The 72,089-nt window shown below is 32.8% G+C and overlaps 1 protein-coding gene across 1 annotated transcript; it reads left to right on the top strand.

Moving 5' to 3' along the window:
- Positions 1–42,196: 42,196 nt before the first annotated feature.
- LOC105788251 (cation/H(+) antiporter 18) lies at positions 42,197–46,286 on the top strand. The gene is made up of 4 exons (XM_012615052.2): positions 42,197–42,358; positions 43,442–43,694; positions 43,782–44,783; positions 44,896–46,286. Exons 2-4 carry the CDS (start codon positions 43,497–43,499, stop codon positions 46,096–46,098), a joined length of 2,403 nt encoding a protein of 800 aa, XP_012470506.1. The 5' UTR covers positions 42,197–42,358; positions 43,442–43,496; the 3' UTR covers positions 46,099–46,286.
- Positions 46,287–72,089: the final 25,803 nt, after the last annotated feature.

Raw genomic sequence — 72,089 nt, 5'->3', positions numbered from 1 at the left:
AAATGAATATTTTAAAGAAGAATGGATGTTGTAACAATCATGATTTTGAGGTTTTTGAAGCTTTTATAGAAACCATAATTCACTCGGCAACAATTTACTTTTCTTTAAAAGGTTCATTCTAAATTATGTCACATAATATTTTACGTGTCACTTAATGATTAAATTAACGATTTCAATAATAGAATGACTTAATTAATATAACATATGGATAGATTTAAATTTAGCATGTTATATATATTAAATATGTTTCAAAATTATATTCTATTAATTATTTAATAAATACAAAATTTTGAAGCAAAACATTTGGGTTTAGTGGACCTCCAAACTCATATATAGTCTTACCCATATTTATAGCACTCGGATATATATACATATATCTAGATTTTTTTTTTTTGCGTCATTGCCTTGGCTGATTTTGGTTGCAATTATTGGCATAGAAATTAAAATTTTCCAATTAGAATAATAATAAAAAGGATGATTGATTATTGTTTAGGGTAACCTATAGAATGTCATAATATGTTATTTAGTTTTACCTACTAACAAAGGTTAAAAACATGGAAAAAAATCATTAAAGAGTGTAGTTTAGATCAACAATCTTATCCATTTAATTAGTTGCATGGATTGCAAAGACAAAATGGTTAACAAAATGAGGGAAAGTAAATCTTAATTATTCAATAGGAGAGAAATGTAAATTATTGAGTTGTTGATTAACGTATATATTTTAGATAAAATACTAATATATAAATAATATAAGAGAATCTTCATATGAATATATATATATTAAAAATTAAATTATATTTTGTTTTTTTTACTTAAAAAATGAGAAAATTAATCTTTCTATATTTGATTACAAAATAAATCAATTATTTTGTTTTAAATTATTGGATTGACATCGCGACTTCGCCGTTCCAAGTCGCGAAGCAACTCATTGACTTCCCTTGTCGAGACATCTACAGCCTAGCATCACGAAGTAACGAGGACTCCACGTTAAATTTTTACTTTTAACTTATATCAATTTCTTAGCTATGATATTAATTTACCAACACCTTTATATTGTTTTTATTTTGAAAGTAAACCTGTACATATAATAATTTTATTTATAAATTATATTTAAATCAAGAGAAATATCCGTCATATTGATAAGAAATGACAATATTATTCGTTTACTACTTTTATTATTTATTTATTTTTCTTCCTTCTCTCATTTCACATCCAATAGGTATATATATAAAACAACTTTTAACTTCAAGCATAGATAATTTTCTACTGTTCAAGTTTAAACAAAATCTATTATTTCAATATAGTTAGTTAATATACAAATTTTCCATAATTTGTAAAACAGTCCCTGTACCTTGAATTTTACAGATTTTACAAAACAATCCTTGAAATCTATATTTTACAGTTTTATGATTTAGTCTTTGAAATCCAACTTTAGACAATTTTATAGTTTGGTCCCTAAATTACAGATTTGTTTCTATTTTACAATTTAATCCCTAATTTCAAATTACACAATTTTTATGATTCAATCCTTATTCTAAAATTTCTCGTTTTTACCATATTCAATCACTTTTCACATTTCTCATGTAATATTTTAGCAATTTCATAATTCATCAATTTGTTAACATATTCATTCAACAATATAAATATTAAACTCTAATTTATTCTTTTTACTTATTTAACATTTTAGACACTATTTTAATAATGTCACACAAATAATTTCTTTTGTATAAACTTATATTCTAATTTTATTATTCAACTATCACCTTAATCATCATAACAGTTGTTAAATCAATGCCCATAACTAATCAAACTCTCCAAATATTCATTTTATTACTTAAATGTATCTTAACTTTAGACATATATTTTAACTTTCACATATTTTGTCATTAAGCCCTTAAGATATCCCTAATATCATACAAATTTCATCCTCATTTATTCATGACATATCAAAATAACAATTTAATATGCTCATATACTTGAATAATAATTTCTATACTAAAAATATCAACATAAATAATTTAAATTACTTACTTTCATCTACGTCTTTCCTTAGCTTCTAATCTTCTCCATGATTCTCCTTCATTTCCTCATTTCTCTAATTCTTGTAAAGAAATCGCTTTTGGATGAATCTCGTATATCTAAACTAACTAAATTTCATGAAAATTTCAATAGAATCCAAGTAGGATTATTATGAAAATTGTTAAAACTCTATTCTTTTTTCTCCTCCTATGCACCCCACGTTGGGTATTTAAAGAAGAGAATTATTTCTCTTCTAATTTCTAGATTTTTTGTAACCTCCCAATCCTGACCTAAATGTTATAACCGGATCTTGAAGGTTACATTAGCCACTGAAATGGCTAAGTAAAACAATCCCGTTGAAAATCGCTATTTTTATTCAATTTTCAGGAAAACTTAGTGTGGTTACGTAAGGTTTATTAAAAACATCTAGTTGTTAAGTTATTTGTATTTTAAATCCAATTTCATTCAAAAGATGTGTTGTTTGAAAAAAAAACCCTCACTTGTTTATGTCGGTAAACCTTTTGAAAACCGCGTTCAACCATTTTGCTGCAGAAAGAGTGTTGCTTTTGGTTTTTGTTTGAAATCCCATATTTTAAATCATATTAGGCCAATTATTAGTTTTTCTCAATTTCCATCCAAAAATGTCATGCATGCAAAAATCCCAACCAAACATAACCCATACCACAATTCATACATAATAAAAATTATAATCCCAAAATAAACCAAATAAATTAAGTAAAAGTTAAAATACTTTATTGTTTGAAAATATGCGATGAGACCTCCGAATGCTGAGTTCGACCCTAGTCTTGAGAGTTATCTATGAAGAGTAAACTAGGGGCGAGCTTAAAGAAAAAGCTCAGTGTGAGTCTAAACATGACAACATTGAATAACCAAATAATCAGTTAATTTAACATTCAGTCATTTTAGTAACAATCTTACTATAAAACATGGCATCGTAGCATTCAATTCTCTAATTTCATATACATGGCATGCTTATGCACCAATGCAAATTCCTACCCATTCTTTCGCTGCACACCACGAGTTCTTAAAACTTGTCATCCAAACGCCAAAACATTAGGAGTTGAAATTCAGTGTGGTTGAACCACCAATATCAATATCAATCTTGCAAAGCAACTACCAATTTGGTTTGCGAATAATTCACCAATAACAATTTTACAAACAAGCTGCCAATACTCCATAATACTCCGGGGTGTAGTATGTTGACTAACCAATGGTGCGAACAAAACGCCGGTATTCCATAGAACTCCTCCGTCATCTAACAAACCCAGCCTTATGCAATGGCATACTTTCAATGAAGCAAATCATGCTTTTAAATACCAATCTCAATTCGGTGGCATGCTTATATGCATTAAATTTATCGGTAAGGGTGACATGTTTTAATGCTTTCAATATTCACAATCTCAATTAATGACATGCTTTTACAAGCACACAATAAACAATATCAATCATCAACATACTTTAATATTACACATCATACAACTCAAATATCACACAATCAATCACAATTTTAGTCCCTAACATTCGACCATTACATCTTACTACTTACCAATCTCGATATACTTCTAAACTGTCATCGGCCTTTCGGCCATTCCCAAAATCAGCATGCAATATTTACCACATGCGTACAATATATCATTTTTAAATACTAATACACACAAAAGTCAAACCCATACTTGATTTGCACGAATCTAATGCACTAATGTAAACCACAACTTCTACAACTTAGATCTAGACAGATCTCACTTAGATATTGTTCTGGCTAACACTGGAGATACGAAAAACTTCTATTGACATTGTTGATCCAGGATGTTTAGGTTCATTCCTTCAACTAAAATGATACACAAAATCAGCATAAAAAGATCGGCTATGGTTGTAACGCCCTTAACTCGATCCGATTCATCGGATCTGGATCTCGAGAATTACCGTACTAGAACAGACATAAATTTACAACTCTGAATAATTTACAAATTCTTATGACCACATAAACATTAAAGATATATATACATATACAATGTTAAGTAGATAAATTTAATTACCATAATTATCATTTTGTACCATATCTAATTACAATTATCCTAAATATAGACTCCTATACAATACTTTTTATTTTTATACACCAGCAAACATGTTATGTATGCACAATAACCTAATGCGCCGCCTTATTGGCGTGGTCCTGGCATCATCCCTCTTGACGTAGTCTCTCAACATACTAACTTGAAACAAACATACACATAGGTAAGTTCCTAAGAACTTATTGCGAAAAACACCTTTTTCCTTAGCTGATACAAGCACAATATAGTTGATGATTCATGATGTCTATCTTACTATCCTTTGACGTCTGACTTGTTTTTGGTGAATACTTCCCACAATCTAATATTTTTGTAAACACTAACTATCATATTTTACTTTGAACCCATTTCTATTTCCCATTGATGACTCAAATTCTTCATTCATATCTTTCAATCTTAATATTCACATAACCATACCAATTTCCTTTCAATAACTAGTGCATCTAGACTATCGTGTCATGTACATTCCAACACCAGTATGAACATAACATCAATATTCTTATCAACACGTGCATTGTTGGTGAGTACGATATTCGAACATTCAGAATTTAACCTTTATTCCAAATAATTCTAATTGTCAAAATATTTTTTACCTTTCTACATCTCTTCAATTCCTTACCTTCACTCAATTCTTAGCCTTACATAGTGTTGTATCATATAATCAATAGATACCCTATGCCATGCTGATTCTATTGAATACACTTAAGAACCATAATGAATACGCTATTCAGCTTAATACAAAACTCTCCACAGAGGACATCTATTAACGTACTCCACATATACAATTCATTCAAAATTTCCCACAAAAATAGTTCTTTCAGAGTACGCCATGAAGGCAGTTCTTTAACTGTCGTGTTTACGATATGGATTTGCCTAAACCAACATTACGTGAGGTTTGTTAATCACCATTCATTAGTTCTTTTTCAGAGTATGTCATAGCCATGGAATTTTCCTTCAGATTTTCATATTGGAGTTCGTATTTTCTGTCTCGACAAGCTTTGTCTGATAGCACCGCGGTGACTAGACACAGACTCACTTTACAAACACTTCATGCATTGACATAGTATAAGCCCGTCACTATAATACCCTAACATACACCATAAAGATCACACATCTTATAACATACATTCCAGATAGACGTATACAAGCATACTTTAACATCATAGTAGTCAGAAACCACTCATCACAAACTTGAATTTATCAGATTATATACCACATATACATATTATTCTCAACAGACATTCATACACTCATAAATTTTCTTTAATAATCATTCATATAGTCGCATACATATCATTTTCATACTATAATTTTCATGGTTTTAAATTCATAGTTTGATCATTTTCCTATAGATAAGCTTCGGTATAAACAAAATACATGTAATAGTCAGAATAGGAACTCACCTGATCCTCACCTTCTGCAATTCAAAGATCTAGATATTCATCTCGAACCAGCAACAACCACTACTTAATAACATAATTTCACTATTACTACTTTTGTACAAACAAATTACTTATAATTTCCATTACTAACAATTTCATTCAGAAACTTTAGACTTATAGTCTCACTATTCAAAGACTAATTATAAATTTACTCATTCAAGACTTAACTTGCAAAGCTGAAATACTTACCCTAATGTGAAATAACCACTGATAACAAAAAAAACCATAGCTTCTAAATCATCGATGTAAGATACATTTAGACTTAAGGAAACTATCAATAAATAACACTTAAGGAAGATGAAGAAGAAAGAAGAACCTTTTTAGAACTCATCTCTCACATATATAACTTAACTTACTTAGTGGAGTTTAACAAGTGTTATATGTTTTAGAACTTGCCTTCTTAATGGCCTACCATTTCTGAGACAAATATTAATAAATACCATGGAATAACCATTACACAGCTTGGCTATCTCGTTGATTTCTAACCAAGTTACTTAAAATCTAACTAGCATGGTATTCCAGACAAATCATGTATAATATGCCTTTGACAAATACTTATTTCATACTTACCCTTTATCTTTTAACACGAACTTGTCATTAATATAGCAGAATATTATGAAGTCTAGTTCTTACTTTCTTATGTCGTACCAGATATTATACACCCACACGTATACACCAAAGTAATCATTTGGGTGGATAGCATTATGCCAAACAACAATTTACAACTATACATCAAATTTTTTGACTTGCCAGATTTGGGGTGTTATAATGGCATTAAACACAATCGACCAAAATAAAAAAAATAAAAGAAGTGGAAACAACGTTAGATCTGTCACATCACAGAAACCAGGTTAAAAGAAATTGAGTTCATAAAACCAAGAGTGGTCACACCCTGATTTTTTAGTTAAGATTGTGAAATTTTTATCAAGTGATTTAGTTTAGTTCAGTGGTTAAGAGACGTGAGTAGTGTGTGAGAGGTTTCGAGTTCGAATCATTTCCCTTGAATTTTTGTTATTTTTGCCTAAACCCTTATCTTTGATCTTGTAGTTATATATTATTTTTGCTAAAGTGGTGTCAAGAATGAGCCTGGTGGTTTAGTGATAAGGCTTCACCTTACCCAAGGGTCTTGAGTTAGAATCTTGTTATGCGTAAGTGGATATTATTTTTTATTTTAAACTCTAGGAAAATCTGATAAGGATAACTAATCAGATTTAGTGGGAGCTAGTGGGGGATATAAGAGGTTTAGTGGGAGTTAGTGGGGGATATGGGTGACTTTAAAAAAATTATTAAAATTAGTTTCCCTAAAAATTTCCTCTTCTGCAACCGTCCACATTTTCCATTTTCTCTCACGTTTCATCTTTTTTCCATTTTGTGGTTTTACGTATCTTCTTTTTCTGAAAAAACTTTTTGGTATCCTTTTTGATTTTCCTTCATTTATGCTTTTGCAAGTCTCTTTTCTCGTTTGGTTAACAACCATTATTCTGTCATTTTACCGTCATTTTGACTTTGGGTTGTTATTGCTGATGATTCACTTTATTTTATTTTCGTGTGGATTATGTGTGATTAAGAGTTTCAGTTTAGTTCAACACTCGAATTGTAAGTATTCCCTGTTTAATTTCCTTAAATGTTTTATGTGAAGTAAGTGTGGGCTCGTTGTGGATATTTTTGTTTAATTGAATTTGGATTTGGTTAGGTGCGAATCATGAGATGAATGCTCCTCCGGTTTCGTAAGTGCATTTAATTCTCTGCCGTTAAGGGTGCTAGATTTACATCTGCGATGTTAGCATCGGAACTGACTAGGTGTGTAATAAAAACTTGAGAAAACAACAATCAGTGAAAGTCGAAATCAAGACTATCGACGCCACACGGTCATGTGCTAGGCCATGTGAGTCACACGGTCTGGGTTATTTGGGTCGTGTAGCCCACACGAGCTTGTGTTAGACTATGTGGCCTACACGGGCTGGGTCAATTGGGTTGTGTGGCCTACTTTTTAAAAATTTTCACCTAGGCCTGTTTGACTTTGAAATGCATAATTAGACCTCCCGTGGGGTCAGTTTGGCTTAAAAATGACTATAATATGTGAAATATGATATTTTGCTATATATGTGATAGGGATATTATTTGTGTTTCAATTACAGGAATGTCTAAAATGTGAAATTCATATATAGTTTGTGATCTGATAATTCTGTTAATATGTTCGGATGTGAAAAATATATATGACATATGTGCATTTGATGTTTGTTAGTATTTGCTTGTGCATTGGTGTAGGATATGATATGTGATGGAGGAAGTGTGATTCTGGCAGTATTATTGCACCTTCTAGTGGTGTATCCGTAATATTTGTTCTAGCAGTTTGACTGTAATTATAGTGGCTCAACCACATATATATGATTCTGGTGGTTTACCATAACATTTTTGTTTGGCAGCCAAGCTGCACTAATATGAGTGGCATCCACCACGACTAGGTGTGATGGGATGGATAGACTCCTTTAGTCTTAATTGGTGTGATTGGTTAGACGAAGTTGGTGTGTAGCGGATGAGGGTAGGACTTGTATCTGTATCTATATATGAAATCATATATGCATCTGCATTTGATTATGAGTATACATCTAATTTTGTATATGAGAACATGTCTGAATCTGTATATGAAAATGTATGTGGTTGTGTATGTGTTTCTGATTTGTTGCTTGGATGTATTACACATTGGGCTTCTAGCTCACTCGTTTGTTTAATACGTTTTATGTGGTCTTCAGACTTAGGACCAGACGGCATGCGTGAGCTCGGATTGATTTTCTGGTTAAATAAATAAATCAATGATTAATTTATTTATGATCTTTTGGTTTGTAAACTTTTTATGGTTTCTATTCATTTTCGTCGAATTTTGGTATTTTTAATGTAAAACGATGATAAAGTATGATTTATCAGATTCAAAATCGGTTTTCAAAATTAAAATCCGCTACTACATGACTTAATCGTCTTATTATGATATAAAAGTATAAAAGTATAAGTTTTTTCTAAAATATGTAAGAGCTTTGCCATATTTATAATTTCAAAACACACACTGAAATTTGAAGTTTTCAAACGAGATAAAGTTAGGAGTTTTTTTGTAAAATAAATATGTTTTGTGCGTAATTTTCCAAAAATAATGTATATGTGTTTTGTTTAAAGTTAATATTTTCAGAACTTATTGTTTCTAAAGTGGGATTAAAACTTTTGAGATTTTAAACAAACTAATGTAATTTCTCCAGATCTGGTCGTAATGTTTAGGTCGAGTTTGGGTTGTTACAAGATCTCGCTATAATCAGACTTACACTTCACCAGTTTACTAGATATGTGATGTTTGGTGATCATAGAGTCGAAAAACCCCTAACAAATATCAAGGAGGGTTCAGCCAAGGACGGTCTAAAAACCAATAGTAAAAATGGAAGAAATTCGATGAAAAGAAGACTTAGAAAGGTAACAATGCAAGAAAGAATATGGTAGCAACCAAAGCTTCAATATGAGGCAATGGAAGAGAAAAAAAACAACAATGGGATAACAACGATGTTTAAATTGGCAGCAGTAAAAATCAAAACAAAAGAAGAGGAAACAATGGTGAAAATGATAGCCACCAACAATTGGAGGAGGATAAAGGAGGTGACACAAAAATAGGAAGAAAAACTAGGTTTAGGGGCAACAACAGTGGTGTAAAGGAAGGAAAAATTGAGAGAAGATAGGGTGGAGGAGGAGGGGATGACAAAGCAATGGGAAAAGTGAGGGAAAAGCTAAAAGAACAAAAATAAAATAGCATTTATACCTAGGTCAACAGCAAGGGGCAGTACTACTAAGGTTTCTGGGCAAAAATCCAATAAATAAAAATTATTCGGGAAAGGGAATTGAACTTGGGTCTCAATGAAAACTTTACTAACTCTTAATCATCAGGCCAATTACTTAATCTTATTATAATTTTACAACCTTTTTAATTAGAAATTTGGGGTGTGACAACTCTCCCCCTTAAAAGAAAGTTTATCCTCAAAATTTACCTGATTCGACGGATGAAGATACTGTTGACGAATTGAATCCTCTGACTCCCAAGTGGCTTCTTTAGTGGCATGGTTCCGCCAAAGAACTTTAACCAATGGTATCTATTTTCTTCTAAGAACCTTTACCTCTTTGTCCAAAATCTGTACAGACTCTTCCTTAATGGATAAGTCCGGTCTAACCTAAATCTCTTCAATTAAGATAATATGAAAAGGGTCTGAATGGTACCATCTCAACATTTATACGTGGAACAAATCATGAATGCGGTCTAGCTTGGGAGGCAACTCAATCTGATAAGCCATCGATCCAATTTTATTAAAATTTTGATAGGGTCTAATGAATCTAGGGCTCAACTTGCCCTTTTCCCCAAACCTCAATACATTTTCCCACGGAGACATTCTCAAGAAAACCTGATCGCTGACACTGAACTCAACTTCCCTTCGCTTTAGATATGCATAAGACTTCATCCTATGAGAAGCTGCTTTCAATCTTTCCCGAATCAGTCTGACTGTACCCTCAGTCTCTTGAACAAACTCTGGACTCCAAACCTTTCTCTCCCCCAACTTAGTCCACCATAAAGGACTATGACACTTACGACCATACAAAGCCTCGTAAGGTACCGTCTGTATATTGGACTGAAAACTATTATTGCAAGCGAATTCAGCTAACGATAAGTGCTCCTTTTAACTACCTTGAAACTTAGTCACACAACTTCTTAACATATCCTAAAAAACCTGGATAACAAGCTCAAACTGTCCATCTGTCTGCGGATGGAATGTCATACTGAAATCCAAACGAGTACCCAATGTCTCATGAAGTTTCTTCCAAAATCGAGATGTGAAACGTGGATCCCGATCTAAAATAATTGACACAGGCACCCTATGCAATCTTACTATTCTGGAGATGTAAAACTTAGCTAGCTTATGTAAAGAATAGTCAATGCAAACTGGTAGGAAGTGAGCCGACTTCATTAATCTATCCACAATAACCTATACTGAATCCTTCTTAGTAGGTGTCAAGGGAAACCTAATAACCCATATTTTTATTTGATATGTGGTTTATGTGAATACTTTAAGTATTCTAAAACAAGAGACTAAATCCGTCAAAACGGATTATACAAGTAAGTGATTTCAAACCAACTAATTTTGTAAAAAGTATGTTGTGTGGTTATGATTTTCATTGTATGAAAAGTATGTTATTCTCATTATCATGTTATGTGATATTATGGCATAATTGATTTTACATGACAAATAAATGGTAATATTTCGATATTTTAAATCAATACGTGAAACGCATGTTAAACATGCCTTACATGATATTATATGATTTGATTTGCATGTTTCAATATACCCAATGTGATAAATGATATTTTGAAATGAAATATATATATATATATATGTTCATTGTGGTCATATCACATGCATAGGGTGGGATATTGGTGGCTTCGTCCGCAGCCAACATGGCAACTTGTCTGCAAATATTGGTGGCTTCGTTCACAACCTACATGGTGGTTTGTCCACAACCTACATGGCAGCTTGTCTACGAATATTGGTGACTTCGTCCACATATTGGAGTGTTTGGATGGATGAGTTCTGGGGAACATTTTTGGAGTGTAGCAGTGATGGATAGGATGTTTTATAAAAAATTGCATAATTGTTTTCCAAAAATTCTACTATCATGGTCATATGCATGATATTGGTTATGTTGTACGATATGTATGTGCTTATTGTTATTTAACTTGTTATAAGACTCACACTGAGCTTTATAGCTCACCCCTTTTAGTTTTTTTTATTTTACAAATAACCTCGAGGTTAGGATGTGATGACGACAATTAGAGGAGTTTCTTAAAATTATTTTTAAATTAAAGTAATTAAATTTTATTTTGATATTTTGTTAATTTGGGTTTGTAATAAGTTTGATTATAGACTGTGGCATGAGACTTTACTTTGGAGATTTTTTATTCTGATTTGCATGAATTGCTTGCATGACATTAAGTTTTAAAACCGCATAAATTAGTATTTGATTAATATTATGCATTAAACTTGATTTTATTAAAACTTGAAAAATCATTCTTTTTCGCTACAATAATGAAAATGAGTTTTAGACAAATATATGACTTAGTTTTTTTAGGTTTTAAATTATCTATTGATGTTTTATCAAATTTACATGAAATATTGATTTTAGCAAAATATGGTTTTAGCAAAATGGTTCATTGCGATTTTTGTAAAATGTATCAATATTATATTTTTCATTGCAAATCTAAGAAATAAGTTCTTAATAGAATTAGACTTAATTTCAAAATTTATAATGTTTACAAATTAGATTTCTAAAACATTTGATTTTATGAATTCAACAAGTTTTTTTAAATAGTGACGAATTGTCAAGTTGTTTAGTTTTAAATGAATAATTTTGAAATATGATTGAATTTACAAAAAAATTGAACAATGATCAAACTTTTACAAATAAAATATTGAAGTCATCGATTTCTAAAATTTCCCGATTTCACTAGTTTGAAATAATTTACACAAATAGTTTAAAAAAGTACGTTTGAAAACTACGATAGATTTTCTGAACCATTTCGGTGACCAATATAGCTTTCTTAATTCGGCCATAACGTCTAGACTAGATTAACAGAACCATATAAAAAACATTTTTATCTTTTTAGTAATCAAGACTCTAATAATGTTATTTTTAATGTAAAATTAGTACCATAAACTATATTCCATGAACCAAATATCTCATTAATTGAGTTTGATGTAACTATTAATCATAGCTAATTCTCTCTTAACAATTAGTCCTAATAAAACATTAGCTGAATTTCAGGATCCTTGCTTGTGAAATACGCTGGTATATTCTTTCATAATGCATGTCATGTCTTAAAGGACAGCTATCCTTTTAGTCAAATTGTACTTATGTAACCTTAGTTATATTTTTCTGACCTTGCAAAGAAACTCCAATACGGATGATTTTATCTTACATATTCAAACGTGTCAGTATTTGGATATATCACTTTTATTATATACTTTTAATTGAGTTGGTGTGTTTAATTCAACATTTTATTAATAACATAAATGATGCAAAATTGAGATATAAAGTATTTTAGTTAATTTGTTAGAGTTGAGGACTGATTCGATTAAAGAAATTAATTAAAAATTTGACCTTTTATTTTTAAAGTTATCCAACAAAACTGTGTTATGTATAGAATAGATAATTCCATCATTTTAGTTTATCATGACGTCAAAATATGCTTACTTTTTCTTTTTCCTTCTATCATCAACCAATTTTAAGATTCAACAAATAAAAGTTATTTAAATAAACCATTTCATAATCTTTATAAACATTGTATGAGGAACATAGTTTTCAACACCGTTGAAGGCGGTGTTAAAGCCTACATCTATTCATGCCTACACACAATCTGTTTTGAATAACTTTTTTTTTTAATTTGGAATTGGTTTTATTATGCCCAAATTTAAATTAATTTTTATTTCAAATTGATTAAAATGACATATTTAATATTTTACTTTAAAAATGCAAATTGTCAACTCTAGATCAAGTCAATACTAGTATGTACTACTCAACTTTTCATGGTTTTGAAATCATATAATCCAAGTGGATGTGTAGGCAAGTAAGATCCAATAATGCCGCAAGTAGTTGTCAACCTTTTAGATATTTGAAATTTCTACATATTTATCCACACTTTATAAACTATTTTGTGTTCCTCCACTTTATTTCAATTTGTTTCATTCACAGAACTTATCTACATGGTTAATTATGAATCTCTCGATACATATCAATTAATTTTAATTCAATTTACATCATAATTGTTTCTATTAAATTAAATCGATTTAAAATTAACTCAAATTCATCTTTTAAGTCCCAACTTATGGACAAATATATTACAAAGTATAAGTTTAGATTATTCGATAATTATTTAATTTTTTCTTACTTGAAATATTAAGTATATTGTTTTTGTACAGAGGATCCACTTTCACAGTATAAAAATTAAAGTAGTTTTACCCACTTCCATAATTATTTATATGGATAATATTTTAATGATCCAACTCTTATATTTCATGGTCTATTCATGTAGATCATGTATGTCAAATGTGATGTAAATTTAAATTTCTTTATTTACCTATTTCATTTTCTTTTTATCATATATAATAGGTAATAAATCTATATAGCTATATATGAAAGGGTGGTACGCATGACCTTCCTTTTGTTTACATGTGTTACTACTTTTTTCTTCAAAAAATTGTTTAATTTCAGTATTATTCTTTTAATATATTTAAATTTGAATTTTAAACTCTGTATTTTAATTTGTAATATAATTTGATTTTATATTTTTATAATATTATTAGTTAATCCAAATAGTTAGTACTATTAATTTTTATAACTATATATAAAAGAAAGGTCGTTTTGTTTACATGTATTTGGTTTTTTTCTTTACAAAATGTTTAATTTTAATTTTAGTCTTTCTATTATGCTTAAATTTAAAATATAATTTCTATACTTTAATTTGAAAATGGTTTGGTCTCTATATTTTAATAATGATTTTAGTTATTCCAAATAGTTAATATTATTAACTTCTTTATTATAAAGTTACGTGATTATACATAATTTCAATGCCTTAAGGATATTAGAGAATGACATATTTTTGGATTTGTTTTGCTCTCTCTTTTTTACTTTAAAAGAAAATTGTCGATTTCAATTTTAGCCCCTATATTATGTCGAAACTTGGATTGAATCCATATACTTTAACTTTTGACATAATTTCATTCTTATACTTTTATAGTGTCATTAATTATTTTAAATAATTAATATTTTAAGTATTTCAATTACAATGTTGACGTCATTTTTTTTCTCAAGAACATTTTCCCTACAAAAAAAATTATTTTATCATGATGAGTTCAAATGGGTATTTTTAAGAACAAAAATTTATATTAGCATTTTTAACATTACTTTTAGGTAAATTACACCAACAGTCACTCAAGTTTGGGGTAGCTGGCAAAATAGTCTCTTAGGTTTCAATTCAGTCACTCAACTTTCGAAAAATAACAAAACATTCCTTTTAACCATTTTCTGTTACGAAAAAATAACATGGCATTTAACGGTGGGCTTACTATCATTTAAGCACCCTCATTTAAGAAGTTTGGGTAGTAGAAGAACAAGAGAAAAAGAAGAATAAGAAAAGAAATGGAAAAGAAGAAGAAAATAAGAAGAGAACATGGAAGGACTTCGAACCAGCGATTCCCAAGGGTCAAAATCCGAGAACTCAAAGACAACTACACTTCCACGACACTGGCGCCTCCATGGCCAACACCCTCCGCCGCATCATGATTGCTGAGGTTCCCACCATATCCATCTTGATGCAGTTGCTAAAACCATTGAACCTGGAGCTATTTTTGCAAGAGAAAGCCATAACTACTTTGGATTTGAATCTTTTATGTGTAAAACAGTGTTGGAAGGCTTCGACTTCCCTAGCTTTGGGGTCATAAAAGATTCTAACTCAAAAAGATTTGACCCTGAGCAGCATTTCAACACATTCAATACCCTGAAATCTACACACCCTAAATCATTTTTAGCTCAAAACCCAAGTTCATCTTTAGCTAGATTCATCAGAACCAAGTACCTGTAACACCCCTATACTTAGTTCGACCCAAAGAACCTGATATAGGAATATTACATTTGGTGCCAAAGTGATTTTGGCTAATCACTAATATATTTGAACATTAAAAAAATTATAACTTATATTTTAGTCCCTACTACTTGGAACACACTTGATCTTCTTAAGTACATGCCAGTCTATTCAAAATTTTGAAACATACCCTCTTGGCACTTGGAGATGTGATGATATGGATGCTTGCAACCTCAATTACAACTCTTCAAAATCATTGTACCTAGTCTGCGCACGGAAAATAAAACCGTACGCTGAGTAAAACTCAGTAGTATTTCTATAATCTAAATATTTAAATATAAGAAATTACAAATATACAATTGAAATATAAACATATATTAATATTTAAATATTATAACAACAATACCATATTTCATTTGTTTCACAAATATCTCAATTCTCATACTAGCTATATAAATAGTTTTTCACAATTTATTTCACATTTCATTATACAATTGCATTATCCATTCCATATTCATTTCATGAGTATATAACTCATATATTCCATATATTTGCAACATATTTCACATTCTATTTTCAATTTACCCCTATTAACACGACTCAGACTCGGACGGATACACGGATCCAACCAAAACACACCAGTTTGGCACCAGTGCCTTATCAAATAATTCAAAGTAATAAATTGACACCCAGTGTCTCATTGACTAAATCGAAGTAAATTGGCACCCAGTGCCTCATCGACTCAAAGTCGAAGAAATCCATGAACTCTTCCAATCCTATGGCATGCCATCTATATCTGACTTAGCCTGATATAATTAATAGGGTTCCAATTCACTTTTCAAATACAATCAATATTCATTTCAATTAAAATAATTAATATATTCAATATATATACCAATTCAATCAAGAAAAATTCAATACTAAATCAATCCATTTCAATTGCAAAACACAATAATTCTCACATCAATACTTCCAATATACATTAAATTGAATTAGAATAATTAACAACTAAATTCGGATTATAGAAACACAAACCGAAAATTTCGAGCTATTCCTCGTCGACTTTATCTTTTCCCTTTTAAGTCGAGGGTTTCGGTACGACTTTAGCTACTGAATTAAAACAATTAAAATTCATCAATACAACACAATTCAATCTCATATTTAATATTTCAATTTTTACTCAATATTTGCTAAATTCCAATATAGTCCCTAAACTGAGACTATCTTTATTTCTTTACATTTAATTCTTTATTTTCATACAAATTCCACTTTAGACTAAATTTAACTCCCTATTTTCACTTAAATCCCTAGATTTTGAATTTTCACAATTTAGTCCCTATTACTTAAAATTTACAATTTATTCTACAATTCAATTCCTTTTCATTTCTAGCTTAAAATCTATCAATTTAATCTCTAATACTAAAATTATTCAACATAGGCAACACTTCTCAATAATTTCTAAAATTTCAATAAGAGTCGGGTAGTATTTAATACGGATTCCAAAAACATAAAAATTACAAGAAAATGGGCTAAAATGACTAACCAATTGAACTTTGAACAATTGAAATCCTAGTTTCTCCTTCCTTCTTTCTTTCCCAATTTTCTTTCTTTATTTATTTTATTCTTATAATAATATAATATATATACTTAAACATTAAGTAAATATAATATAATATAATATAATATAATATAATATAATATAATATAATATATATTAAATTTACATATTTTTAACTTATGCCACCTCACTTAAAGAACAATGGCATAATTGCTCCTATGGTCCCTTTAATTTTTCTTTAATCTATAATTCAACTTTCATCCTTTATGCAATTTAGTCCTTATACCTAATTACTCTTAATACATGTAAATTCACCTAACCAAAACCTAATTACCCACACAACTAGCTTCGTAAATACTTTTAATAAATGTTTACGAGTCTAGTTTACGGTAACAGAATCTCGAAAATACATTTTCTGACACCTGCGACTATCGGGTTGTTACAGTACCTCAACCTTGTCCATGCTAAAATGAAGTGTTCCTTTTTGGGGAACTTGAACCAAAGGACGCTAATTACCTCCGGTGGGTTCCCGGATAAAATTTTTTTCACAGCTTTTGCAGAGATGTCTAGGTAGTTTTGGCTCTTGCATTACTTGAGGTTTTGGCTCTTGTGGTTTTTTCATCATTAATTCCCTTTGTATTTCTATAACAATTATTACCATTTATTTAATATTTTGAGCTTATACACTTGATTTTGGATAACCCTTTTGTGAGATTAAAAAAATCTCATGTTTTTTACTTATTTTATGATAAGAAGAGAGAGAGTCCCGTTGCCGCCGCCGTCCCTAATGGAGAAGAACCCAAATGCAAAGGTGTTCAAAAAAGATGATGGGGTAGATTTACAGCTGAGATTCGAGACCCGTGGAAAAAAATTCGGGTTTGGTTAGGTACTTTCAATTTTGCCGAATAAGTGGCCCAAGCTTATGATATTGTGGCGATGACACTGTGTGGACTAAAAGCCAAAATGAATTTCCTAATCAATTCCTCAAATACTACCGCATTTCCTATCAATCACCACCACCGACGGTTATACCGAATGGGTAATTTTCCATTTTCCCTTCTTCTTTTCTTCTTCTTCTCAATTTCTCTTATTCTTCTTTTTACCCTTAACCAATCATCTTTTCTTTTCTTATTGACCCTTTGACTACTTGTCCAACGTGGTAAGTTAACTGGCCACGTCAGCTATCCAATTAAGTCTGTGATAGAAAATGTTAATGAGTGACTTATGTGTCACTTTCCAATAACTTTAGTGGCTGTTTTGTTATTTTTTGAAAGTTGAGTGGCTAAATTGAAACCTGAGTGACTATTTTGTCAGCTACCCAAAGGTTGAGTGATTGTTGGTGTAATTTACCCATATTTTTTTGTTACATCACAACCAAGTAAATTCTTTTAAAATTTTAAAATGTCAGTTCAATAAATTTAGCAGAAAAATTTTAACAGTGGTAATAAATAAACTTGATATTTGTAATTTTGAAAAGTAAACTAACTAAATTTCTAAAAATAAAAGTAGGGAGATTAAATTTCAAATGTATATAGACTTTCGATACAAACAAATAATTAACCAATATGAAACATGACAAACCATACTAGTTATTCTTTAATTTTACTTGCACAATGGTTTTGAATAGGAATGGTACTATATTAATTCTATCGTATAATATTTTTCTTAATTTACTAGAACTTTTGGAGGGCCAAGTAGTGTGTTTACCTAAATGGACTTAGTTCGGTCTGAGACGTGTTTGGATAAGAAATTTTTAATAGGTTAATATAATATATAGTACCTAGTTTGATTTTATTGTTTAATTTGTGTTACACTCCTCGGTAAGCATGTTATGAAATTCTTCTTCATGATTTCTAGTGGAGGAAGGATATTGGTCGGGGGAGATTTACAAAAGGAGTGGGCGAGTGGTTACTGTTGGATCTTTGTGGTGAGGTGCAAAAAAGGGTGCAATTTGTTTGGGGTGAGATTCGTGGTGGGGGTGAGAGCGCAGACAGATGCGCAAGGGGCAGTAGTGCATGGTTCAAAAGGCCACAAATGACTTCGGCATAGAGGTAAATAGGGTTCCAATAGGAGGGGTACAAGGGTCGTTTTAGTAGGGAGTGAAGCCATTGGCTTTGTGTTGACGTGTGGTGGCCAACAAGTTTGGGCGTATCATTGCAATTTTCAGAGTTTTGATAAGTCTTTTTGGTGTAGTTTCCTTATGCTAATAGGACTCTTTTCTTATAATTTTTATGTTTTTGAGGTTATGGAAGCTTGATTTAGCTAGTCCATGTACCAATTTATAAAAATGTTAAAGTTTTAGGAAGTTTTCATTGTTGATTTTTTTTTTGAAGTTTTAGGTGTTAAATTGATGGATTCTAAGTTTAGATGTGAAAAAAAAGACTAAATTGTAAAGCTAAGTTGATAATTTTGTACGCTAGAGACTAAATTGAATAAAATGTAAAATTGACAATAGAAATAGGAAATAAGAGGTCCATAATGAGTATTTTTGAAATCGGATTTCAATCCGGAACTCTAAATCGAAAGTTATGCTTTTTCTGGATTCAAGGACTAAATTGAATAAATTACAAAATATATGACTTTGTAATTGAATGGGATTTTGACAGAATTTGATATTATATTATTGTTGAATTATTATTTGTAGTTAAAAAATGATGTAGGACCATAAAAAGGAAATGAAGGGCGGGATCTGACTAGGGGTAATACAAATTTTCAGTTTGTATCTTTATGACCCAAGACTAATCTAGTTACTACATATTCATGATATATTGTATTATATAATATTGCATCTACACAATACTTTATATCGTAACAAATTATAATTAAGGATTAAGTTGATACAAAGTATAATTTAACTAAACTCAAATATATTCAAATTTAATAAAAAAACATAAATGATAAAAGTTAAACTTGAAATAAACTCATAAATAAAACCTGGCATATATATAGCGGTAATAAGAGCGTGAGATAAATTGTCAAAGCTGTACGTAACTATAAATTATAATATAAGGAAGAGTCATAAGTTGCCACGTTGGTATGTTATCAGCGTGAATTTATTTGCATACCAAAAATTAATTTATTTAATAAACTAAATGATACGTGTGGAACCTAAATTATTGTCGATGCTAGGACATGACTCCAAACGTCGACAGGCCAATTTTTTAACACTACTGCCTACGTTATTGGATCTTACTTTCCTACACACCCACTTGGATAACATAAATAAATAACGACCAGAAATTTAATTTAAATAATCATTGGTTAATTAATAACCTTAAAATAATTTATCAATTAAAGTAGCCGTCTTCAACCACATGGAAAAGGATATTTCTCTTTATTTTTGTATTAAATGTTAGAATTTGTGGTTGAATCTTTTATCTTCATAAAAAAACTGAGAGAATTTGATAAATATTAAATAATGAGCAGTTAATTTGAATTCTCGATGCTTAAAGTTTAATATTAAATGTAAATAAATAACATCACTTAGCAGGTGTTGTGATAAACTACGAAATAATAGCAGATGATAAGAAGAAAAACTCTTTTTTTCTTTTTAAATAAATTTTAAATTGAATCGGTAGTCATTTTAGGAGAATGGATTATATGAAACTGTAATTTCACATCATTCTTATTCGTTTCTAATAGGAGAATGTCAAATCAGATTTTTCTCCGATTTTTAAGTTTTTCCTCTTGAACAATATTCAAATCCAATTAAAATGTTAAAAATTAGGAGAAAATATAATTTGTCATTCTCCTATTGAAAAAGAATGAAGATAACGTGAAATCACGTTTCATACAATCATTTTCCGTCATTTTAGTTATTGACTTATAAAATAATAATTATTATATGTTGGTTTGAATTGCCAAGAGGCAAATACCGTACAATTATCGATTAAATTAAAATGAGGGTATTTAAATGTCATTTTCTGAGATGCATTTATTCAATTAAATAAGGTAAGCATATTTTGATGTGGTTATCACATAACAAAGATGGAGTCATCTTAATATCCACATTACACACTTTCGTTGGATGTTACCTTAATTAGAAAAAGTAAAATCTGGTTAGAAATCAACTCGTTTTAGTGTTGCATTTATTTTTTCATCCCTTTTTTGTTATTAAATTTGTATTATTTATCAAATCACCTCAAAATGAATAGAAAAGTTGACATTTGTTTACTTAGCTAAAGTGGTATATTCCTGGATTACCTCGTGGATGCCATCTCAACAATTAACTTTTTTTGAATTTTTTTATTTTTTAAAATAATTAATTGTTAATGTTAACTTTTCCATCCATTTTGGGAGTGATTTGATAAATAGCACAAGTTCAAATGCTAGAAGAGACGGAAATTAAACGGAGAGCTAAAATGACTAATTTTTTATAGTTGGAGGGTCAAATAAGTCATTATGCCTAAAAAACTCAATTGATATTTTACTTTAACAAAATTCAAATAAATTTTAAGGATAAAATTTATGTTATTCAAGGTTTTTTATAAAAAAATCTATTATTCATATTTAAAGTATATTTTATTATGTTAATGAAATTTTAATCAAGTAAAGGTTGAGATTTTGATATTAAAGTATTCAAGTTTGAGTTTTACTACACGCAATTGTCATGTGTAGCTCTCCAGTTTCATCTTGCATATTTGCACACACTATTAATAAAATAAATAAGTCTTATTCAGTTAATCTAACCTTATAAAAAGGAAGGGTAAAAATATCATAAAGTAAACATTAATTTAAGAATATTACATTACCTAAAAATTTGGTGGTAATAAGATTATCTCATATATCAACAAATCTTAACATTGTTGGGTATATAAACTTTCATGCTTAAACTAATTCTAAAATTTTATATTACAATTAATAGGAATGTGAGAAATGAGGAAATTCATTTTATCTTATCATATAGTTACAATCTCTTCTTCACTACTTATACACCAAAACTAATCACTACTCTAAACTACAACTCTTCTTGACTAATTTACATCAGTTAGTTACTGGAGGTCGGATGAATCAAATGCCATTTTAAAATATTCTTTTATCAAATAACCTATTAGGGTATTTTTGTCCTTTAAATTACATAATTAACTAGTTTTCTGTCTCAGTTAAACATATAGTAATTTTTACTATTAAATTAAAACAATTTTTTTATTTCAAACTTTTTCTAAAATCAAATGACAAATAATTATAGTAGGTTATGATTTCATTGCTATGTTTAAATTTAGGATTTGATTTTTTATACCTTAATATAATATAAGTTAGTTCCTTTACATAATACTATTTGCTACTCGAAATAGTTTGTATCCTTAATTACTTCAGTTAAAATGTTGAGGTCAAATTTTTCTTAAAATACTCATTCCAACTTCCTGTAAATATATACATTTCAGATTAGAAATGTGATTTTTAAGAGGAATTCATGTCATTATTTTAATTGGAATTGGCAAGTATGTTTATTATTTGAACTAAATAATGTCATTGTAAAAGTAGAAGATCAAATTATGATCAATTAAAATATTAAGACTAAACCCCAAATATGAGCATAGTAGAGAGATCGAAGCTACAATCTTACTATTATCTTATAATGACAAAAATGAGTCATGTCATTAATTAGTCTAAATAATTTCTACCCTTAATAATTTTAGTAGCTATCATGTATTTTTTTAAAAAAATATTTACTTTAACTCATCATGCAAAAATGATTTTTTTGTTAGAATAGTATCATTTTTTAAAGATCCACGTAAAAATTAATTAAATTAGTAAAAAGAATGTTAACTATTTAGATTATCCGGTAAAGATGAAATTATGTTAGAAATTAAAATATAAAGTATAGTAAAAGGATAAAAGAAAAAAGAGATTTGAGCATGAAAAAAAGAAAAGGGCAGGTGTCAGCATAGGGCCTCCCCAAAATATAAGGGTATATGATGATGGAATCATAAAAGAAGATTCCAAGTTGTACGCAAAAGAAGCGAGCTAATTCTACGAATGGCTTTTGAAGCTTTATATATTTGAAGTGTTATTTGGTTGATTAAACTATGTGATATCTTATTTCAACCTTTGGATCTGATTTTCCAGTTGAAAAATCAAAGATTATGTAAACACTTCTCTTCCTCTATCCATCTCTAATTCTATTACCATGTTCTTTGAATCTAGCAAGTCAAAATGGATTTCAATATATTATTCTTTTAATTTTGGTTATTAAAATTTATTTGCAAAACTTATTTCTTTTAATCCCTTAAAAGTAGGAATAAAAAAAAAGAGAGGTGATGACCATCTATTTATTTGTTTGACGCCATGGAAGAGTTTATATGTAGTTTTTTTTTTATATTTAGTTGGTATTTAAATTTGTATTTTAGATTGGTTCCTCCACATTAAGTTAGTTTGTGCTAATGTCATATTGATAGCCTATCTAATAATATGATACGTGGTGGATATAAATTAAAAACTTAAAAATCTTTAAAAATATATAAATTAATAAAAAAAGTGCGTGTAAACTTTTTCATATCAAGAAAGAAGTTGAACAAAGGGTGTCCAGAATATTCTTTATTTTTTAAATAAAATATAAGTTATTAATATTTTGAAAATAAAGACTTATAAAATATATAAATTATAAAAAAATATTAAAAAGTTTTTACTAGACATATAGTTATTTAACTTCAAATGCATCTAAACAATCATTTCTCAAGACATTGTCAATGTGATTTTAGTTCTTTTATATATTTATATATTTATATATTTTTTATTTTTATAAATTTATAAAATTTTAAATTTTTATTTATATATATTATATACAGTAAAAATTATATATTTTTCAAAATATTATAACTTTTATATTTTTTATAAATTTATACATTTATATATTTGTAAAATAATAAGAACCTAAAAATTGATACATATATATTTCTACTTACTAAAAATACATTTAGAACAAATCGGACATATGAATGTTCAGATTCAAATATACTTAGACAACCATTTGACCAAATTCATTCTTAATGTGAACAAGTATACTTTTTAATTAATTTATATATTTTTAAAAATTTCTTTTAATTTTTTAATTTATGTCCATCACATTTCATATTAAGATGTTGCCATGTATCACCATCGAATCGACCATAAGTGGCACGTCAGCATAAACTAATAATGTTAGTGCAGAGATACCAACCTAAGTGACGAAATACAAATTCAAATACCAACTAAATATTTTGAACAAATTCAGGGACAAACTATATATTAGGGCTTAATAAAATTATAAGTAAAATGTAATAAATTCTAAGTAATAGAATAAAAAAAAAGTAAGAATTGAAGAGTCAAAACCTTCTTGCAACTAAAACCACAAATACATAGATATGAAATACACCGGTGCTTACTCGAAGCACATTGCTTTTATTAATTAGAGTTAATTATATTTTAATATTTATATATTGAATTTTGTTAAAGGAAAGTTTTTTTTTAAACACATGTTGTAAGCTTCTAAGAATGCTATAGCGGGGGAGTTATAAGAAATGGAAATGGAGAGTAGATTAAGAAATCTGAGTAAGTGCTCAGTTTTCAATGTTGAATTGTGGAGTATTCTTGATGGGCTAACGTTCATCTAAAACAGGAACTATGATGGTGTGAGGATTCAATCTAATAGTGTGGAGGTGGTTAAGGCCATTCAGGATTTTTCTCTAACAAGTTCAAACTCAGCTGTCATTAGACGTATTTATCACCTGTTGGTGAATGCAAAATCTTGGGTCATTCAACATTTTCCTAGAGACTGCAATAAGATTGCTAATTGCTTAGCCAAAATGGCTTTGGATACAAACCAAGGTTTAAAGACATGTGAGAAGATTCCAAATGAGGTACTAGTGTCACGGGCCAAAGTGCAAAGCCTGTGACCGTTGCACAAGATGCGCCCCATGGAGGTCTATCGATTAGATGGGGAACATTTAGCCCATGAGAGCTGGCCCGATTCAAAGAACTATTGGAGAAGCCTATCAGATTGAAGGCTGGTTGGCCCGATAAGGAATACACGGCAACTTAGGCTAATATGGTAACTAAACTTAGAAGATAGATGGAATCATATCTTGTAAAGATTAGATTATATTAGATTTGATATGGCATATCTTGTAAATCCCTAAAATAAAGGGTTATGGTTAATCTCGTCCGTCGATGTAAATGTATCTTAACCGTCGGTTTTGGGGGAGCTCAACTATAAATAGAGAGCCTCCCCATCATTTATACTCATTCCATTGTATGTTGAATTCTTAAGAGTAATAGAATTCTGAGAGCATTTATTCAAACACCTTGTGTGCATTCTTTTCTGTGGCTTTCTATTGTTCTTTGGTTTAGCTTCTTTTGGCATAAATCGCTTTCGCTCTTCAATTTGGTGCCTTAGAGGAGTTTTTAAGGAATCCTCACTTGAGTTAAGGCTGACTTAAGCGAGTTTGGATGAACGGATCGCCGAAGGCTGCACGGATCGCAAGAGAAAACTCTAGCCCTGTGACAGTTGGTGTCATAGCTTTTGGTTCAAAGGCACTGTTGGGATGTCGAAAGAAGTTGTTGGTTAGAGTGAGCCAATAGAGACCCGAGGAAGGGCCAGAAAAGTAAGTCGATCGAGGGACTTATTGTCAACTTTGGAGGATCGAGTTGTCACTCTCGAGGAGTCCATGGGGGACGTCAAGGAGAGGATCGATGATGTCGATAATAGACACAATGATGGGTTGTGAACACTGCAAGAGCAACTCAGAGAATTTGTATGGGATACTATCGGTTCCTCAGAGACTAAGCTGGCTGGAAAGGACGATGCTCTCGAGGCTATGGTGACAGCTTTGAAGGAGGAGATCAATGAGTTTAAGGGGGAGCTCAAGATTTTTAAGGCTGCCATAGGGAATGGAATGTTGGCTTCAAAGCCGAAGCCACAAGCAATGGATGTGCCCAAGCTGAAGCGTTTAAAGGGGCAAGGTCTGTAAGTGAAGTGGACAACTTTCGTTGGGCCATGGAGCAATACTTTCATGCGATGAACATCGAGGATGATGTCACAAAGGTAAATACTGTTGCTATGTATTTTATTGACGTTGCTTTGTTATGGTGGCGACGTAGGTCCACTGATGTGAGACGTAGTGGGACTGAAATTGGGACTTGGAAGGAGTTCTAAAGTGAATTTAAAGCACAGTTTTATCCCGAGTATGCCGAGGATGAAGCTCGAGCAAAGTTGTGATGGCTAATGCAACGAGGCACGGTTAGGGAGTATGTGCTGGAGTTCAGTGAACTCATGCTCCAAATCTCTGATTTGAGCGAGAAGAAAACATTTTTCTCTTTTATAGATGGGTTGAAACCATGGGCAAAGCAAGAATTACAGCGTCGAGGAGTTCAGGAACTTACCAATGCCATGATGGTAGCGGAGTCCATAGTGGAACTTGCTCCGAGAAGGGACAAGTCTGAATCTTCCAAGCCCAACAAGAGGGGCAATGGTGGGTACCATGAGGAGGATGAAGAGGGACAAAGCTATGATGGCAATGGTAGTAGCAACGATGGTGATGATAGAAAACCACGAAATGGGAAGTGGAGACCTAATAGCCCAGAGAAAAGAGGGGAAAGTGACGGTGCTACTTTTGTAAGGGACCGCACATGAAGAGGGACTGTCCAAAGGTATCTTCAGTTTCGGCTATCAAGAGAAATGATGAGCCGAAAGAGGCGAAGCCTATTAAGGGGAAGCCATCAATGATTAATTCGATAGTGCTCATTCCTAAGAAGAGGAATGGTACAAAAGGGTTGATATTTGTAGACATCAACATTGCGAGTCAGAAGCAGAGTGCTCTTATTGATACGGGAGCATCAGACTTGTTCATATCGGAAAAGGCTACAAAGAAGCTTGGTTTGCCGATTAGGAAATCGAATAAGAAGATCAAGACAGTAAATTCTGAAGAGGCCCCAACTATGGGAGTAGTTCAGAATGTGGAGCTACAAATCAGTGAATGGAAGGGCAATGAAGATTTTGAGGTAATCTAATTAGATGATTACGATTATGTACTTGGCTTAAACTTCCTTGACAAGATTCAGACAGTTCTGTACCCATGGTCTGATCAAATTCATATTATCATCGGTCCGTTAACAAAAATTGTTGTGCCGGTGTATCGAGATATGAAGGTGGGGGCAAAGGTGTTGTCATCAATCCAACTAGTCGAGAATGTTTCGTATGGGAGGAACATTGACTCGATAGAACAGAAAGTTACGAAAGCTCATTCGGAAGTGTTAGTGGCGCAAGAATTCGATATGAAGCCTGCGGATTCGACTATGGAGCCGACACCTTTGAGAAAGGTGGGTTGTGCATCGGGCTTCAAGAAAAAGGGAGCGATGCAAAAACAGTCGGGACAAGTAAATGCTACGAGTAAGGTACATTGTGAACACTTTGATAGTTTTTTGAATTCTAACTTGTTGGCTTGGCAATGTCGTAGGGGCCCTTTCAAAGTTCATGAACAAGGAGGCCAAGGGACTGTCGGCAATACTAACCCAAGATGTGAGAATCAAGATGATTCAAGAGATAACAAGTCAAAGTTGAGGCAAGTTAGAGTAGAGACTTCTTGCCAACAAGATGTACCAACGAGTACAACGGTTTAAGTGACGACGCGATGGAAGCCAAGGCAAAGGTTTCGAATAAAGGGACAACCTGATCGCAAGGCAAGTCAGGGAAAAGCCAAGGCATCGAGAGGGTTCAAAGGCGAATCAAGTCAGTGCCATTCGGAAGTCGCAACGAGGGCGTTGCAAGAATGGGTGGGGGAGAATGTCACGGGCCAAAGTGCAAAGTCCGTGACCGTTGCACAAGATGCGCCCCATGGAGGTCTATCGATTAGATGGGGAACATTTAGCCCACGAGAGCTGGCCCGATTCAAAGAACTATTGGAGAAGCTTGTCAGATTAAAGCCTGGTTGGCCCGATAAGGAAGATATGGCAACTTAGGCTAATATGGTAACTAATCTTAGAAGATAGAAGGAATCATATCTTGTAAAGATTAGATTAGATTTGATATTGCATATCTTAAATCCCTAAAATAAAGGGTTATGGTTAATCTCGTCCGTCGATGTAAATGTATCTTGACCATCGGTTTTGGGGGAGCTCAATTATAAATAGAGAGCCTCCCCCTCATTTGTACTCATTTCATTGTATGTTGAATTCTTAAGAGTAATAGAATTCTGAGAGCATTTATTCAAACACCTTATGTGCATTCTTTTCTGTGGCTTTTTGTTGTTCTTTGGTTTATCTTCTTTTGGCATAAATCGCTTTTGCTCTTCAATTTGGTGCCTTGGAGGAGTTCTTAAGGAATCCTCACTTGAGTTAAGGCTGACTTAGGCGAGTTTGGATGAACGGATCGTCTAAGGCCGCACGGATCGCAAGAGAAAACTCTAGCCCCGTGACACTAGCACTTTCTCCTATTGTTCAGTTTAGTGACAGCCTCACACAGAGAAACATTATGTAGTTAGTTTATTTTGTTTGTTTTACTTACCAAAAGACTCCACATCATATTAAATATTATTTTATTTTATTTTATTCATTGCCATTAGTGTCACATTAGATTCGCACTCACATCATGGATGGTTTTTGTTAGCATTGTATTAATTTTATCAACTTGTTTCCATTGTAAAAGTACTGTGAATTAATTAGTTTATTCTTTTAATAGGGCTTATTTGCTCACGTCTTAATAATAGAGGTCTTGTTCAAATACTTTTACTGTTATAAGACTAATGTGGTAGAACAATTTAAGATAGAAAAAAATTGAAATTGAGACCAAATTAAGTGTTATAAGACTAATGTGGTACTTTTCTTAGAGACAAGCATTTTAGAGGTGCTAATCTTTTGATTATGTATATTAAGATATTTTAAAAGATTTCTTAGTTTTTTAAAGGAATGATTCCTTAGTTAAGTTTATGATAATTACGCATTGAGTAGGTTTAATAGATAATTAATCATACTAAACTAAAATGATTAGTGGCTACTTCTTGTTTTTAAGATTTTACATTATTAGTGATACACAGATAAATAGGAGAAATAAAGGCAAATGGATTATTATTCAGGAAAGCCATGTCTTTACAGCAATGAGTGGGTGCCTTTTAAATAGATTCATAAAATGTCCTTTTTTTTGGCAGATTTGAGAATAAATCCAAAATAGGTTGCAACCGCCTTGTAACGTGGCAATGATCCAGCTATGAGAATATAATGCTCATTCACAATTCTTGCTAATATTCACCATACTTTCTAGCCTTTTGTTTAGTAAAGAAAATGCATCATTGTAGGAGACGACACACAATTTTTCTTTTAAATCTTGGAATGACTTGAATAGGAGGGGCTTTGTAAAAATATCTGCAACTTGGTGCTTGGAAGGAACATATACGGCTTGTAATTGATTGTTGAACACCTTTTCACGAACAAAATCAAGATCTAAATCCACATGCTTGATTTTTGAGTAAAGAACATGATTAGCAGCCATGATAACTGTGCGTGAGTTGTCACACTAGATCTTGAGTGGTTTAGCCAAATTGAAGTGAAAGTCTGATAACAGGGACTGTAACCAGATGATATCAAATGTTGTATCAACGAGGCTTCTGTACTCTGTTTCAATAGCTGAGCGAGAAATAAACCTTTGTTTCTTGGAGTTTCATGAGACAATACTAGTTCCTAGAAAAACACAATGGCCAAATGTGGACTTTCGATCATCAGCATCACTTCTCCAGTCAACATCAGAGTACGCAGTCAGGTTCATCACTGTATTGGAAGAGAATACCAGTCCATAATCAATAATGCCTATCAAATAGCGAAGGATTTGCTTGACAGTAGTCCAATGAGATTCTCTAGGTTAGTGCATATTTTACGCAACCTTGTTGATAGTCTTTTATGGCAGTGATACTGAAGTGGCCCAACTATGCTCCTATAGTGTTGTGGATCATGAAGTGTACTACCATCATCTTTAATTATTTTTTTCTCGACTGCCATAGGTGTTGGCATGGGTTGAGAACTCATCATGTCAGCTTGAGTAAGTCTAATATGTATTTCTTTTCGTAGATAAAAAATCCATTACCAAGATCCTTCAAAGAGAATTGTTTGTGTAGTTGAGCAGCCACATTTTCGATAGCCTCTTGTGAACTTGTTTACACTATATCATCGACATAAACCATCATATAGGTGACATTTTTTTCGTCTTCAAGAATGAACAATGAAGGATCTAACTTGGAGGAGTTGAAGCCAATGGTGTAAAGGAATTGCGAAAGCTTATAAAACCAATTCCTTTGTGCTTGACATAAGCCATACAAGGCTTTGTGAAGCTTGCAAATAAAGACCTTGCCATCATTACAATATTGCTCGAAACATGGAGGTTGATCAATGTAGATGTGTTTGGATAAATCCCCCTTTAGAAAGGCATTATTGATGTCTATCTATAGTAGGATCCAACCATGATAAGCTGCTAGGGTTAGAAACATATTGACAGTAGAAAACTTTACTACGGAGTTGTAAGTTTCACAAAAGTTATGTCTTGGGACTTGTGAAAAACATTTGCCAACAAGTTTTAACTTATGCCTCGCCATTGTACCATCTGGGTTTTTCTTTATCTTGAACAGCCATTTGAACCTAATTGGTTTACGATCAGGTGGTAAACCAACCAATGACTATGTATTTTTTGCAATGAACACATCATACTCTGACATGATAACTTCTTACCATTTTGGATCAACCAAGGCTTCTTGAATGTTGACTGGTTCACGTTATTCAAGTATAGCTGAATAGAGCTTAGGCTTGTAGATGTTGTTTTTGTTACGAGTGGTCATGGGATGCACATTAGTAGTTGTGTTAGTGTCACACCCCAAAATTGGGCCTAGAAGTTTTAAGGGTATTTTAGAAATTTTAGCCTATATGTACTCGAAATTTCATAAGTTTGGTAACCGATAATGTTTTCAACAAAGGCTATTAGGATATTAAACCAATTTCTAGAAATGGGTTTTAAATATCTTTAATTTTGAAAATAGGAATCATTTGTAAAAGAGTCAAAAATGAGAGATTTTATGAAGCAATTTACTCAGAATTTTAAAATAAACCTAAAAACCCTCTATCTACAGCATGTTTCACGTTATTTCTTTCTTCTTTGCTAGTTGTGTCATCCCTTGCTCTCCTCTTGTTCTTCCAATTGCTTTTGATCTCCAATTCCTAATCTCTCTTGATTTCCAACATCCCTTAAACTATAAACCTCCATTGAAACCAAGAAAACACCCAAAAACTTCATTAATTTCATCATCTTCTTCAAGAGTGCATTGTTTAAAATTTCTCCAAAGTTTGTTTTTCTTGCATTCAAGGTAATCAATCATCTTCCTATTAGTTTTAAATGTTATCTAGACTTTTAAATCGAATTTCTAGCCATTAAAACACAAGTTATAGATAAAAGCCGAAATTTTGGTCATTAATGATGGATTTTGGGTTTGTGGATTAAAACTTGGTTTTAAAGTGTTTTCAACTTTTTTAATGTAATTAGAAGGTTTCTAAAGCTACTTTGAAGTTTCATTAAAGAATTCTCGAGATTTAATGAATTTTCGTCATAATGGCCAAAATTTGTCAAAAAATGTCGGTACCTTAAAACATGTAGTTTTGTGTAGTTTAAAGGTTGAGAATTAGTCATAGATGAATATGTAGATGAAGGGAATTCGTTTCATGCTAAAATATTAAGTGTAGGCTAAGATATTTGAATTTAAAGTTTTCCATGTTGAATGTTTCGGTTAATAGTGAACGTAGCTTAGGCTATTATTTTTTATTCTTTAAGGTGAGTCAATGAATAATTGTTGATTGTATGTTTGTGTGGTTTGTCTTGTTGAAGTGTTAGAGTCAATAGAACCTTCAACGAGTAGAGACAAAGGCAAAGACAAGCTTGCCTAAGCTTTCAGCTTTTCAGCAAAATCATATTTTTGGTGAGTGTTTTGGGATCACTACTCATAGATAATTCATTGTGTAATTGAGAATTTAGATGTGGTCTAATCTCCGACTCTAAATTCTGAGTGTAAGTGTTCTCACACCAATGGTTAAATGTGAAATATGTTTGTTTATGAATTTGTGAAATCATGAACATATATGAGATGTTATGATATATGCAATAAGCTTGAGATGACTGTTATGAAAGTGAATATGAGGGTATGTTATTCATGCCATGTGACAGTAAATATGTAGATATGTTTTCATACCATATGACAGAGATTATATTGTGCTACTAATGTGAATATGCAGTGAATATGTGCGAAAAATCAATAAGTAAATATGTGATAATAATGTGGATATTGGCCTTGTGACCTTATGAGACCGTCAGATATAGTTGGCATGTCATAAGATTATGAGTACTCACCTTTGTGTTGTGATATATGTGGGGTGTTGAGGCCTAAGGACAGTTTAAGAGAGATAAGAGAATGTGAACTAAGCTCCATTCATCGAGATATGTATGTGTGGTGTTTTGGAGAGTGTTAGCTATACACTTCACTTATGGGACATGTTCGACTCTTTGAGTCATTATGGTGTGATGGAGATCCGTGTATCCGACTTGTGGTGATAGAGTCCACTTTATGTTTCGTAATCTCAAAAGTCAAATTATCATAAAAAGTGACTGAATGTGATTAAATGTTATTGATATATGCTTAAATATTCATGTGACTAATGTGTGAATGAATTCAAGAAAGATGATTAATGTGTAAAATATGTCATAAGAGTAAAGGATGATATGAATATGATGTATGTCTGTTTCATTGATGCATGATGACTTGTTTACGTATTGGTTATTCTGAGCATTCATTGAGCTTGTTAAGCTCACCCCCTCCTTTTTAACCATTGCAGATACATAGTGCATATGTGAGTGGTGTGGTCTTGATGGGTGGTCCAAGCCGATTATTTAACTTCTATTAGTAGGTGTTATATGCTTATTTATTTTTGGGGAATAAAGGCAATGTCATATGCCAATATGGTAGATTTTATATCAATTATGCTAAGTCAATTTTTGGTTTGTTTGCATGCTATTCATGTTAGGAAGTTTGTGGACTTGAACATGATATTTGGACTACTATTTTAGACATTTTGATGTTTATTTAACTAGGTGAATGAAGCATATTGTTTAGGATTAAATTTGATGGTTTTAATGTTGTTGTATGTGAGATTTTATAGTCTAGAGCAGAGGTACCGATATTTGGTTTTTAAAAATAGAACCTATGTATTTTTGAAAGTGCAGGGAAATAGAATATAGATTTAGTATCGATACCCTGGCCTAAGTATCGATACTCGAGGTCAATTTATCAATACCTTGTGAAAGGTACTGATAGTTTTCGACGTTTTTAAATTCTTGTGAGAAACACAATGCAAGTTTGGTATCAATATTTTCTTTAAGTGGTATTGATACCAATTAAAGAAAATATTGATACCACTCTTTTAGTATCGATACCTACGTAACATTTTTGGGAAAATTGGCTAAGTGGTCATAATGCTCGATGTATTTCCATTTTATGTTTGTTTATTGTATATCAGCATAGTTAAACGTTAATTTGAGTTTGCATGTCTTAATATTCGCATGATTGCTATAGTAACAAAAGAAAATAAAAATGCTTGCATACTAAATGTGACGATTATGATGAAATTGATGTAAGACATTGGTGTAGCGTCCTAGAACTTGGGCTCGGCGACCGGGCCAAATATAGGGTGTTACATTTAGAAAATAATATATTTAGGGAAAAACTAAAGTTTTAAAAAAAAATCCAAAACAAGAATTTGGTTGTGATATCTAAAATAATAAACACTTAATCAAAATTGTACCTTTTCGATTTATCTAGGATGAACGCTTTGACCGAGTAGTATTCTTTGCTATCCTCAAGCTCACGTCTGCTGAGTGTAGGCTCGCTTCGAATTAGAAAAATTTTCACAAAAATTACCAATGGGTTAATTACGTAATTTTTCTAAAATTTTGGGTCAAGTTGTAAATAAGAAAAATATCTTTAGAAATTTTCTGAAATAATTTCTTCAGAGAATTTTCTCTCTACAATTTTCTCTTGAATTCAAGTGTGTGTAAAATAATAACCCAATACTCTCTTTATATAAGAAGAGTTTAGAGAGATCAACTATGATTAAACTTAATCATTTTAATATTAAATCTTATTAAATTAATAGTATTGTGTATGAAATTTATGGTTTCCATTGTCGCAAATCCAATCTTTGAATTTAAGATGAGAAAAAAATTCCCCATTGGTAGCAAATGCTTATCCATTAAGCGGGGAAAATCCTATATAAAAAACAAAAAGATTATACTTTGACTCTTGCAAAGAATGGACTAACAGGGTCAGCTGCCCAATTAATCCTCATCCTTACATACCGCTACTGTATAATATAGATCTCGTTGGGAAAGATTTATTACTGGAAAATTTATGAGTAGAGTCAAAGAGTGTGAACTGTACAAGTTACCAATTAAATGAAGGAATATTTATCTATAAGATAAACATTAAATTAAATTTAATATTAAGATAATCGCTTTAATATTAAATTAACAAAATGCTATTAAGATAAGTATTAAATTTAATTTAATATTAAATCTATTAAAATAATATTATTTTTGGAATAGTTAATCTGAAATCAAATTCTTTGATAGAGTCCTAGTAAGAGTGTAATTCTTCCACTGCTCAATCACCGAAGACCCACTGTCACTAACCAATTTCTGGCCACCGGAATGTTATTTTCGCAGCCCCCGACACCTCGAGTTGGTTCAATTGCTGTAAGTTCAGTCCGAACCAATGATAGCCCAACCGGTCCGGTGCTGGATCGTCGAACCGGTTTCACATACCAAGCCTGGTTCAATCAGTTTTTAGGTCTTGGTCTTGGTTTTTTGCTTCCTAGCCCAATTTACAATTTCAGGTCCAATTTTCAAGTTCAATTACCCATTGGGTCAATTTTTTGACTTGAAAATTATTTTCCAAAAATATAATATATTTTTAATTAATTTGATTAATTTAATTTTACTTGATCAAAATTAATTTTCTCAAAAATCACTTAGATTTTCCAAATTAATTTTTCAAGAAAATTCTTTAATCAAATTCTCTAGTTGAACAATTCTTACGACCGCCCAATTTGATTCCACATCGAACAAATCAACTCAATTAAATTATTTCCAAAGTCGTAGAATTTTCTTTTAATTCAAATGTAGTCCAATCGAGCTTTTGTTGAGGTAGCGGAAGGACCAATCTGACAAATACAATTAGACTCTAGTAATTACAATTATGTCCAGAAGCTTTGTTCCGGTAATTCGCAGTTACTTAATTATGAAGTCAGTCCACAAGAAGTACCATGATTGTAAACTTCTTATCGTATACTCTTTATGAAAGCAATTCATCCAACTGTTTTGCCCAATGACTTCGTCATGAGTGTGTTACCTTCATATGATATCTTTGATTCATTTGAGTTAAATCTATTCACTTAATACAATCTTATTTTATCTTATTGTCACTATTGTGTCTTCTTAATATTAATATGACCACTGTCAACAAATGACTGTGATAAATTATTTGTTCGAGAACGAGTAACTTGTGGTTACATTCTATATTTATCAATCCACATAATGCCAATGAGAGGATATCGTTAACTCTTTAATTGAGCTATGAATTCCACTGTTGCTAGTAAAATCATGCCATATACAAGTCATGTACCCAATAAATCGACTATCGGCTCGATCATCTTTAGAGCATAAGCCTCCACTTATATCGAAGCACATGAGTTACATACGCATGGTTAGCGACTAACCCAGGATTTAGTTAAATCACACCATAGACATCACAAGTGAATTAATTTACAAACGGATTCAAAATTAAATCATCTTGAGTCCAGCTCAATGTATCATTCTTTCAATGAATACATCCATGTCTCTACGCGTAGAGTCAACTACTCCAGTAGCCAAGACTAGTCATCTCCGCAATTGGAATTGTAAACGATATAATAATCCTTTTCAATATTTGAATCAAATGCTCACTTTGATTCTTTTAAGAGATTACAAACTCGTTTAAATTATCTTCTAAAGTAAGTTGTCTTTTTCGCAATGTAAACATTCTTATAGTGCCACTTATCATCAGTTTGAACTTAGACAATCAAAAGAGCTAATATTTTCTTGTCATAATTTTACTATTAATGTAAAATATGAAAGAAAGAAATACAAAAGACATAATAGTGAAATGTGAAGTTAACTTTATTTATTCATCGTTTAAATAAATAGAAAACAGTTACATGTTTACTACAATATGGACACATTTCCCAATAGGTGTTGCTGGGACAAGTACCTTCAAGAGAGTCATTATGAGTGATAGAGATATTGGGTGGTGGCTCTTGAGAAGAAGTTTCACCATTTGTGTGAAGATCATGCGAGTCTACAAGAGTGTCAAAGTGACTTGCATCAGTTGAGTGAGAAGTAGAGGATGATGGCAGAGGAGGCGGTGCTAAGGTGCCAAAATGAATAGTATGAAAAGTCAATTGAGATGAAGAAGCCATAAGAAGATGAGGTAACTTAAACTCGATGGAATCATTAGCCTCCTGATATGATTGACTAGTTGCAAAGGGAAAAACATGCTCATTGAATAGAACATGTCTGGAAATATAAATTTTACCCAAGTCTTTGTCGAGACATTTGTATCCATGATGCATTGGGTTGTAACCCAGAAAAATACAAGCTTTTGAGCAAAAATCCAACTTGTCAGGCTTAAATGGAAGAAGATGAGGAAAACATTGATATCCAAATGCCCACAGGAATTCGTAGTTTGGTTTCCTACCATAGAGTTTTTCATGTGGTGAGATTTCACTAGGAACATTGGTCGGGAGGCGAATTATAAGGTAGACGGCACTGATCAAAGCATCAGTCCAGAACCTAAAAGGAAGATTTGCTTGAACTAATAAAGTGGTACCCGTCTCAACAATATGTTTATGTTTTCACTCAACAATGTCATTTTGTTGAGAAGTATGAGAGCAAGTGATACGATGTTGGATTCCACAATTTGACAAGTATGAGGTGAAGTTTTTAAATTCACCTCCCTAATTAGTTTGAATAGCAACAATGTGAGTAAAAAATTGATTATTAACAAGTTTCTTAAAGAGGTCAAAGGCAATAATGGTTTGATCTTTCGATTTCAGTAAATACAACCAACAATTCCTTAAAAATACATCAATACAGGATAAGTAATAACGGTAACCAGATGAAGATTCATGAGTTGGTCTCCATAAGTCAACCTCAACTAACTCAAAGGGTTTGGTATAGGTAGTAGTAGAGCTAGTGAAAGGTAGATGATGACTCTTCTTCATGCAGCATGCCTCGCACAAAGGAGTGTGTTGATGTACAAATTGAGATTTGTTGCACTGCTTCATGACTTTATTTTGCACCTCAATTGAATGATGGCCAAGACGTTTATGCCATAACCAAAATTTAGGAGACAAAGAAGATAAAAGAAATACTAGCAACATCCATAACAATAGTTTGTAGCAGCTGTGGAGTAGTTGGTGTAGCAAGAAAGTGATCCAGACTATTCTATTTCATGTAATACAAGATGACCTCATTTGTGGATTTATCCTTAACAAGACAATAACCAGAATGGAATTCAAAATAAACCAAGTTGTATTTGACAAACTTTAAAACAAAGAGCAAGTTGTGAGAGATAGTGGGCAAATGTAATAAGTCATTTAACAATAGTAGCCGAGAAGTAGAAGGTATAATAGAAATGCCAATATAGTTAATTGAAAGAGAAAAGCCATCACCTACGATAACCTTACTAGACCCAATGTAGGGACTATTAACCAAGAGATTGACAAGATTGTTAGTGATGTGGTGAGAGGCTCTAGAGTCTGGGACCCAAGTTTGCATTATGGGTGGAGTAGTGGCAGTAGAGTGAGCAGTTGGGACTTGAAAGTTTAACGCATCGTTGGAGGTAACAGAGGTAGAAATAGTAGTGCTAGAGCTCATTGAGTCAGAAGTGGGATGTTGAAAAATGGATAATACCCATCAGATGAGGTGAAAGCGTGTGAGGAAAATTCATAGTTTGGGGATTGACACTGTAGATGCAGATATTTGCAATAAGGTTGACAATTGCTGGTTTAGTTGGAGTAGAAGATTGGATGCCTAGAAACGATTGGTTAAAGCAATAGTAATAATGGTCTACAAGATGTCTCATATTGCCACAAAGTTGGCATTGCAGGTAATAAGTGGTTCTACCTCTACCACGATTGAAATAAAGAAAACGTGGCCTGGGAACAAAGTGGGTGGGGGTTACTAACCCTGAGAAGTGGGCTTGACTAGAAAAGGGAGAAGAGAAACCAGATGAGCTAGAGGTAGGAAGCTTAAGGCGCAAGGTAGAGTCAATATTTATAAGGAAGGGAGCTGTAACTTGTGTTGTGTTAATAGACATAGGGAAGCGGAAAGGTTCTTAAAGTCGAGACTCAGCATCTATGAGGATAGATGCTACACGATCGAAGGTATATGGTTCATGGCTAGAGGTGATAACAGCTATGAAAAAGTCATGGTCATGGGGTAAGCCATTCAAGATGGCTGAATTGTGCTCAATGGCCGAGATAGGGCTGCTACACGCAGCGAGAGTGTCACAACCTTCTCTAATCTGAGGAAGATAATCTCGCATAGAAAGGGCACCTTTTTGGAGGGAGTGAAGCTTGCAATAAAGATGCATCACCTTGGTTGTAGAAATAGTTGAAAATAATTGAGTCAAGGTGGACCAGATACAAGCTGCGGTTTTTGCACCAACAAGTTGAGACAAGATATTGGGGCTCATCGTGGACAAAAGCCATGAGGCAAGTGCACAGTCTTGTTTAACAAAGAGAGTATAAGCTTCATTTGGGACAAATTTGCCAAACTCAGTGATAGTAAATTTTGAGGGTGGGAAGGTTGAGATGTCAAGGAAATGCTCCAAGCTATGGCCATGAATGGTAAATAGAACATGTTGTTTCCAGAGAAGATAATTTTTTTCATCCAATTTGAAATTAACATGCTTGGTGGAGAAGAAAGATTCATTTTTATCGCTAAAAAACTGAGGAAAGGGAGCAGATTCATCAATAATATCAGTCATGATGAACAAGGGAGGGGGATGGTAGTCATGATCCAAATTGGCTCAAATACCATATAAGCGATACACAGATAAACATGAAAAATAAAGGCAAAATGATTATTATTCAGGAAAACCATGTCTCTACAGCAATGAATGGGTAACTTTTAAATAGATTCATAAAATGTCCTTTCTTTTTGGCAAATTTGAGAATAAATCCAAAATATGTTGCAACCACCTTGTAACGTGGCAATGATCTAGCTATGAGAATATATAACTCATTCACAATTCTTGCTATTATGCATCTAACATGTCAGATTCTTATTTGGCACATTATGATATTATTGGTAGACAACAAAGGAGAAGACTAGAGAGGACCCTAAAGTATTTAGCACAATTGTAGGTGGTGATTAGACTGGTATAGAAAGACTTGGTAAAAGGGAGAACAAGGCTAAGAAGATAATTAAAATGAAAAGAATACAAAAAGAGTTAGAAAGTTTTCCTTACTAAAATAGTTAAAAGTCCTTAAGTAAGTGTAAGAACTCTTATTTATAGGTGTAGTAACTTAATCATTAAGTATGAATTAATGAGGAATATTGCCAATTGCTTAAGGAGTAAATGCTTTGTTTTGATAAGAGTTTGAATTGTTGACAATGGTGAATAGTGAATAAGAGTTTATTATGTTTTAGAAAAGAAAGAGAAGGAGAAACACACAATACCACATAAAAGGTTAAAAGAAAACCCTTAATTAATTTAATATTTAATACACCAAGTTAAATCCATAAAACATGCTAATAGTGAAGCTAACCCAAGAACTTTGTCATATTTTTAGCTTATCTAAATTTTTATGTCTCGATGAAATAATACATAGGGAAACATCTTTTAAGGAATACTTATTGAAGATGAAACTTCCCATGATAATTTTGTTTTATAAGTGAGTTGTTTTATAAAGGTACTACTCTGGTATGATGTTCTTGGAAGAGGTAATCCCGAACAATTAATAGCTATTCTTGAATAACAATTGCTCTAAAGATAATTGTTCTTTTTTTATATATACAATAATATGAGTTGGGGATGGAGATAACACGGTTTGAATCTGTGCCAAACGGGTGTCTGACAAGAGTTTTAACTACTATCTTATATATGTCAAGGCCTAAAGATAATTGTTCTTGGTAAAGCTATTCATGGTAGAAGTTGTCATGAACATAGTTATCTTGAGCAATAGTTTTAATCATATGTTGTTCCAAAAGGGATATTAAGTAAAACATTTTGAATGCTTCTTCCAAGTTAACTTTGTTACTATGCTAAGGATTAAAATTTGTTGCAAATAAACTTATTTATCTCTAAAAAAGTATTAGTAACCCAAACTAAGTATAAAAAGCTTAAAAATAATTTAATATTTAATATTTAATATTTAATAGTTATATTTAAGCAATTTATTAAGTAGGTGTCACCTTTAATTGGGACACCAACTTAATTATGAAATTATAGAAAGATCTTTTATTTTAATTATAAATAATATTATTATAGTGTCACTTTTGTCTTTTCATATTTTTATATTGTATTTAAATAAAAATTACAAATTCAATGATCAAACATGTGTTTAATAGTATTAAAACAAAAGTTTATTACTACTCCACCAATGTTCATTATTGAATATATTTTAATAGCATTAAAACGCATGTTTAATAGTAGGGTAATTTACCTAGTTGGTCATCCAATTACCAATATTTAAAATAATTCACTTTCATTTAATTGAGGTTGATGTTTTGAAGTTTAAAATTTCAATTTTGAAAAAAAATAGAACTTATGACAAGGAGGTAAACAAGCACAATTTAACAATTTTGATGCATTATTTTAGTTTCTACCGTTTTTCACTTTAATTCTTAATTTTTTACCCAAATCAATACTTAAAAATATTTTTTTCAATAACCAAAAGAAAAGTGTAAACATGATGTAATTTGTATAGCTAATCATTAAAAATTTAACGCTTGGATGATTAAAATAAAAACACCTTAAAAGTTAATTGATAAAATTGTAAGAATTTCATTTTAAATAACAAAATGAAAGTGTCTTAAGTGATTAACTAGATAGATCACCTTTAATAATATTAAAATACAAATTAAAAATATATTTTTAACATTAAGTACTTATAACAAAATCTACTATTAATTTAATTTTCTTTAATTCTATGAATAATCTCCTCTATACATATTCTGTAACATCTTAATAATTTAAGCTAGACTTATCCATAAAAAGAGGGTAGAATCATATAGGGTAGTTGTGTCATTAAATAAAAGATAAACTATTAAAATAGTCGTTTTTATTTGTCTTAGGTTACATTTTAGTCATTTATATTTGAAATATTACGATTTAATCACTTACGTTATTATTTGATTCCTTCCAAACAATAGTTCGATGTGGCAGTTAAAATGGGGTTAAAATGCCAACGTAGATGTCCAACCAAGTAAATTAATTGATTTTTTAATTAAATAAATTTAATTAATTGAATTTTTTAAATTAATTAATGCAAAATATTAATTTTGTTTTCTAAAATAATCAAACTAATGCATCAGATTAATCCTTTAACAGGAAAAAAAAGAATCCTTAGTCTCCTTTTTGTTTTAGTTTTCGCTTCTATTTTGACTAAAAAAAACCATCTATTTTTATAGTCATCTTTGTTGAATTGAAACAGTAGAAATCAAATTGAGTGCTTCATCAATCGGTTGTTTTTTTATTCAAAATAGAAGAACAAATGATCGATTCAATGGAGGGTCCAGGCATGAATTACAACGAGTAAGAAATTTTTTGTTCTTTACCTGGATTTTGGGTTTAGATATTATAGTATTTATTTTTTTGCAAAAAGATGATCTATCTTTTCATGTTTTTCTATATATGTACAAACAGAACGACATACTTCATCTTTGTTTGTTTGTGTATTGTGGGCAACCACAATATCAAGTAAGTATAGAGGTTGGTGCGCTGTTTTTTTCTTGTTCTTCTTCAATGTCTTTCTGCTCTTCTTCTTTTCTCTGATGGTAACAAAAAAAATTTTAATGTTGCTTCTTTTTAAATCGGAGAAAATTGGATTTTAGGGCAAATTTCTGTATTCTATATTTATATTAAAAAATTAACTTTTCTCGTCCCAGCTAGGCATCCACGTTGGCATTAACGGTAGAGTGACCATTTCGTAACAAAACTTCAATGTAAGTGACTAAAACATAACATTTCAAACATAAATCATTAAAATGTAATTTGAGGCAAACAAAATTGACTATTTTGATAATTTACCCTTAAATAAAATAAAACCATAGAGGTCATAAGATGGCAAAATCGGAACTTAAATTATCACGCGAGGGTCTATATAATGAAACTGGGTTTGCCAAGCTGCTCACCAGTCTACCATTCAAAACCATTGGGTTATCAGTCTTTCATAATTGTATTTCCTCATTTCTTCACTGATTTCAAAGAATGAAGTGAAAATCGATGTGCATTGAGTGACAGATTCTTACGGTAACAGAGCTTTCAAGTTTCAGGTGAATACTACTCTCTTCTTTCTTTCTTTTTCTTCGGTTTTTTTTCTCTGAAGTAAAGTTTTCTGTTTGGTTACTAAGAAAATCACCAGATAGCAAAAAAAAAAAAAGTATAATTTCCTTTCGTCTTAAGAAAGTAAGGTTTTCATAGTAATTATGAGACTGAAACGGATATTCATCCATGCGTTTCGAAGATAATTGATTCTAAGCTTTTCTGAGTGGTTGAGATCGTAAATTTGAGGCGAGTTTGAGGGCAGGGATGGAACTAGACCCAAAAAAGTTTGCATCGGAAATCTTGCTTTCAGTTACTCCTGTAGGGAGGAACGTTGTTGAAGTGCGTTGAAAAAGTAGAGTAATTTATTTGAAAAAGACCCTAATGGCCGCAACCTCTGCCAACTTCTCTCTTATTAAGATATGCAGTGCAATCCGTTAATAGAATGATGGTGAAATAAAGCAGGAGGTGAGATTTTTGTTTATAGGAATGGAAGGGTTTGTTTTTTGAAGAGTTACAATTTACAAATATTTGTTTTTAAATATATAGTCAAAATGTAATTAAGAGATTGGAATATATATAGAGAGAGAGAGATTTAAAGCCCGCATTCACCTTATAATTACTTACACTAATATTAATTAAGAAAATATTTACACCTTATCCAACGTGTTGTATTGCACATGAAATTAGATTCATTATATTATTTTATTATCATAGTTAATATAGTTCCTACGTATGAAAAGGGCCACACGTATCGTGGCTGAACTTTAAAATTTTAATGATCTTTCTTTGACCAATTAAGCTATCTTAGTCAAATTATGATATTGTTATTAACCCTCACAATCTTTACGCGTTTCATATATTTTTACTACATACCAACTCCAATTTCTTTTATTGAAATAATGCATGTATTTTTTTTTATAAAAGAAATAACGTATGAATCATTTAAGTCTTTAATTTTATAATATTAGTGAGTAGTATTAGAATTAGATTAAAATTTTAAGTTAGAAGTTGGAATTAGATTTTTGCTAGGACAAGGAAAACTTGAATTTCGGTATAGAATTACTTCCTAAACTAATTGGTACCGTATACAGGTGAACTGAAATTTATCAATTGCAAATTGGTTGGTGTTATCGGTACTGGTACAATATGGCGACGAATGCTACAACATCAAGCCAATGTCATCCAATGAAAGCTACATCGAACGGGGTGTTCCAGGGTGATAACCCTTTGGATTTTGCACTCCCTCTCGCCATCCTTCAGATATGTATTGTGGTTGCACTCACTCGTATTCTTGCGTTTCTTCTTAAGCCTCTACGGCAGCCTCGTGTCATCGCCGAGATTGTGGTAAGTTCCTCTTTTCAGGTTTTATTTTCCACCTATGCAAATAACAATAGGGGGAGAATTTAATGGCTTGGAATCTTTTTCTTGCAGGGTGGAATATTACTTGGTCCATCAGCTCTTGGAAGAAACAAAAACTACCTGAATACAATCTTCCCAACTAAGAGCCTTACAGTGTTGGATACTATAGCCAATCTTGGTCTCCTTTTCTTTCTATTTCTAGTTGGCCTAGAGTTGGATATGAAATCAGTTCGCCGCACCGGAAAAAAGGCTCTTTCTATAGCAGTTGCAGGGATTAGCCTTCCTTTTATCCTAGGAATAGGAACATCATATGCCCTTCGTGCAACTATCTCAAAGGGTGTCGATGAAGCTCCGTTTCTCGTCTTCATGGGGGTTGCTCTTTCCATCACTGCCTTCCCTGTCTTGGCCCGTATTTTGGCTGAACTAAAGCTTTTAACCACTGATTTAGGCCGAATGGCAATGTCAGCTGCTGCAGTCAATGATGTGGCTGCATGGATTTTACTAGCTCTTGCCATTGCCTTATCAGCGACAGACAAATCTCCCCTTGTATCATTGTGGGTTTTCTTGTCTGGCACTGGTTTTATCGTTGGATGTATATTCATTGTCCCTCCTATATTCAAATGGATGATTCAACGTTGCCCTGAGGGTGAACCGGTGAATGAATTGTATGTATGTGCAACTTTAACAGCAGTTTTGGCAGCAGGCTTTATTACAGATCTTATTGGAATCCATGCCTTGTTTGGTGCATTTGTAATGGGAGTTCTTGTCCCCAAAGAAGGTCCATTTGCTGGTGCCCTAGTGGAGAAAGTTGAAGACCTTGTTTCCGGCCTCTTTCTTCCTCTGTATTTTGTGTCTAGTGGATTGAAAACAAATATTGCCACAATTCAAGGGGCTCAGTCTTGGGGCCTCCTTGTTCTAGTCATCATTACCGCATGTTTTGGAAAGATAGTCGGCACTGTCTCCGTTTCCCTTCTATGCAAGTTGCCTTTCAGTGAGGCTTTAGCCCTCGGGGTCCTTATGAATACAAAAGGTTTGGTGGAGCTCATCGTTCTCAACATCGGTAAAGACAGAAAGGTAAAACTTGATTAAACTTGATTACTTATTTGAGATTGGATTGGTCTCTATGTTCATTTCGTTTATATATAAAAACTTAGTTAATCAATGTTTTCAAATTGATATTTGGCAGGTTTTGAACGATGAAACATTTGCAATCATGGTTTTGATGGCCGTCTTTACAACTTTTTTAACTACTCCGCTTGTGATGGCGGTATATAAGCCAGCTAAACGACAGGGTAAAGGAGACTACAAACACAAGACAATTGAAAGGAAAGAGAGTAATTCTCAGCTTCGAATACTGGCCTGCTTCCACAGTTATAGAAACATTCCCACTATGATTAATCTCATTGAGGCTTCACGTGGTACTGAGAAAAAGGAAGGACTATGTGTTTACGCGTTGCATCTCATGGAGCTCTCAGAAAGGCCATCCGCCATACTTATGGTCCATAGGGCAAGAAAGAATGGGTTACCGTTTTGGAATAAAGGCACACAATCAGATGGTGATCAAATTGTGGTGGTTTTCGAGACTTTTAGGCAACTAAGCCGAGTGTCGGTCCGCCCGATGACGGCAATCTCATCCTTATCTAGCTTGCATGAGGATATCTGCGAAAGTGCAGAAAGAAAAAGGGCAGCCATGATAGTTCTCCCCTTCCATAAGCACCAGAGGGTGGACGGAACATTCGAGACGACTCGAACTGATTATCAATTGATCAATAAGCGAGTTCTCGAAAACGCACCGTGCTCGGTCGGCATCTTAGTCGACCGTGGTCTAGGTGGAAGCACGCATATATCGGCAAGCAACGTTGATTCCATCATAACCGTCTTGTTCTTTGGTGGAAACGATGATCGTGAAGCACTCGCTTACGGTGCACGTATGGCCGAGCACCCCGGCATCAGTCTAACCATTGTTCGCTTCTTACCAGGCCCCGAAGTTTCGGGTGAGATTGTCACAACAGATATAAGCACAAGCGACGAACAATATTTAATGGAATTCAAGAACAAGATCTCAAATGACAAGTCAATAAGTTTCGAAGAAAGAGTGGTAAGAAATTCCACGGAAACCATTGAAGCGATTGGAGAATTCAACCGATGCAACCTATTCGTGGTGGGCCAAATGCCTGAAACTCATGTGACTGCCAAATTGAACGCAAAGAGCGAATGCCCTGAATTAGGGCCAATAGGCAGCCTATTGACTTCCCAAGAATTCTCAACAACGGCATCTGTTTTGGTGGTGCAACAATATAAAATCGCAAAGAAATCGCCTCGTCCGTCAATATCTTCTACAAAGGTTGCAGTTGCAGCGATTTCCAACGAAGATCTAGAAAGTGCTTGATCGATGAAAAACGTTTGCTCTGCCTTGTTAATAACGTATGATGTACAGTATGGTGACGAAGATAAACAATCATGATCGTGATAATTAAATGGAACAATAAATTGGCTGTTACTTTATCATGGGATTACAAACCATGCCAATACCTTTCGTCGAATATACATCCTGTTAGCATGTTGCTATTTTCATCACTTGTATATTATTTTACTATCTATATTCACTCGCCCCTCCCATTAATATATATTTTACAAAATAAAGTACACAAATATCTTAAGAAATAACCATATGTCACATTCACAAGTGAATACCTTCAACACTTCTTTTATTATAATATTAAATCATTGTTGAAAAAGAAGCGTTTATAATTGAAGTTTTATTTACTTTTTCATTCAAATAATAACCTATTTCTTACAATTATTTATGTGACATTATTATTTTAGATTTTTTCACTTTTCTAATATATTAATTTTCAACTATTATTTTAATTTTTTACTTATATTATTTTTAAATTCTTTTAAAAAACTTAATATAAAGTATTTTAATTATTAAATAAAATAGCACAAAAATGAAACTACTAAACAATAATATAAAAGCATAAGCATTCCTTTTATAAACTATAAAAAATATTTAAATTAACTTAAATTCAATTAAATGTATTTATTTTTATAAATTCTATTTATTTTGTACTAATATAATCCTTATCCCATTTCATAATACTAATTAAACATTTTAAATTATTATTTTTTGTGTAAACTATTAAAATAGTCATTTTTGTTTACTTTAGGTTACATTTTAGTCACTTATGTTCGAAATGTTACGTTTTAGTCACTTACGTTATCGCGTTGTAACATTAAAGTCATTGAGTCATTAATTGCTGTTAACAGTGTAATAGTAAGCTGACGTCGCACGTTAAATCATTATTTGAAACAAAAATTCTAGGTTAAATTATACAATCGCTCCCTATATTTTTTCATTTTGAGCAATTTAAATTTTTTTTTTAATTTTTTTAACATTTCTTTTTTTTCTTTATTTTCCATTCTCTTCTGCTCCTCCTTCTATTTTCCTCCCTTCTCCATTTCTTTTAACGTAGTTTTTCTATGTTTTCCTTTTGCTAAAACTAGTCCCTATACTTTTATTTTTTTGAACAAATTAATTTTTTTAAGTGAAGAGAGCTTGTGGACTAATTTTAACAAATGAGAAAAATAGAAAAATCACGCTAAAATAAATGTAGAAAGGAGGAAAACAGAGAGAGAAGTAGAATAGAATGAAAAGTAAAAATAAAAAGAAAGTTAAAAGAGCATAAAAGAAAAAATTAAATTGCTCAAAATGAAAAAATATAGGGATCAATTGTAGAATTTAACTTAAAATTTTTGTTTGAAATAATGATTTAACGTGTCATGTCAACTTACCATTACACCGTTAACGGCAATTAACGACTCAGTGACTAAAATGTTACAACACGATAACATAAGTGACTAAAACATAATATTTAAGATATAAATAACTAAAATATAACCTAAAATAAATAAAATTGACTATTTTAATAATTTACGTTGATAGCGGATTTAACCATCAAATAGTTGGTGCCCAAGACTGTGGTTCCATGTTTTATTTTGACCCGGTCCCTATTCGCATAACAATTAACAAATCAAACATAGATGTTGTTTTCATATATTAAGTATGGCTTAAAAAGTCAAGCTGTTATTAATGAATATAATTAGGAATCTTAAACAATAAATTAATTGTCTGCTATCATAAGAGATTCTACTTAAAGCATCTCATAAAAATATTTCCTATCGCCACCAATAAAAGGTCAAAACTTTTAAAATAAAATGTAAGAATAAAACTACTTCCTTTGAATTGTATGCGGATGTTATTGCGTCCATATACAGAAATGAGAAAGTCATCTAAGACGTAAAAACGAGGTGTTAATACATGAAACTCCTCCATCTATGATTTCATCAGTGAATTATATAATCTTAAAAATAATCTTAAACTTTTCATAAACAATAAAACAAAATCCTAAACTTCATAAATTTTAGTTTTTTCTTTTCCTTTTGGATTTCTTTTATTATTTTTTATTGTTTAGAATTTTTACAATTTTTATATTATATAATATTTTGAAGGTTTCTTTTAGATTTTGTTTTTGAAAATTCAACTAATGGAGGCATGCAATGTATTCAACTATTCTTATTTGTTCATTTTCAAATAATATGACCTCTTACCAATTTAAACATTATTATTATTTGGTGTGGAGGTAAAATATTTAACTCCACAAATCAGAATTGAGAACTTACCATATGTTTTATTTATGTATTTTTTTTTTTTAATATATGTCAATTTCTCAATTATGCTTAGGAAATTAAAAATTTTCACCAATAGTATTACTATTTTTCTTATACCTTTACTAGTAAGCACCTTTGTGGATTCAACCCATCGCCTGATTGTACTCCCAATGTTCTACGCACCCTCATTAAAGGCATGATCCATCGGCCGTCTCTCATAGGTTGTGTAACCTTTATTTATAGCCCACTCTATAGTGTTACATCACAAGCTTATAAGATCACATCATAGCCTTCAACCGAAAACAATGAGGTGACCCATCCACTTTTAGAATGTTCCCACGTAGCACCACAACTCTCCATATAAATATTAGAGGAGAATAACTAAGAGAATATGAATTTTTTTTCTCTCTTCAACTTCTCTCTCCTCTCTTCCTAGCAATTCTCAACCCTATTAGGTTGAGCTAATGCCTTACCTCAGTTGCATTCTGATCCAACATCAATAATTTTCTATTTACTTAAATGGTAAATAAGTTAAGCATTCATTATACAATACGTGTTTCTCTATGATGTTTGAAGATTTGAAGCAAATAAAGTGTTCACGCTTCACTCACTATAAGTTCAAACAAAATTAAAATTTTACTAAGTATCAAAATTACATATAAAAAGGTTAAATTAAAATTTTGATCCACTCAATCATTAAATTTTTATTAAAAGTTTTGTTTTTGCTAATTTTGTATTAAAAGTTCAACTATATATTTGTTAAAATGATGTTATCTCACATTGATCATTTCACGAATTTTATATTTAAATTGGACTTTTCTAATTATTATTAACTGATCTAACAATATTTTTCAACCCAAAATCACATGATATTAACTAATGTTTTTGCTCCTCATCATTTCGTAGTATTTTCATATTAACATTTTTTTGAGTTTACAATCGTCATTAAACTTTCATATTTGTTGATACAATATATCAAAAGGGAGAAAGAAAAAGAGGAGATCAATGTGATGCAAAAGAAGTTGGTTCACCTAAAGAGATCAAGAGTAAAAAAAAAGAAGGACAAGAGGACAAACTGATCAAGAAGACAATTCCTCAAAGTAACTCTAGAATGCTAAAAGATTGATCTCTTCTTCATCGTTCCTTAAGGTATTTATAGATCCTCTAATCCATTGATGTGACGAGGCCAGATAAACATTTAATCCCACTAAATGCATAAAGGATATTCATGGGCATAAATCCATAACAAAATAATGAGGTGGCAAGTAGAATCCTGCCTCCAATAAGTACAGCGACAAGTAGAACCACAGCCTCCCCCCACCATAGCTCAAACCAAACATGGAGCTTAGACGATGCTTCCTCTCCAGAATACTAAATCCATACTTGGGATGCCTTGTGAGAAGATTTGTGCACCTTAGCACCCTCCACATCTCTTTTTTCATTATAGTGCACCTACATTCACCACAAGCCACCGGCTCATCTACATCTCTTAGGTGTTTAAGGATTTGCCCTGTATTACCCCTAGTCGTCGTAGTTCCCCTAGGATTGGTCGTCATCGCCTTGTTGTCAAAGATAGATAACACACTTCGGCCCCTTTGCGACAAAGACCTACCAGTTCTTCCTCATCTCATTGCAAGTCTAACCATTTCTTTTGTGAGATCATAAAAAAGACAATGAAATAAAGAAAATCTTGAACTGCAACCACTGAAAACAAATTTCAAGTAGCAAGTACATGAGAACTTTGAAAAGAAAAAATGGTTTCAGGGAAGACATAAGCCCAGATTTATAGATTTTTCAAAGCTCTTTTACAAACACAGCGTTTTGGGTTTGAAAACCATAACCAATAACATCTAACCACCAACACTGTGTCAGATACTCTTCATCATGGTCACTCTTCTCCAAAAAACTTTGCATTTATCTTAAATATTCTAGAAAGAGTTTAACGCTTTTCCATCTTCTCTGGCGATACAAACCTTAATCAAGATCTAGGTTTTATCTAATGGAAAGCCACTTTATAACCTCCGATTCGTCTCAGGTGAGGGTACTGTTATACCCTTTCGCTACTCATACACATGTCTGCACCAGACACATCATTAACCTCCACATTGGCTCTATCTAAAGTAATGCCTTGGAAGGCCTCCAGCTTCCAACATCTTTTGGTAAAATCACTTTTCTTACTAAAAGGAATTACCCACCCACTCTTAAGTATGAACATTGTCCTAGTGTAAACATGCTCTTGATATAATAAGGAGTCCATTTAGCCACAATGAAATCGTATTGATAAGATCGCATGATATACGTCACATAAATGAACAATAGGACCTTCCTTACAAATACCTTGAGGAACGATGAAAAAGGGATCAATCTTTTAGCACCCTAGAGTTACTCTGTGCAATTGTCCTATTGATCAGCCTGTCCTCTTATCCTTATTCCAGCTCTTGGCCTCTTTAAGTGAGTCGGCCTCTGTTGCACCACATTGATCTTCTCCTTTGTTGTACTTTATATCAACAATATTCACATTTTTTGTCAATATTTCATATTTCATGTTTACATATTTAAAATTTATTTATTTTTTATAGAACCATCAAATATATTTTCAATTATTTTTTATAACACCTTGCCTTTCGACATTCTTAAGGGTTATGTAATATGAATATGATAATATTTCAAAGAAAATGAAAATTTTGTTCTCTTGAACTAATTTTCATGAGTTTTTAATAATAATTATGAATAATTGATAGATGCCAAACACACCAAAAATAAACCCTATAGAGATTGGTTGGACAGTGTTTTCACAATCAGGGCACTTCGTGGGTAGTTTCGTGCCATGGAACTTGCAGTCCTGTGTAAAATAAGTAAAGGGGATTAAAGTATTATGAAATTAAATAAATGAAAATCGAAAACAATAAAACAATAATTCAAAATTGAATTCAAAATTAAATAAGATAACTTGAGTACGACTTCAATCTCGATTTCAGGATTGATAATGGACTATGGATGTCTCCTTGCTCATTGGTAAGCCAGTTATAGTGATTGAGGATGCCTCAACCACCAATTCTTCCTTAATCGTAAATTTATCGCGGGATCACTTGACAATTAACCCTTACCAAAGGAATAACCCTAAAAGCCACTTCCACAGTAGCTTTGCGAACTAGAAGAACCCAACTCTAATTAACGATATTAACTGCGTGAATCATTTAAATTAGATCACTTAATCTCATAGCGTCACTCAGCTGCACTTCCAATCTAACCACGCCAATTTGTTCTTCGGTTAAATAATTCGACGCCAAATTAATTGTACTAATTGTGTATTGTTCCCAACACCGTACAAGAGATCCTTCTTAAAACGAAGCTAAAAATAATATTATGAGACGATCCTATCTCTTGAAACATAAAAAAAAAAAAAAAAATACCAAACAAAAAGAGTTAAGCGCAATTTCGAATCTCACGACTCAATATCAAGATTTGATCCACCTTTGGCTAGAATATAATTTAGTTACTTGTAATTATTAACTAAACAAAGCAATCAAAATCATAAAAAAATTAATGAAAGAAAAAAAAGAAAAGAAAATAGCACAAGCTGCCGGCGTCAAAGCCAAAATTAAAAAGGAAGAAAAAAGAAATATTGAAAAGAAGCTCCAGCCATCCCTTCTTGTTTTTAATTTTACTGAAAATTAATACTTAGTATACTATTTCTACCCAAAATTTTCAAGATAAAACTAAATATTTATTTAAATAAAATATTAGAGATAAAATTTATCTTAATTCAACTTCTAATAAATATCTTTAAAAATAATATATAAATAAAAATAATTAAAATTAAATAGTCCTAAAATTTTAAAAGTTATATGTCAAATTATTACTACTATGTCCAAATCTTCCATGTGACTTTATATTTTCATTTGTTCTCCACATTTTAGACTTACACTGCAGCTACATAGAAATTAAACAATAAACATCAAAATTAATAGTACCTTGTCAAAAAATTTATCAAAATAAAGCGAATAAATATGTCTATTTGACACAATATAAAAATGCCTGATAGATGATGTGCTTGCCTATTTTGATGAGTGTGTATCACTATCAATGTTTGATGGCTCTGACTTCTCATCAATAGAAGATTCACCACTCAGATTTGCAGGCATTGTTGATGTTGACAATTTTGGTGTGTTCCGACTAGAGGTGAGTGTTTGATCAAATTGAGTGAAAATTTTTGAATTAATTGAGTTTATGAGTCTCATTTTATCATCCTAACTCGATTTGTAATTTTTTTCAAATGGAGTCGAGTGAAATGAAATTCTAGTCCAGTCGAATCAAGTAAAACTGTTCGAGTTAAATTAAAAAAAATTAAGCATGTCAAATTAACATCTTGTTACCATATAATTGATATTATTTTAGAGCATATAAATTTGAAACCATATATATTTAAAACTATTTCAAAAAAATAAAGAAAAAATACTTTAGTATGATAAACTTGAATGTTAATTTACTTATTCAAAATCCAAAATTATTTTTTATAATTTTTAACTTTTTTATATATTCTTTAAAATTTTTATTTTATAATTTTAAATATATATTTTGGAATTTTATAAATATTTATATTTTTTTTAAAATTGATTTTTTGGAAAATTTTTAATTTTTTGTTGAGGGTGAGACCAATTTTCTCATTTTTCAAATTAAGCAGGGATCAAAGGGTTACTTACACCATCTTTTATTTGAGTTATTCGAATTATTCGAGTTATTAGAGTTGTAAAGTTCAACTCAACTTCAACTTGACTCGAACTCGAAACTCGAATTACTTATTCAAGTTTACTTGAAAAAATTGAACAACTCGATTCGATTAACTCAGAATTCGAAAAAAAAATTGATTTTTTTAGTCAAATCGAGTTTTACTCACCAACAAATTCCATAATTTAATTAAATTTAGTTTATATTAATAATAATGCTGCTGAAAAAAAATGGTCCTATGCAAGCTGAATAATGCAGCTGTTTAGTTTATCTTAATAATAATCAAACTTGTTATGAACATCAGAACCATTGTTTTAATTAATTAAAACATTTTAACAATTTCTACTTGATTAAGTGTACAAAGTTTTATTTTGTTATTAATTGATGGCATTCTAAACATTATTATGGATAATTGTAGTAATATTTTAAATTTTAATAAAATTTAATATTTTAAATTCTATCGATTTTATTTTATGTCTATTATTTTTATTTTAATGTAGATAATTGTTTTGAAGAATTCGTATTACTATATTTAAATTTATAATAATACAATTACTAAATAAAAATTGTTATAAAATAAAGAGAGATAGAGAGAATAAAGAACAAAGAAAATATGGGAAGCAATAGAGAATGTATTTTATTGATCAATGGGATGATTACAATGCTTCTTCAAAGTCTCTATTTATAGGCATAAGAAGTATAAATGAAGTAGAGATCTAACTGTAATAACTATTAGAATTAGAATTTAAAGTACATCAAAACTTATCTTGATCTTGATGGACATCCACTTAATAAGATATTCATAACACTCCCCCTTGGATGTCCATTGGTGGATAATGTGCTTCGTTAAAACCTTATTAGGAAAAACCCTGTGGGATAAAAAAACCTAATGAAGGAAAAAGAGTACACAATCTTCTATTACAAGCTGCCTCGTTAAAAACCTTTACCAGGAAAACACAATGGGGCAAAACCTAGTTAAAGGAAAAGAGTACAACTTGTTTTTAGACTCCCTCTAATGGCAACATTACATTACATCTTTGAGTCGACGCATTCCAATCTTGAGTAGTAGTTTTTCAAATGTTGAAGTTGGAAATGTTTTAGTAAAAAGATTTGCTAAATTATCACTAAAACGAATTTGTTGAACATTTTTATCACATATTTTCTCAAGATCATGGGTGAAGAATAATTTTGGTTAAATATATTTCGTTCTGTCACCTTTGATGTAACCTCCATTCAATTGAGTTATACATGCTGCATCATCTTCGTATAAGATAGTTGGCATATTTTCCTATAAAGGCAAATTACATATCTTCTAGATATGCTTGGTCAATAACCTTAGCCAAACACACTCTTGACTTGCCTCTTGCATTGCAATTATTTCTACATGATTTGAAGAAGCAGCAACTAATGTTTGCTTTGTTGAACGCCATGATATGGTAGTACCCCCACATGTAAATAAATATCCTGTTTGAAATCGACCTTTATATGGATTCGATAAGTATCCAACATCAACATAGCCAACTAATAGGGATTTTGAATTATTTGAATAAAATAACCCCATATCAATGGTCCCTTTGAATATTTAAATACATGTTTAATTCCATTCCAACGTTTACGTGTTGGAGAAGAACCAAATCTTGCTAAGAAGTTCACAGTGAAAGCCATACCAAGTCTTATGTTGTTTGCAAGATACATCAATGCCCCTATGACACTTAAATATAGTACTTCAAGACCAAGAAACTCTTTATCATTCTCGTAGGGATGAAATTGATCTTTATTCACATCTAACGATTGTGCAACTATCAGAGTGCTTAATGGGTGTGTTTTATCTATGTAAAATTTCTTTAAAATCTTTTCTGTAACGCTCTGAATAACTTATTTCTGATTCTGTATATATCAGACACAATTGTGTATCTGCTTCAGTGGTTAAGTGTTCTGGGTGTGTGTGAAAGGTCTTAGGTTCAAGTCCCATGTTTGCAAATTTTGTTATTTTTTATCCAAGCCTTATCCTTGTGGAGTGGACTTACATAAAATTGTCTGTTAATTCATATTAGTATGAGCCTGCTGGTTCGAGCGGTAAGGGAGTTAGTGTGTTAGGGGTCTTATGTTTGAATCCCTGCAAGAGCGTAGATGATGTTTTTACTCTGTTGACTGATAGAGTTTTGGTGGTGTTGAGATCCTGAGGAAGTGGTTTGTTAGTGTGATAATAGGGAGAAATTAGGAGGATTTGAGTAGTTTCATATTATTTTTCTTTTTGATATTTTCTCTCTATGAAAAACTCCAAAACTTTTTTACGTTCATTTCTGTGTTCTGGCAAAACTCTTTTTGGTTTCCTTGTTTTTGAAATTCCATCGCAATTCTGTCGTTCAATTTCAGTTTTCAGTTCTTCGGTGCCTTTGCGCGGTTTGGTAAGTGTAAGGGGTATTTTCGAGTGGGTTGGAGAAAAATTGTTTTAATTGTTCAATTCAATGCTATTCTTTTCTTTCCGTTGTTGATTTCGAGTTTTGGCAGCATGGAATCGGGAAAAAAGGGGTTCTCCTCTAGCGGAATCATAATCAAAATCGTTCGGGGTGTTGGGGTAAGTGATGGTCGATTGAATGAAATTGTTTTCGATTTTGTAGTTCGATTTAATCATGAATTAAAACTAATTTTAAGCGTTGGTATGTCGATTTTTAGGTTCTAAAGGAGGGCTTGTGTTTGCAATAGCATCAAACCGTACCAGGTGTGTGTTTAATCGCGAAAAATAAAGTTTCGGTGAAAGCCAAAAATGCTTACTGTCAATGCTACACAAGCATGTGAGTGGCCATGTGGGTGACCATGTACGAGACACGACCGTGTGTTTGACGAGGGCATGGTTGTGCGCAAGACACGTCCATGTGATGATGTGGGTGGGGCAGTGTTGGCCACACAGGCTAGGCCAAGTTGGGCGTGTGGGCCCATACGGGCATGTAGGCCCATATTTCTGAAATTTTTCCTAGGGTCGTACAGGTCATTCCAATCGATTGTAGGCCTACCGTAGAGTCGGTAAGGGCTAACCAAACCCTAAAACTATATGATCTGATAGTCTAAAATTCTGCTCTGAGTATGACACTAATATGCATGACTCATTATTTTGTTAAGTATATATATAGGACATCTATATATAAGCATGGTATGCATGATATTACTAAATCTGTTATTTCTGTATCTGTGATTGGGGTGAGTTTTGTATATCTGGAGGAAGTAATTTGTACGGCGACGCTTTGCCTTTATTCTAGCAGCTTGGCTGCACGTTATCTGTAACGTGTCGTATTGACACTATCTAGTATGTATGGATGAGTGGGTGTTTTTAACCTCACATGGTGTGATGGGATGGTCGGAGATGGTGTGTAGAGGATGGGGGTAGGATTTTGCATATCTGTACTGCTTATCTGTATCTAAAACGAACATAAGTCTGAATATGTATCTGACTTTATATGAGTTTACTGTATGTATTGTATGTCTATTTCTGTTGGATTACTCACTGAGTTTGCAAAAACTTACATCTGTTTGTCTGTTCTGTTCAAGTAATCCACAGACTTAGACAGGACGGTACGACGGAGGCTCAGTGGTGACCACTTGATCAAGAACTATTTCACTTAGTAAATTATGTTTTTATTTATAATTTTGGTTTCATTCGAACGTTGTAATTTTTGATACTCTCCGGACTGTTGGTTTTTATGTTGGTTTTGGATGCGTTTTGACTCTTTCATTGCGATGCATAACAGAAAACACGGTTTTACAAAAACAAAGATTTTTTCTGAAAATAGGAACTGGATTTCTAAAATATAACGATTTTAAGACTTCCATTGTAAATTATATTTTGGTAAAAAATGAATTAAATAACATTTTCGAAAATAGATATAAACGAATATGAATTATGAAACTTGAATGATTTGACGAAACAACTCTGTTTTCAAAACCCTACCTTGTGACATCTCCAAATCCGGCCATAACATCTAGGCCTAGTTTGGGGTGTTACATTTAGTGGTATCAGAGCTAGGTTACAAAACTCGGGTTGTGAATTTTGGGTTCCAAAATTGTGTTTCAAAAAGAATATATTTTTAAATAATTTGGTAATTTGAGAAAGTGTGTGGTACACTGAGTGTCTAGCGCCGATCCTGTAAGTGTTTTTGAACTTAGATAGTATATTCTGAAAACACAGTAGATAGTACTTTCTGAAACTGTACTAAAATAGTTAGAAACTGAAACCTCTGAAAACATTTCTGAACTTCTGATAATCTTTACATAAAATATCTGTTAATAAATATTAGAACTGATACATAAAAAATCTCACTCATAGAACTCGAGGACGTGGTATTCGTGGCCGTGGGAGAGGTCGTAGGGGGCTCGAGCTGAGTCTTCTTCTCTGGGCAGTATTCTAAATTTAGACACGAGTGAGACACCGTTTCGCCTGCTACTGAGACTGGGTCTCAAAGTCGTTCGGCTCGAGACGACGCACTGTCCCAAGCCATGTTGAGGGTATTGGAGGGGGTCTCTGGACCCCATTCTGGATTTGGAGGCCATGGGTCAGTGACTGAGCAACTCTGGTCCAATGGTGCTGAGTTGTTTAGGAAAGTCACTGGAGTCGCCCCTACTATAGTTGAGTATTGGTTTGAGGCCACCGAGAGGATCATGAATGATATAGGTTGTACTCCCAAGCAGAAACTTAAGGGTGTAGTCTCTTTGTTTCGCGACGAGGTATATCAGTGGTGGTTATCGATTGAGGAGGGTACTCAGCCTGATCGTCTGAACTGGGATTTCTTTAAGACTACCTTTTTGGGGAAATATGTGGGTGTGAGCTACATTGATGCTCGTAAACGTGAGTTCATGAATCTCACGCAAGGTGATAGATCTGTGGCCGAGTATGAGGCTGAATTTCTGAGGTTGAGCCGCTACGCTCGAGGTATAGTGTTGTCTGAGTATGAGAAGTGTATCCTCTTTGAGAATGATCTAAGGGATAGTTTGAGAGTTTTGATTGCTCCATAGAGGAAGCGAGAGTTTGTAGTTATGGTAGATAAGGCAGAGATCGCCAAAGAGATGAAACGCGTAGAGTGCCAAAATAGAGACCGAGAGAGAGGACAGAATAAGGATTCGAAGCCTTCTAGTTTTGTTCAGAGGCCTAAGAAATGGGCCAGACCTAATGGGCCGGTTAGAGTGAGGGTTCCTGTTGCCCCTACTGATATTCAGCCATTTGGGGATTATGGTAGGCGCCATCCTGACGAGTGTTGGAGGAGGTTAAGGACTTGTTTGAGGTGTGGATCTTTAGAGCACCGTATTATAGAGTGTCCACAGCGAGCTGATCAGATGCAAGCTTTAAGACTGAGTTATGTACAACCTCAGAAAGCAGTTCAGCAGCCACCTAGGGGCTGTGGATCGACTAGGGTGGCAATGGTATGGGCCGAGGATAGAGATCACCGGGCAGAGGTGCTAATCAGACTGAGGCGAGGCAGGCTGCATTGGTTTATGCCGTTCGATGCAGAGAGGATAGAGACGCTCTTGATGTTATCATGGGTACGTTCTTTATGTTTTATGTACCTTATACTGCTCTGATAGACATAGGTTCTACACACTCTTATGTAGCTAGTTATGTTCCTAAAAACCTAGGGATTTCTGTTGAGAGCAATTCTAGTGAGGTTACTGTACTGAGTCCATTGGGGTAGTCTATTCAGGTTGATAGACTTTATAAAAATGTTTCGTTAGAAATATAGGGATGGAGCTTCCGTTTGGGGAGTTCGACTTAATTCTGGTATGGACTGGTTGGTTGAGCACTGAGTTAGCTTGGATTGCACGACTAAGAGGGTTGTTCTAAAAACTAAGGATGGTAAGGAGGTGGTTGTAGTCGGCGAGCGTCAAGATTTTTTGTCCAATGTAACCTCCGCTCTTGTGGCTGAAAAACTGGTTCGAAAAGAGTGTGAGACATTTATGGCTTTCGTCAATATCTCAGTTTCTGAGGGCTCTTCTGCTGGAGATATCGGAACAGTAAAGGATTTTTCAGATGTCTTTCCTGTGAAATTATCGGGTTTACCTCTGAATTGAGAAGTTAAATTTGGCATTGAGCTTCTACCGAGTACAGCTCCGATGTCTATCGCTCCCTACTGTATGGCACCGAAGGAGTTTACGGAGCTTAAGGCTCAACTTCAAGAGCTTCTGGAATAGTGGTTTTATTTGCCCTAGTGTGTCTCCATGGGGGCACCAGTTCTGTTTGTGAAGAAGAAGGATGGGACAATGAGGATGTGTATTGATTATCGGTAGTTGAATAAAGTAACTGTGAAGAATAAGTATCCACTTCCAAGGATCGATGATTTGTTTGATCAATTTCGAAGGGCTTCAATGTTTTCGAAGATTGATCTTCATTTTGGGTATCATCAGCTTAGATTTAAGGAAATTGATGTTCAAAAGACTACATTTAGGACTCCTTATAGACAATATGAGTTCCTAGTTATGCTTTTGGTCTAACGAATACTCCGGTTGCATTCATGGATCTGATGAACCGAGTCTTTCAGCCATATCTAGGTCAGTTTGTTGTGGTCTTTATTGACGATATCTTGGTTTACTCTAAGACCGAGGATGAACATGATGAGCTTCTTAGAGTAGTATTTCAGATATTTTGAGAGAAACAGTTTTACGCTAAGTTGAGCAAGTGTGAGTTCTCGTTACGAGAGGTGACTTTTCTGGGGTACGTGGTTTCTGCTGAGGGGATCCAAGTTGGTCCTAGGAAGATTGAGGCGGAGTTAGATAAGAAACAGCCCAAGAACATATCTAAAATCCGTAGTTTTTTATGTCTTGCGGGTTATTATCGGCAGTTTGTCTAGGGGTTCTCTCTGATTGCAGCTCTTTTGACTAAGCTTCTATGTAAGGGGGTTTCTTTTGTCTGAACTGATGCGTAGCAATTGAGCTTTGAGAAAATCAAATATATTCTGACTCAAGCTCCTATTCTGATACAGCCTGAATCTGGTAAAGAGTTTGTGGTGTACAATGATGCATCGCGTGTTGGTTTGGGTTGTGTACTAATGCAAGATGGTAAGGTTGTGGCTTATGCATCTCATCAGCGTAAGACACACAAAGGAAATTATCTAATGCATAATCTCGAGTTGGCTGCTATGGTTTTTGCATTGAAGATCTGAAGGTATTATCTGTACGATAAGAGGTGTATCATATACATTGATCACAAAAGCCTCAAATATCTCTTTACTCAGAAAGAGTTGAATCTTAGACAGTATCGATGGATAGAGCTGTTCAAAGATTATGATTGTACAATAGAGTATCCATCCTGGTAAGGCCAATGCGGTGGCCGATACTCTTAGTCATAGAGCAATGACTGATTTGAGAGCGATGTTTGGTCGTCTTAGTCTGGTCAATGATGGGGGTTTGTTAGCCGAATTGCAAGTTAAATTAACTTGGATTGATCAAAATTAGGATAAACAGTTAGGGATGAGTCTCTGGGTTTGCAGTTTCGTCAGGTTGGGAGTGGCAGTACTTTAGATTTTGGGCTAAATAATTATAGAGTTCTGTGTTTTTGAGGTCAGATCTGTGTGCTTAATGATTTTGATTTGAGACGTTCAATTCTGAGGGAAGCACATAGTAGCTCTTATGCTATGCATCCCGGGGGTAATAAGATGTATCGCAATATTTGTGAGCTGTATTGGTGGCTGGGTTTAAAACGCAAGGTTACAGATTTTGTTGCTCGTTGCCTGACGTGCCAGTAAGTTAAGGCTGAGCACCATCTACCTTCGGGTTTGTTACAACCCGTTAAGATTTCTTTATAAAAGTGGGAACGAGTAACGATGAACTTCGTTAGTGAGTTTCCCTTGGCACCCACTAAGAAGGATTGTGTTTGGGTTATTGTGGATCGATTGACCAAGTCCACCCATTTTATTTCGGATCAGACGGACTACTCTTTACAGAAGCTAGCGAAGCTCTATATCTCTGAGATTGTAAGACTACATGGGGTTCCTGTTTTGATAATTTTTATAGTGATCCTCACTTCACTTCTCAGTATTGGAAGAAATTACACGAGGCTCTGGGTTCGAGATTGAACTTCAGTACTACGTTCCATCCTTAGACCGATGGTCAATCTGATAGGGTGATTCAGATATTGGAGGATATGATTTAGAGTTGTGTGATTAATTTCTGAGGTAGTTGGGAGAATCATCTGCTGCTTTCTGAGTTCCCCTACAATAACAGTTTCTAGGCTAGCATTCAGATGGCACTTTACGAGGCTTTGTATGGTCGAAAGTTTCGTACTCCGCTATGTTGGACTTAGTTGGGTGAACGTCAGGTTTTGGGTCTAGAGTTGGTTTCTAAGACCGAAGATAAGATTAGACTGATTCGGGATCGTCTAAATGCGGCTTCTGATAGACAGAAGTCCTATGTGGATTTGAAGAGAAGAGGTATTGAGTACTTTGTGGGTGACTTCGTGTTTTTTAAGGTTTCTCAATAAAAGAAAGTTCTGAGGTTCGATCGTATGGGGAAGTTGAACTCTAGGTTTATTGAGTCGTATCGAATTTTGAAGCGTGTGGGATCGGTCGCTTATTAGTTGGAGTTACCTCTAAAGTTAGATCGTATCCATAATGTGTTCCACGTCTCGATGTTGAGGCAGTATTGGTCTGATCCATCTTACGTTGCCTCTGTTGAGGAGATCAAGGTTAGACCAGACTTGACTTTTGAGGAGTAGCTGCTTCAGATATTGGATCGTGATGTTAAGGTTCTGAGGAAAAAATCCATTCCTATAGTAAAGGTTATGTGGCGGAATCATGGCACTAAGAAAGCCACGTGGGAACCTGAGGACTCGATAAGTCAGCAGTATCTTCATTTGTTCTAATCAGGTAAATTTCAAGATCAAAATTTCTTTTAGAATGGTAGAGTTGTAACGCCCTTAATATTTTATTTCTGATTCTGTATATATTTGACAGAATTGTGTATTTGCTTCAGTGGTTAAGTGTTCTGGGTGTGTGTGTGTGAAGTATTGGGTTCAAGTTTCATGTTTGCAAATTTTGTTATTTTTGATCCAAGCCTTACCCATGTGGAGTGGGCTTACAAAAAAATTTCTGTTAATTCATATCAGAATGAGTCTGCTGGTTCGAATGGTAAGGGAGTTGTTGAGTTAGGGGTCCAGTGTTCGAATCCTTGTACGAGCATGGATGATATTTTTTCTCTATTGATTGATAGAGTTTCATTGGAGTTGGGATTCTGAGGAAGTGGTTTGTTAGTGTGATAGTGGGGAGAAATTTAGGGGATTTGGGTAGTTTCATATTATTTTTTTATATTCTCTCTCTAGAAAACTCTCAAAAAATTTTACGTTCATTTTTTGTGTTTTGCCAAAATTCTTTTTGGTTTTCTTACTTTTGAAATTCCATCGCAATTCTGTCGTTCAATTCCGGTTTTCAGTTCTTCGGTGCCTTTGCGCGGTTTGGTAAGTGTAAGGGGTGTTTTCAAATGGGTTGGGGAAAAATTGTTTTAACTCTTCAAATCAATGCTATTCTTTTCTTTCCATTGTTGATTTCGAGTTTTGGCAGCAAGGAATCGGGAAGAATGGGGTTCACCTCTAGCAAAATCACAATCGAAATTGTTCGGGGTGTTGGGGTAAGTGATGCTCGTTTGAATGGAACCGTTGTCAGTTTCGTAGTTCGGTTTAATCGTGAATTAAGACTGATTTTGAGCGTTGGTATGTTAATTTTTAGGTTCTAGAGGGCTTGTATTTGCAATAGCATCAAAATCGTACCAAGTGTTTTCCCAAATCGCGAAAAATAAAGTTTTAGCGAAAGCCGAAAATGCTTACTGTCGACAACACACGAGTGTCTGACCGGCTGTGTGGGTGACCGTATGCAAGACACAATCGTGTGTTTGACGAAGGCATGGTTGTGCGCAAGACACGACCGTGTGACGATATTGGTGGGGCCGTGTGGACGACACGAGCTAGGCCAAGTTGGGCATGTGGGCCCACACGGGCATGTAGGCTCATATTTTTGAAATTTTCCCTAGGGCCGCACGGGTCATTCCGATCGACTATGGGCCTGCCGTAGAGTCAGTAAGGGCTAACCAAACCCTAAAACTATGTGATCTGATAGTCTAAAATTCTACTCTGAGTATGACACTATTATGCATGGCTGATTATTCTGTTAAGTGTATATGTAGAACATCTGTATATGAGCATGGTATGCATGATATTACTGAATCTGTTATTTTAGTATCTGTGATTGGGGTGGGCTTTGTATATGTGGAGGAAGTAATCTGTACGGTGACACTTCACCTTTATTCTGGCAGCTTGGCTGCACATTATCTGTAACATGTCGCACCAACATTATATGGTGTGTAGGGATGAGTGAGTGTTTTTAACCCCACATGGTGTGATGGGATGGTCGGAGATGGTGTGTAGAGGATGGGGGTAGGATTTTGCATATCTGTACTGCTTATCTGATTCTGTTATCTGTATCTGAAGTGACTATATATGAATTTACTGTATGTATTGCTTGTCTATTTCTGTTGGGTTATACATTGAGTTTACGAAAACTCACATCTGTTTGTCTGTTCTGTTCAGGTAATCCACAGGCTTAGACGGGTCGGTGTGATGGAGGCTCAGTGGTGACCACTTGATCGAGAACTATTTCACTTAGTAAATTATGTTTTTATTTATAATTCTGGTTTCCTTCGAAAGTTGTAATTTTTGGGACTCTTCGGACTGTTGGTTTTTATGTTGGTTTTGGATGCGTTTTAACTCTTTCATTGCGATGCATAATAGAAAACTCGATTTTAAAAAAATAAAGGTTTTTCTGAAAACACGAACCGAATTTATAAAATATAACGGTTTTAAGACTTTCACTGTAAATTATGTTTTGGTAAAAAAAATTAAATAAAATTTTTAAAAATAGATATAAACGAATATGAATTATGAAACTTGAATGATTTGACGAAACGACTCTGTTTTCAAAACCCTTCATTGTGACATCTCCAGATTCGGCCATAACGTCTACGCCGGGTTTGGGGTGTTACATTTTCCATATAAGTTGATTGATGAAGATGAATTCCATTTTTTAAATGCTCGATCTGTAAGCCAAGACAAAACTTTGTTTTTACAAAATCTTTCATCTCAAATTCTTTTATTAAACAATTTATTGTATTTTGGAGCTCTTCAGGAGTTCCAATAATATTTAGATCTTCAACATAAACAACAATTATCACCAAATCTGATCCAAACCTTTTTATAAAGACACGTAGAGAAATTGGATTATTTTTGTAACCTTCTTTTAACAAGTATTCACTAAGACAATTGTACCGCATACGTCTAGGTTGTTTTAATCCATATAAACTATTCTTTAATCTGATCGAGCGATTTTTTCGAGAAACTCTATATCTTTCTGGGATTTTAAATCCTTCAGGGATTTTTATATAAATTTCACTATCAAGTGTACCATAAAATTTACTGTAACAACATCCATTAGATGCATGTCAAGTTTTTCACGTACTTCCAGACTAATAAGATATCTAAACGTGATTGCATCAACCATAGGAGAATATGTTCATAATCAATACCGGGTATTTGCAAAAATTCTTGTGCTACAAGTCGTGCTTTATATCTTACGACTTTATTTTTTTCATTTCGTTTTTACACAAATACCCATTTATGTCCTATTGGCTTTATACATTTAGGTGTTTGAAAACTGGATTCAATTCTACTTGAATTGCACCTTTCCATTTTGGCCAATCTTTTCTATTTCTACATTCCTCAATAAATTTAGGCTTAGGATCATCATTTTCTTTTTCTACTTCAATATAAACATTATATGCAAAATTGTTGTCGACAACTATAATTTTCCGGTTCCATTTTTTCCCCGAAGTAATGTAACTTATCGAGATCTCTTCATTATCAACATTTTCAAGTACCTTAATCCCTTCTGGGGTTTTATGATTATGGTTAGTTATATCTTTGACATCTTCTTGGGAACTTGTCTCCATAATATAATCACCTTGAGTATTTGCTCCTTTCCTTTTACAAGGATTTTTATCTTTGGAATCAACTGGTCTTTCATGCTTCAGGTATGGATTAGTTTTTTTTGCACTAACAGTTTGCCCTATTGGGATATCAATTCATATTGGAGCATTCTCAATTGGTATGTGAGATTTTGTAACTCTCTTTAGGTTAGTAAATGAATCTAGCATTTGATTGGCGATGTTTTGTAAATGTATGATTCGTAAATGAATCTAGCAGTTGATTGGCGATGTTTTGTAAATGTATGATTAGTAAATGAATCTAGCAGTTGATTGGAAATGTTTTGTAAATGTATGATCCTTTGAACTTCTTGTTCACATCGACTTGTACGATGATTTAATTGAGATAATGCTGATCCATTCGACGTAATTTCTTTTACCAGCTGTATTTTCCCTCCCCCTAATGTTGGAAATATTGTTTCATTAAAGTGACAATCAACAAATCGTGCAGTAAATAAATCTTCAGTTAATGATTCAACATACTTAATTATAGAAGGAGATTTATAACCAACATATATTCCCAACCTCTTTTAAGGACCTATCTTTATTCGTTGTGGTGGAGCAATTGAAACATCCAAAAATTCTAAAATGGGAAATATTTGGCTCCTAACCCCAAGCCAATTGCAATAGGGAGTATTTATTATAACTTGTTGGCTTGATGTGCATAAGTGTTGCTGCATGCAAAATAACATACCCCCAACCTGTAATAGGGAGTTTTGTTCTCATAAGCAATGACCTAGCTATTAGTTGGAGGTGTTTCATAAATGATTTAGCTAAACCATTTTGTGTGTGAACATGAGCTACAGGATGTTCAACTTTTATCCCAATTGACATGCAATAATCATTGAAAGCTTGAGATGTAAACTCACCAGCATTATCAAAACAGATAGTTTTTATTGCATAATCTAGAAATTGTGCTCTTAATAAAATTATTTGAGAAAGTAGTCTCGCAAACGCCAGGTTCCGAGTCGATAATAAATGTACATGTGACCATCTATTAGATGCATTTATCAATACCATAAAATATCTAAAGGGTCCACTTGGTGGATGAATAGGCCCACATATATCACCTTGAATACATTCCAGAAATGCGGGAGATTTAATCTCAACTTTAGCTGGTGATGGTCTAATAATCAGTTTACCTTAAGAACAAGCATCATAAGAGAAATATTTGAATTCATGTATCTTCTAGTTCTTTAATGGGAGCTCAATTGAATTCTCAATTATTTTTGGCATCATAATAGATCCAGGATGACCTAACTGATAATGTCAAAGAGTAAAAATATGTTGTTCTACAAACTTCTAGTTTGTAGTAACATGCGCATCAATTGCACTAATATGTGTATAATATAAACATGATGAAAAAATAGGTAGTCTTTCCAAAACATATTTCATTCCACATTCAACATTTGTAATATATAGATATTCAATATTTTTCTCATTTATAGTCTCAATATGATATCCATTAATACGAATACCTTTAAAACTCAATAAATTCATTTGAGACTTAGTGGAAAATAAAGCATTATCAATGACAAATTTTGTATCTTTAGGTAATAATTTAATAGCTCTTTCGAGTCTTCAATAAGTTTTGAACTACCCGATATTGCATTAATATGAGCATCACTTATTGTTAAATGAGAAAAAAAATATTTTTTATCTTTGAGTATTGTATATGTTGTACCACTATCAGCAAGACACATGTCTCCATTAATTTTGAATCCAACAAAATTTTGTTGATCATTCATATTCTTAAGTAGATTAAATTCGATTCCTCCCGAGAACATTAAGCATATCATTGCACAAGTTTGGGATAGTCAAGCAACCAATTTGAATGCTAGTTTAGAAAATTAATGAAAGTAATTCAACGGGGGATTAGAAAGGGATAGAACGAAATTGAGGTATGGGTTTCAAAAAAAAATTTTGAGAAGGGTTATCAAATGAAAAATAAAAACGAGGTGGGTTTAGAAAAAAAATTTGAGAATTGTGCTGATAACGTGTTATAAAATAAAGAGAGATAGAGAGAATAAAGAACAAAAATATATATATGGGAAGCAATTGAGAATGTGTTTTATTGATCAATGGGATGATTACAATGTTTCTTCAAAGTCTCTATTTATAGGCATAAGAAGTATAAATGAAGTAGAGATCTAATTCTAATAACTATTAGAATTTAAAGTACATCAAAACTTATCTTGATCTTGATGGACATCCACTTAATAAGATATTCATAACAAAAATTAATAGTTTGAGGATGAAATGTGTTTATAAAGAATTTTTGTTTAGTCGACTGAGTCTTAACTCAATTGATATTGACATTGTTGTCTATGCTGGAGGATGTGGATTCGAGCGTGCTAAAACACATTTATCTTCCTATTGAAACGTTGAGAAAGGAAAAAATTAATCCTTAATAATGAGGATGATTTTTCACAATCATGTCTAAAACTTTTCAGAAATATGGTTTTAAAGAACGTAGATTGGAGACGAACTAAATCATCTCTAAATCTATTAGAAACAATTTTCAAGTTTTTAGAGACTATTTTTTTGTCCCTCAAAGCCTTCAAATTTTGTAATGCATATTAGTATGATTTTCAATCGTTTAAATAATTTATTATAACCATTTAGAGAATTTTTTGTTTAATTATGTTTATTTTATTTTTAATTGTGTACCTACAAGAGTTATTTCGCACGTTAATTGTTAATTAATTTAAGATTCATGTGTGACCAATTAGAGATTTGTTCATTTAACCAAAGGACTAAATTGAATCTTTTAATTTAAAGGAAAGGGCTATAAAATAAATTTTCCATTAAACCGAAAGCCAAAGCCCTACCTTCCCTTTGGCTAAGCCCTAGGTGTAGCCAAGTTATAACATCTTTGTTATGTTTGGTAGGGGTTTTATTTTTCACATATTTAGTCATAAATTAAATATAACTATTCATAGTTGATAATTTTTAATCACTTGCATGACTTATTTGTAGCAAAGAGAAAGAATAACTTTTTACTTACTTAAAAAAATATTTTTTACCATAATTATGACTCATCCTTCTAATTTCTAAATTCAAATTTAAATATGAGATACTTACATTTATGACCAACTATTTTAATACATATATATTAAATATTATTTTCCGTGTTATTACATTATTACATTCTGAATTAGTTAGTGGATGGATGAGGTAATGCTATTTCCTTTAACATCTGATTATTCCCACATAATTTATTGCAAAGTGGGTTGTGAGTATAATTTGAATGACTAGTGGATATGTAAGATCCAATAATGTGGCAAGTACTAGTGTTGTAAAATTTCCTTTAGACTTTTCACCAAAAAATATTTCCTTTAGACTTTGATATCATATTCTAAAATTTCTCAATAATTAAAATTCGTAACGTATCTTTTAGTTCATTTAACTTTGTTAATTTCAATGCAGACAACTTGTCGACATGACAAATTAAGACTCTCTAAATCAATTAAAATTTATTCATAAGCTTTTGACAAAATTTTTATCACGTTCTATTACTATTATTTAATCTCCATGAATATTCTTTCTGCTTACACCTATATTATTTATAATATTGTTTATGATCCCATTAATGTCACAAGTAGAAGATATTATAAAATAAATAATATAATTTAAGATTAAATATAAAATTAGTATTTGAATTTGTTCACTTCTTCCATATTAGTTTTTATAAATTTTTTTGTCTTAAATTAGTACTCAAACTTTTTTCTCCACTATATTGGTACCTGAGCCTAACGCTGTTAGTTTTTTGCTGACGTGGCATTGCTGGCCAATTGCGTGCTGTCATATGGCGTCCTCTTGTATTTCTTTTTCCCTTCTTTTCTTCCATTTTTCTTCTTTTTTTTCTTTTACGTACCTCTGTCTTTATCTTTCTTCTTCACTCTTCTTCATCTTTCTTGGTTTTTTTCTGCATAAAATCTCCATTTTCAATTTTTTTTCTACTTCTTTCTCAAGAACCAAATAAACTTTTTTATTATTTATTTATTAAGGGATGAAAAGTTGAACCGGAAACTTTAAATTTATGTTTATTTGGTTGTTTTTTCTATTTTTATTGTTCATATTTTATTTTGTAACAAAACGATGCGTTTAATACTGGGGTTTAATAGGACAATAATTTGGAAGGTAGACTGCAATAATTCAAGGACGAGTTGCGGGGAGAATTCAGTTCTGAAGTTCAGTCCTTATTCGAACAATATTTAGGGAGATTATCGCTCTCCTTCGGGACTGGTTTGTTTGTAGACAAGGGGAAGGGCGTTTTGGGGGGACCTCCACCAGGGTTCCTTGTCAAGGACTCGATCTCAATGGGATTAATAGCTTTTCTAGGACCTACGAGAGTAGAAACCATTGCTCCCCCTACAAGTTGGAATTCCCACGTTTTAACAATATCGACTTTAGGGGTTGGTGGACCAAACTTGAACTGTATTTTGAGGCTGATTGGATTTCATTGAACGCTAGGGTGAGGACAATGATGCTTCATTTGGATGGTAAGGCCCTTGATTGAAACTGTTTTTTTGCTAAAAAACAAAGTGGATTTTACATGCTTAGTTTGAAAAATTATGCATAAAACTTGAGAGATAGATTCGAATTTAGTGCTTTACAAGACCCAATGTCAAATTTAGTTTCCTTAAGGCAGGTGGGAAGAATTGATCAATACCACGATACATTTGTTAGATTGCTAAACCAACTGTATCTATCAGAGCTCTATGCTCTAAGTATCTTCACAAGCATTTTGAAGGTTGAAATCAACCAATACCTTTAACTTTTTAAACCCAAATTCTTGGTAGAGGGCTTTCTCCTGGCCAGACAAGTCGAGCATATTCTAACAACGCTTCTAGAAAAGGGCTCTTGTCAAGGTGGTCTCCATATTCCAGAGCTTTACCTTTACCAGCAGCGAGTACAGGTTCTACCAAGGGAAACATCACAACCAATACGGGAAATCATAATAGTAGCTTTGGGGTTTAAAAGTCAATTAGAGGGGAAATAACAGACCCTTATCTTTATTAGAAATTAAGGAGCGAAAAAGGACGGGTCTATACTTTTGGTGTGGCGCCAAGTATAGTGTGGGTCACTAATGTGTTAAATCTTAGCTTTATCAGCTTCTCTTGGATCCAGACATTTAAGAAGTCCCAAAGGAATAGGCAAAGATCGAGGCGTCTAAGGAAGGTTCACTTGAAAAAGAAAAGCTATCAGAACCTGATTTTTTTTACATGCAATACTGGGCTCGCAGGGAATACAAATGATGAAAGTGGCTGTTAAGATTGGGGGAACCAAGGTCATCCTACTTGTTGGTTTAGAAAGCACTCACAATTTCATAAGTGCTAAGCTTGTCAGCTTTTGAATCTGCCAGTCATCTCTACGACTAAGCTGAAGGTAGCTATAGCTAATGGAGGCGCCTTGTCAATTAATGGTCTCTATAGAAAAGAGATGTGATGCGGTGTTGGGGGTACAGTGGCTTCAATCTTTAGGTCACATCACTTTGAAATTTAGCTTTTTGACTATGAAGTTCACCTACAAAGGTTTGAGCTGTATGCTTGAAGGAATACAACCAGGTCATCTTCAATTGTTGAAGGAAAAATAGTTTACTAAATGTTTATTTATGTTTGGAAAAAGTATACTTGGGATGGCCATTTTTTAATACAGAATGACAAGTTAGTAGTTGGCAATGATAGAGAACTTCAAAAAGCCTTGTTTTCATACTTTCATAAGAGCCCAGTAGGTGGCCATTCTGACATCCAGCCCACCAGACAAAAGTTTGCCAACTTGGTTTATTGGAAGGGAATGCATGTGACCATCAAATAATGGGTAAAGAAATGCCTCATTTGCAAGTGGTGTAAGTACCACAACTCAGCCCACCCAGGGTTACTTTAACTCGTCCCTATTCCAACACGTGCATGGTTTCCCATTAGCATAGGTTTTGCCAATAGCCTCCTTCTTTCCAAGGGAAATAATTCGATCCTCGTGGTTGCGGATTGACTTACTAAATATGCGCACTTCTTGACCCTTACTCATCCTTTTACAACCTTAGTGGCGGCTCAAGCATACCTTAACCATATTTATAAACTACATGGGTTGCCCGAGAAAATTGTCTTTGATCGAGACCGAATCTTTATCAGTCATTTTTGTCAGAAAATGTTTGCAAAGCTGAGAGCTAAACTACCTTTATCTATTTTCTTATTGGATCTAGTGCCCTAAGTGTAGTATTTTCATCAATATACACTTGTAAATTTTTTGAATAGATTGATTAATAAAACAAATTCATTGATTAAATTAATATACTTTGTATTATTTTCCTCACATGATTTTTGCACGTAAAAGAAAAATAGAAGCAAATGTTGCTTACTGGTTGTCTAAATGTTTAATTAATACTAAGCGATATTACGTGGTCGGATCGTAGTACATAAATACAACTTGTATTAGTAGACGAACCTAAACATGTCCTTAGTCTAATCGAAAATGAGCAAACCATTTGAGAGACTAATATGTTATCTATCAAGTCCAATTGGGGAGATGTAGAGTCTTGGACATCGGAGCGAATAACTCACAGAAGATAGAAACATAGATGTGGCTGACTGGACTGACACTACATCGAACAGGGCCCAAGCAGAATAGATTCTAAACCTATTTATGGATTTATTCACTTGTGATGTTCATAGTGTGGCATACATAAATATTGAATGGATGGCGGACTATGTATGTGTGACTTGTACACTTTAATGTAAGTAAAAGCCTGAGTCCAAATATATAAGGAATCGAAAGCTTGTGCGTTGGGTGTACGACTTCTGTAGTAAGTAGTGTCATTCACAACAGTGAAATTCATAGCCCAAAACATGGGTAAATGATATTCTCTCACTGGGATAACATGGTTGATGAAAAGTAAACGTGGCCACGGGTCGTCTGTCTTTGTGATGGATGACTTTATCACTATTTTATAGTGGTTGATTTTTCATTAAGGAG

This window comes from Gossypium raimondii, chromosome 2, assembly GCF_025698545.1.
Source record: "Gossypium raimondii isolate GPD5lz chromosome 2, ASM2569854v1, whole genome shotgun sequence".
In the NCBI taxonomy this organism is placed as follows: domain Eukaryota; kingdom Viridiplantae; phylum Streptophyta; class Magnoliopsida; order Malvales; family Malvaceae; genus Gossypium; species Gossypium raimondii.
This window is presented reverse-complemented; position numbering and strand designations above follow the sequence as displayed.

Bases quoted from the DNA above. Each gene is read 5' to 3' on its own strand.
- LOC105788251 (XM_012615052.2), top strand. From the start codon at position 43,497: ATGGCGACGAATGCTACAACATCAAGCCAATGTCATCCAATGAAAGCT. The intron at 43,695-43,781 runs GTAAGTTCCTCT...TTTTTCTTGCAG, and splicing joins GTGTCATCGCCGAGATTGTG to GGTGGAATATTACTTGGTCC. The intron at 44,784-44,895 runs GTAAAACTTGAT...GATATTTGGCAG, and splicing joins ACATCGGTAAAGACAGAAAG to GTTTTGAACGATGAAACATT.